The following is a 72089-nucleotide window of genomic DNA, read 5'->3' on the forward strand; positions in this document are numbered from 1 at the left end:
CTAACCAAATATTTTCCAAAGTTTGCACTTGCAGCTTCGCTGGGCCAACCAAGAGTACGAGGATTAAGCTAAAGGGGATTGACCCACTGTTAATCCTTGAGACTTTGTCTTGATAAAGAATCGGGACAGAAATAAATTGGACACTCGGTGGAGAGGACCCTATCAGGTGCTACTGACCACACCCACGGCCGTGAGGGTGGAGGGGCACCCAAGGTGGATTCATCGATCCGACTGTAAACCCGTCTTTAATGAAGTAGAATAAACAAAGGGTGAGTAATAGCATGACGGCTGTACTAATGTCACTTTTTGTACTGTGTGCCCCAAGTCTCCAAACAAATACTTCCCTTTCTCTATGTCACACGCATGCAGAACGAAAAAGGCAGTCGGCCTTTTGGGAATGTGCCAGGTTATCCCAGCATGCGGAACCAAGAATGCCCTTGGAAGAAGTACCTTTGAATAGTAGTGAGATGTTATCTGTGAGAATTATGAATTCTTTGAGTAAACCCTGAGACTCATTATTGGATCGATGGTGGATATCAGGATGTAGAACAACCCGGAATTGTGGGTGTCTCTGTTTTAAGGGATGCCATTTACGAATATCTACAGAAGTGACCTGAGAGAACCTCTGTACAACCTGCCCATACTCTGAGTAAGGTAAATGGGATCTGCTATTGTCGTACTGGAAGAACAGAGGAAACACCGTTGGGAAATAGCTCTTGTACAGAAATGAGGACTGATCCCCCTCCGTACGCTGTTAACGGAACTTATTGTGTATGTGGTAAGAAGGCACATCCGTGGCTCTCAGGGCCTTATGATGACAAGGGAACTATCACGGTGAGAAATTGGACGGGATATTGCTACTCAGCTTATGTAGTACCCTCTATATATTCATTAGCCAATATTTCTCATCGTACTCAGCTGGAAGGAAATAGGAGAGGAATTACAGACAGTGAGAAATTTTGGATGATATCTTTTCCTTTCTGTGGGCTAGACCGAAATTCGTGAGAAGTATACAAGTTGGCAGCTGCACTAGAACAGTTGGCGAATAGCACTGCGAATGTTTTAACTGATATACAGACCCAGATTAAGGGTTTAACTACTGAAATAGCAGTTCTGAGGATGGCAGTTTTACAGAATAGGATGGCATTTGATTTATTGCCAGCAGAGAAAGGGGTGATATTTGCTGTCATAGGAAAGCAATATTCCAGATGAGGCGTCTAATGTTGCAGAACTACCTCAGCATATCAGTCAGGAAATCCAGAAAATTAGGGCAATTAGCGAAAAGATGCATGGGTTCACCGATAGTAAGAGTACCTGGCCATGGCCTTTTAACATTTCTGGAGACTTCCGGGGAATGCTTCTGCATGCAGCTATGATAATAGTTTTACTTATAACCATAGTAATTCTTATAAGATAAATAACGATACTTTGGAATTTAGTCCCTTAGACATTCCACAAATTCTCTCTTTTGCAGTCCAGTAGCGGCTTGTTTTTCCAAATCTACCATCTTGTTAAAATTTGTAATGATTATAATGACATTGCCCTTCTGACACGCCTTTTCCACATCCCGGCTGCCGTTTGGAAGCCTGAATACAGCTGCCATTAGGGTACTTTTACCCTTGACATTTCTTAACTCAAACCATAGAGACTCTACAGCTTCCGATCCTATGTTACCCCTTTCTAATGATTTAATATCAGTTCTTATACACAGGGCTGCACACCCCTCCCCTGTCTACTAACCTATCTTTCCGATACACCGTATATCCTTGGACATTCAGCTCCCAATGTCAGCCATCCTTTAGCCATGTTTCGGAGATGGCCACAACGTCATACTTGGCAACGTGTATCTGGATTTCAAGATCGTCCAGTGTATTTCTCATGCTGCTGTATTCAAATGCAACACTTTCAGTCCATGATTTACTGTTTTTACCGCACCACGCCTCTATTACCCTGTAACTCACCCCACTGGCTGTGATTAAGCCTCATCTCCTGCCTTAGCTTTCTATCATCTCTGTTGCACGTTCTCTCTGATTTATTTCTGTTTTCCACTTCCTCAGTCCTATCATTCCGGATCCCAAACTAAATTCAAATTAGTTTAAACTCTCCCTAACAGCTCTATTAAAGCTCTCCGCTAGGATTTTGGACCGCTTTGGGTTCAGCTGTAATCCGTCGTTTCTGAACAGGCCGCACCTCCCCAAAGATGCCCCAAGGATCCAGGAAACCAAAACACTGCCCCCTACACTGGTCTATCAGTCACGCAATGATATGCCTGATCATGCTATTCTTGTGCTCGTTAGCATGTGGCACGGGCAGCAACCCTAAGATTACTACCCTGGAGGTCCTGATTTCCAGCTTCCTAATTAACTCCTGAATTCTATCTTCAGGACCTCCCTCAGTAATCGTAATCTCGTGTTGGATGCTGTTGAGGGGATGACCACAGGGGTGCTCTCTCGTATCTGAGCTCTTCCCATTCTTTCCATGACAGTCACCCACTTATATAACTCCTGCAGCCTCGGGGTGACTAACTCCTTGTATCTCCTATCTATTTCCTGTTCACGTTCCATTACAAGCTGTAGGTCATCAAGCCGCAGCTCCAGATCCCTAACACGTTCACTCAGAAGCTGCACCTCGGTGCACCTGGCGCAGGTATGGCCATCTGGGAGACTGGAAGATTCCCGGATGTTCCATATCTTACACCCACAGCGAAGTACTAACCCAACAGACATGCTACCATTCCAGTTTATATTCTCAGTAAATTTGTTCACTGCTTAATCGCCTAGAGGAGGGAACAAGATGTGCGATGTCCAAATCTGCTGATAACACAGAAACAGAGGAAGGAAATCCAATGACGACGTTGTGATTCTGCATCAAGTAGTTCAAAAGGCAGATTGTATTTTGGCCAGTACCACACAGGGAGTGGAGATTATGTAATAGGTTGGTGTAGCTACCATTGTTCACGGTGTTACTGAGGCCACACCTGGAATTTTATGCACGGTTTTAATCCGCAAGCAGAAAGAAATCTTAAGAGTAGCTATGCAGCCAACCAGATCAGTTTTACTAGTGTAATACATGGGATGATTTACCAGCAGAGGTGAGCTGATTTGACCCTGAATTTAGAACACATTCACAAACATTAGGGTATTTGTGGAGAATCTTGATAGAGTATCTCTCCTCGTCAGTTAGAGAGCCACAGAGACGGTCGATGAGGGATGCTCATTTCAAATGATGTGTGAAAATTCCTGCAATTTTATATCTTCTATTTAATTTCGCTTTGTGATCAATGAGGTATCTATCCATTTGAGTGTAAAATCTTTGGGATTCACTGACCCGAGGGTGTGAAGGCCTGTTGGCTGGGTATTTTTGAAGTGGAGGTAGATAATTAATTAAGGGGAGCGAGGGGAATGGATACAGGAGCTTAGATTATACACTGTTGTGTTGAATAATCATAAGATCATAACACACAGCAGGACAATTTCTCCTCTTCTCTGCTCTAAATGGAGGTCCCGCTATTCTGTGGGCATGTTCCCCTGGTCCCCAACTACAGGAAAAATCTTCTCCATGTGCACTCTTTCTCGGCTATTTGGTGTTCGAAAGCCTCTCTCATTTTTTTCTAAACGGTATCGGATACAGGCCCAGAGACATCGAATGCTCCTCATGCGTTAACCCTGTCAGTCTCGGAATCATTTTTCTGAGCCTCCTCTGGACTCGGTCCAATTCCAGCACATTTGTCCTGAGATGAGTCCCTACATTGCTCACGATAGTCCATGTGGTTTATCCAGTGCCTGATAACATCTCAACATTGTATCCTTATGAATAGCCGTCTCTTAATGAATGGTAACATCATATTTACATAACTTTAAAGGTGAGTGGCCAGAGTGGAGAGTAGAAAAAAGACGATGGACAGTGATTTTTTTTTACTGGAAGGAGAAATCGATATTCGTGCCTTCAGGTTGGAGCTAAGCAGCTGGAATATGATGTGTTTCTCTTCAACCCTGAGGCGGTCAAGTCCAGCAACTCCAGCCATTACTATTCTGCCATCATCCCTGCTGGTGCCCCCTTCCAATCAACATTTAGTGTGCTCTTCGCCTGTGCCTCCGTAGTTCCCCTCACTCCACTAATAATGATACATCTTCTTGTGCCTTTCCCCTTTCAACGTGCAGAGTGTATTCTACCATGTTATGATCACTGCGTCCACATTGTCACTTTACCATAAGCTCCCTAATCAAGTTTGGGTCATTACACAGCGCCCAATCCAGAATTAACTTCTCCCTGGTGGGCACAATTACAAGCTGTTCTAAAAGGCATTTCATTGGTATTTTCCAAATTCCCTCTCCTGATATCAAGCACCAACCTGATTTACATAATCTACCTCCACCCATCCCGCTCCTGAACTGTTTGTCCCACTCTCATCGGGGAGGAGACAACGCAACATCCTCACCAGGACAACCAGCCTCTGAGACAGCTACTTCTCCCAAGCGTTAAAGCTGATAAACATCTCTACCCACTAACCCACCCTTCCACACCACCAAACACATCTACTTTACAATTTCCTCTCTGTCATCTGATATGCAGGGATCCGATGCCGAGCGTCACTTTATGGTCATACAATCAAACCGTGCATAGTATATAAGCTATAGATGTATGTTTTCACTATCATGTTTTTGTGCTGCATTGGTGCCGGAGTGATAATTATTTGGATCTCATTTACACTTGTCTGCTGCAAATGGAATTAAACAACTTTGAATCTTGAATAAACATTTCAGCAGGCTGCACCTTCACAATTCTGTCCCTCAGCGTTTTTGCGGCAGAGCGCCACCTGGTGACAACGGAGTGCACAAAAATAGAGGGTTCTATATTGTGGCAAATCACCACCAATTATAAGCGTTGTCCACAAAAGGGAGAGATTTATAGCGATAAGGAGGGGTTTAGGGAGTTGGAAGCCAACTGTAATTGAATTCAGTGCCAGACATGCCCCAAAACACTCTCCTCACCACTAGTCAGGGTAGCAAACAGTCCTTCCATATGAGATAACTTTTCAACATCGTGCCTGTTGGGGTCATCTACTGTTTCCAGTTTTCCAGGTGTGGCTTCCTCGACATTAGTTAGACCCGGTGTAGTCTCTGCATTCTGGAAATGTTAGAGGAAGTCAGGAGGTCAGGTAGCTTCTGTAACCAATTTGTAAGCAGACCTTTATGGACTCCTGCTGAATGACTTCCAAGTACATAAGCATCTCTGATTTCTTTTTTAATTTTCTTCCATTTACTTTTTTCTACGCCCTTATGACCAATTTTTCATGACCGTACACATGCATACACTGTATTTCATCTGCTACTTCGTTGCCTATTCTCACGAAGAGTACGGGTCCCAGAACAGATCCCAGAGGCACTGCACTGGTCACCGACCGCCATGCAGATCATGACACATGTTAAAGATCATCTGAAAATCCAAGCAAACAACATCCTCTGCCTCTGCTTTATCTATTCTGCCAGATATTTCCTCAAGGAATTCCAAGAGATTTGTCAGACAATATTTCCTCTAAAGGAATCCCGACTTTGGCCTACTTCATCATGCGTCCCGAATTACAGTACCCAAAATCTCAGCCTTAATACACTCTAACATCTTCCCCACTATTTTGATGAGACTAACTGTCCTATAATTTTCTTTACTCTGCCTCCCTCCCTTCCTAAAGAGTGGAGTGACATTCGCCAGAAACGTTCCAAAATCTAGTGATTCTTGATGGATCATGACTAATCACTTTAAGAGAAAACGAAGGGGGAGCTTCTTCATTCAGAGGCGGGGAGAGTGTGCAACGATCTGCCAGAGCAAGTGGCAGGGACGATTTCAACGTTTAAGAAGAGTTTGCTTAGGTCCATGGATGAGAAGGATACAGAGGGCTATGGTCCAGGTGGAGGTTGTTGGAACTCGGCAGATTATTGCTTTGGCATGGACTAGATTGAGCGAATGGCATTTTCCTGTTGTGTAGAGTTCTATGACTCTAATGCCTTCACAATCTCTTCAGCTACCTCTTTCTGAACACTGGGCTGTCACCTACTGGTCGAGGAGTCTTACCAACCTTCAGGCCTTTCAGCTTACAAAACATCTTCTCTCCTTGGTAAAAGCATTTATCCTTACTTCTGCCCCAGATACTCCTGAATGTTTGGCATATATGTAATAAATTTAACGACACAATTGGAGTGGGTGACTTCAATCTGCAGGAGAATTGGGGAAGTCAGATTTGTGTCAGATCACAAGAGAGAGAATGAATGGAATGCTTACGAAATGGCTTTTTATAGCAGCTGATGGTTCAGCCTACTCGGGGAACTGCTATCTTACATTGGGTGTTGTGTAATAACCCAGACCCTATTAGGGAGGCTAATGTAAAGGAACCATTAAAAGGCATTGATCATAATATGATTGAATTCCTACTGCAATTTGTGAGGGAGAAGCATAGGTCATTTATGTAGTATCGCAATGGAATAAAGGGCATTACAGAGGTATGAGAGAGGTGATTCCCCAAGTGGATTGGAGAAGGATACTGGTGAGGATGACGCCAGAGCAGAAATGGCTGACGTTTCTGAGAATAGTTCATAATGTACAGGAGAGATATGTCCCGCAGAAGTAGTTCTCAAATGGTGGGGCTAGGCTACCGTGGCTGACAACAGACAGACATACTTTATTGATCCCGAGGGAAATTGGGTTTTGTTACAGTCGCACCAACCAAGAATAGTGTAGAAATATAGCAATATAAAACATAAATAATTAATTAATAATAAATAAATAATGCCAGGAGGAAATTAGTCCAGGATCAGCCTATTGGCTCAGGGTGTGTGACACTCTGAGGGAGGAGTTGTAAAGGTTGATGGCCACAGGCGGGAAATGGCCTCCTATGACGCTCAGTGTTGCATCTCGGTGGAATGAGTCTCTGGCTGAATGTAATCCTGTGCCTATTATGGAATTATGGAGTGGATGGGAGACATTGTCCAAGATGGCATGCAACTTGGACAGCATCATCTTTTCAGAAACCACCGTCAGAGAGTCCAGTTCCACCCCAACAACTGCATTGGCCTTACAAATGAGTTTGTTGATTCTGTTGGTGTCTGCTACCCTCAGCCTGTTGCCCCAGCACACAATAGCGAACATGATAGCACTGGCCACCTCAGACTCGTAGAACATCCTCAGCATCTTCCGGCAGATGTTAAAAGACCTCAGTCTCCTCAGGAAATAGAGACAGCTCTGACCCTTCTTGTAGACAGTCTCAGTGTTCTTTGACCAGTCCAGTTTATTGTCAAGGTATTTGTAATCCCCCACCATGTCCACGCTGACCCCTTGGATGGAAACAGGGGTCACAAGTGACTTCGCCCTCCTCAGGTCCACCATCTGCTCCTGAGTCTTTTTCACGTTAACTGCAGATGATTCTACTCACAGCATGTGACAAATTTTCCCACCGTAACCCTGTACTCAGCCTCGGCTCCCTTGCTGATGCATCCAACTATGGCAGAATCATCAGAAAACCTCTGAAGATGGCAAGACTCTGCAGCAGTTGAACTCCGAGGTGTAGATGGTGAAGAGAAAAGGAGACAGTACAGTCCCCTGTGGAGCCCCACTCTGTCTGACACAGTGTTGCAAGCATACGTACTGTGGTCTGCCAGTCAGGTAGTCGATAATCCATGACACCAGGAAACCATCCACCTGCATCACTGTTAGCTTCTCACCCAGTGCAGCAGGACAGATGATGTTGAACGCACTGGAGAAGTCAACAAACATGACCCTCACAGTGCTCGCCGGCTTGTCCAGGTGGGCGAAGACACGGTTCAGCAGGTAGACGACGGCATCCTCAACTCCTAGTCGGGGCTGGTAGGCGAAATGGAGGGGGACTAAGTGTGGCCTAACCATAGGCTGGAGCTGCTCTAGAACAAGTCTCTCCAGGGTCTTCATGATGTGCGAGGTCAATGCCACCGGTCTGTCGTCATTGGAGCCACTGGGGCGCGGCGTCCTCGGTACAGGAACGAGGCAAGACGTCTTCCACAGCACAGGAACCCTCTGGAGACTCAGGCTCAGGTTTAAAACATGGTGAAGTATTCCACATAGCTGGGGGGCACAGGCTTCGAGCACCCTGGGGCTGACATCATCTGGGCCTGCAGCCTTGCTTGGGTGGAAACGTTTCAGCTGTCTTCTCACCTGTTGAGCTGTGAAGCCCAATGTGGTGGTTTCAGGTGGGGGTGGTGTAGTCATGACAGCAGGGTGGGGGCTGTGAGGAGGGATAGGATGGGAGAGTGGAGTATGTGTTGGTTGGGGACCGACAACAGATGAATCATGTGGGGGACAAAGTAAGTTAAGGACTGTATAAAAGCGAAGGAAAGTGCTTATAGTGTAGCAAAAGTGAGTCGGAAGTTAGATTATTGGGTAGCTTTTAAAATCCAACAACAGGCAACTAAAAAAATAAGCTATAAAAAAGGGAAAGCTGAAATATGAGGGCAAACTAGACAATTACATAAAGCAGTTATAAAAATATGAGTGAGCCACTGGAAAATTATGCTCTTGGGGTAGAAATGGGGAAGAGGTGGTAGATGAACTTGATAGGTACTTTACATCTGTCTTCTATGTGGAAGACACTAGCAGTGTGACAGAGATCCAGAAGTGTCAAGGAGCAGAAGGAAGTGCCATTGGTATTACGAAGGAAAATGTGCTAGGCAAAGTCGGGTTCTTAAAGTGGACAAGCCACCTGGACCAGATGGACTACATACCAGAGTCCTGAGAGAGGTTTCTGAAGAGATAACTGTTGGACTTGTCCTGATCTGTCAATAATCACTTGATTCTGGCAAGGCCCCGGAGGACAGGAAGATTGCGAATCTCACTCCACTCTTTGAGAAGGAAGGAAGGCAAAATGAAGCAAAGTATTGTCCAGTTAGCCCAACCTCAGTGGCTGGGAAAGCATTCATTAAAACAGATGATGTTTTGGGGTACTAGGAGAAAAATGATAAAATAAGTCAAAGCCAACAAAGCCTCTGTACAGGGAAATCTTGCCTGACAAATCTGTTAGAGTTCTTCCAGGAAGTCATAAGCAGGATGGACAACCGAGAGGCAGTGGATATCATTTACTTGGATTTGCAGAAGGCATCTGATAAGGTGTCACATATGAGACTGCTTAACAGGATTCAAATCAGAAGAGATACTGGCATGACTAGAGAAATGGCTGACAGCCAAGAGGCAGCAAGTGGGAATAAAAGAGGCCTTTTCTGGTTGGCTAGCAGAAGGTAGTGGTCTTCAGGGGTCAGTATTTGGTCCGATACTTTTGACATTGTTTGTCAATCATTTTGATCATGGAGTTGATGGCTTTGTGACAAGGTTTGTGGATGATACAGAGATAGGTGGAGGAATTGTAGTGCTGAGGAAGCAATGCGATTGCATCAGAACACTGACAAATTTGAAGAATGTGCAAAAAAGTGGCAGATAGAATATAATATTGGGAAATGTATGATAATGCATTTTGGCAAAAGAAACAATAGTGAACTATTATCTGACTGGGGAGAATGTTCAAACAACATAAGTACATAAGTATGTATGAGTCCTTGGGCAAGACTTCCAGAAGGTTAATTTGCAAGTTGATTCTGTGATACAGAAGACAAATGCAATGCTGGCAGTAATTCAAAGAGAAGTAGAATATACAAACAAGGAGATAATGCAAATAATTTATAAGACCCTACTTAGAGTATTTGGGACCCATATCTCGGAAAAGGTGCATGGTCGTTGGAGAGAGTCCACAGGATATTGAATAAGATGATCCAGGAATGAAGGGGTTAAGATATGATGAGTGCTTGCCAGCCTTGGGCCTGTACTCCTGCACTGACCTATGTTTAATAAACGCGGGTGGTGGTGGGGGTGTTAAATCTCACATCCAACTAATGGTTTCCCATGCTGCTTTCAGTCTTTAGAACCAGGGAAAATGACCCATAATGTGGAAATGAGTTGTGATTAAGGAGGTCGACTACCAATGTCAATCTTCCTCAGCTCAGAGATTTGAGGGGTGAAGAACATCTCAGAGAGAACTGCAGTCAGCTCGACTTCTTCAGTCTGCAGTAAAATTCACCTGCAGAGTGGTGACTGTTTGGAATCCATCACCACAGGGAAAGAGAGAAGGCACGGGGAGCATTTAAAAGGACTGTCATGGAACTGAGTTACTGGTAGGATCCAGCCGACCTCAATCAACTATCTACTGTAACCTAGGTGTGGTATAAATTCACAAAGTACCGGAGACAGAGTTTAAAATAGAACTGATTTATTTGTCTCAGGTCCAGAATATTAAAGTCCAGTCACATTAAAGGTGAATATGCAGCAGAAGAAACTCCTCCCATTCCCAGTGACCAGGGTGCAGAACTGGGTGTGGTGAGCAGCAGCAATAATTGTAGAGTTCAGCACCGACAGTCACTCTCGAAATTGCATTCAGCAACGGTGATGGACAAATATCCAGCATGCAGCTCATTGAAACTTTCTACCCAGTGTGAACCCGGTAGTGTGTCACAACGTTAGGTTACTGAGTGAACCCCTTCCCACATTCACAGCAGGTGAATGGACTCTACCCAATGTGAACTGACTGGTGTCTCTGTAGGGTGGATGACCGAGTGAATCCTTTCCCACATTCTGAGCAGGTGAACGGCTTCTCCCCAGTGTGAACTCGCTGGTGTCTCTGTAGAAGAGATGATCGTGTGAATCCCTTCCCACATTCACCACAGGTGAACGGCCTCTCCCCAGTGTGAACTGACTGGTGTCTCTGTAGGGTGGATGACCGAGTGAATCCCTTCCCACATTCTGAGCAAGTGAACGGCCTCTCCCCAGTGAGAAGTTGCTGGTGTGCCAGCAGATAAGATGACCGAGTGAATCTCTTCCCACATTCACAGCAGGTGAATGGCCTCTCCCCAGTGTGAACTCGCTCGTGTTTTTGTAGATCAGATGACCAAGTGAATCCCTTCCCACAGTCTGAGCAGGTGAATGGAAACTCCCCAGTGTGAATTCGCTGGTGAGCCATTAGTGTGGATGTCTGCGTGAATCCCTTTCCACACTCTGAGCAGATGAATGGCCTCTCCCCAGTGTGAACTCGCTGGTGTGCCAGCAGATTAGATGACCGAGTGAATCCCTTCCCACAGTTTGAGCAGGTGAACGGCCTCTCCCCGGTGTGAATTCGCTGGTGTGCCAGCAGATCAGATGATCGAGTGAATCCCTTCCCACATTCACAGCAGGTGAACGGCCTCTCCCCAGTGTGAATTGACTGGTGTTTTTGTAGATCAGATGACCGAGTGAATCCCTTCCCACATTCTGAGCAGGTGAATGGCCTCTCCCCAGTGTGAACTGACTGGTGTACCAGTAGTTCGGATGACTGAGTGAATCCCTTCCCACAATCTGAGCAGGTGAATGGCCTCTCCCCAGTGTGAACTGACTGGTGTCTCTGTAGGTGGGATGACCGACTGAATCCCTTTCCACAGTCTGAGCAGGTGAACGGCCTCTCCCCAGTGTGAACTGACTGGTGTCTCAGTAGGTGAAATGACCGAGTGAATCTCTTCCCACAGTCTGAGCAGGTGAACGGCCTCTCTCCAGTGTGAACTCGCTGACGAACCATCAGTTTAGATGACCGAGTGAATCCCTTCCCACTCTCTGAGCAGGAGAATGATTGCTCCCCGGTGTGATCTCGCTGGTGAGCCATTAGGACAGATGACCGAGTAAATCCTTCCCCACAAATTCAGCAGATGACCAGCTTCTGCCCAGTGTGAACTGACTGGTCTGTCCATAGGTGGGATGACCAAATGAATCCTTTCTCACACACAGAACAGATGAATGGCCTTGCCCAGTGTGAACTTGCTGATGTAACTTCAGTTGAGATGACCAAGTGAATCCATTCCCACTGTCTGAGTAGATGAATGGGTAACCCCCTGTGTAAAATGACGGGCGTGCCAGTCGGTAGGATGACTGACTCCCCACAGTCTGAGCAGGAAAGATGATCGATTGAATTCCTTGCTCCTCTTCTTAAATATCTAGACAGAGACAGCAAAACTGGCGTGTTGTGTTCGAGATTCCCATAGACAAATTCCTTGTCATATTTAACCTGTAAAGAGATTTAAAAATCCATCAGTGGGAGAAGGACAACTTTACTTTCAGATGAGATCACTGGAGTTGTCTTGGTGTGATCTGACATTACTGTGACAGTGAGGTTCATCCCAAGTTGGAGAGAGAAATGATCTTCTAACTGGGCACAGTGCTGGTATCTAGAATGACCCTCAAACTCTCTGATGCTCTTCGTCTCTCTATAAGAATGGGGCATTTCTGCCATCACCAATCTGTGACCTGGCTCAGTTTGACTCTCTCCATTGGTATTATTCCCTGTTCCCCTTGAGCTGCATGGGTGCCTGGCCCCACAGTAACTGAAACACTCTCACGCAAATAGCCTTTGTTGACATGCAGCTAGGGTTTTCATTTATGTGCTGTTTTAATGCTTTGTAAATATCTCCTGACCTGGCTGGTGGTGTAGTGGCATCAGTGCTGGATCTCGGGACGAAAGGTCCCGAGTTCGAACCCAGCTGGCTCCCCTGCACGCTTTCCATCCGTGCTGGGTTACGAGCTGGTGATCCCTTTGGAAAATCAGCCAGCAGAAGTCAATAGCAAACCATTGCTGTAACTTGCCTCGTACGGGGCTCCCCACTACGTCAGAGAGGCAAGGAGGGAAATCGTCCGCGATGCGACTACCTTTCCTTAAATATCTCCTACTCAGATGCATGGTTGGTCTGCACAGCTGTATTTTAAGGTTCTTGTCACAGTCATGAAAAAGTACAACAGTCCATCTCTGGCCCATCTACTTTCTTTGAACTATTTAAACTGTCTATCCCAAACCCGTACCATACAGTTACCTATCTGAACCTTTTCAATGTTGAAATCATGCTCGCATGCACCACTTGTGCTGGCTGCTCATTCCACGCCTGGATGACTGTTGTATGAAGATGTTTCCCTTCATGTTACCCTTAACATTTCACCTTTCACCCTTAACCATGGCCTCTGGTTGTAGTCCCATCCAATCTCAGTGGTAAAAGCCAGCTTGCATTTACCCCATCTATAACCCTCATAAGTGTGGTACACCTCCATCAAATTTCCCCTCAGTCTTCTACATTCCAAGGAATAAAGTTCTGATCTGTTCAATCTCTCCTTATAACCCAAGTCCTCCAGATCTGGCAAAATCCTTGTGAATTTTCTCTGAACTCTTTCAACCTCTTTTACATCTTTCTGTAGGTTGGCGACCAAAACTGCACACAATACTCCAAATTAGGCCTCACCGATGTCTTATACGATGTCAACATAACATCCATCTCCTGTATTCAGTACTTTGGTTTATGAACGCAAATGTGCCAAAATCTTTCTTTCCATCCTTCTCTACCTGTGACACCACTTTCAGTGAATTATGGACCTGTATTCCCAGATCCCATTCTTCAACAACACTCCTCCATGCCCTACCAGTCACTGTGTAAGACCCACCCTGGCAGGTCCTACCAAAGTGCAACACCTCGCACTTGTCTCCATTAAATTCCATTTTCCATTTCTCAACCCATTTTCCCACCTGGTCCAGTTTGCACTGCAAGCCATGATAGTCTTCCTCGCAGTCCGCTGAATCCCCAGTCTTGGTTTCATCTACAAATTTACTGATCCAGCTACCCACACTATCATCCAGATTACTGATATAGATGACTAACAACAACAGATCAAGCACTGATCCCTATGACACACCACTAGTCACAGGCCTCCAGTCAGAGAGGCAACCATCTGCTACCACACTCTGGCTTCTCCTAAAGTTAGGGTCTCATCCAATTTATATCTCATCTTGAATGCTGAAAGACTGAAACTTCTTGACCAACCTCCCATATGTGACTTTGTCAAGTGCCTGGCTAAAGTCCATGTAGACAACATCCACTGCCTTGTCTTCATCCAATTTCCTGATAACTTCCTCCAGAGACTCTATAAGATTGGTTAGACATGACCTATCATGCACAAAGCCATGCTGCCTATACTTAATCAGTCCACATCTATCCAAATACTTATATATCCGGTTCCTGCACACATATTCCAATAACTTTCCCCCTACTGATGTCAAGCTCACCAACTTACAATTCCTTGTTTATTTTTAGGGCATTTCTTGAACAGCGGAACAACATTGGCTGTCCTCCAATCCTCCAGTACCTCACCTGTCACTAAGGATGATTTAAAAGTCTGTGCTTGGGCCCTGACAATTTCTGCACTTGTCTTCCTCATTGTCCCAGGGAACAATTTGTCAGGCCCTGGGGATATATTCATGGTAATTTGCCTTAATACAGCAAACACCTCCACCTCTGTAATCTGTACAGGGTCCATGAAGTTGATGCTGCTTTGCCTCACTTCTATAGACTCTGTATCTGTCTCCTGAGTAAATATGGATGCAAAAAAAAATCTCCCACATCTATTTTGTCTCCCCATATGGATTACCATTCTGATCTTGCAGAGGATTAATTTTGTCCCTTGCAATCTTTTTGCTGTTAACAGATCTGCAGAATCCATGAGGATTCTCCTTCACCTTGTCTGCTGGGGCAACCATGTGACTTCTTCTATTTGTTTCATAAGAATTCACTTTCATTCCCTATAATTCATATGTACCCCATTTGTTCCTATCTGCCTGTACCTCGTATGCACCTCCTCGTTCTTTGATCTGAGTAAGGAAAGCCAAAGGGGTGATTAAGGATCCGTTAGTTGGGAGAACAAAACAAGAATGTGTCTAATATCCCAGTGGTAAGGCTTGCTCGTGCTGCATGGTGTGTGGGGTGGTGGGGGTGTTCAACTAAAGTTGCAGGGGGCATGCGAGCCTGAATAACAGAACAGATAGTGAAGGGATTCTGGATATAGATGTTTAGACCTCAGACAAGGTCAGTAATGAAAAACGTTGAGCATGATGCAGTTAAAATGCTGAACTCTGTATATTTCAATACAAGGAGCAGCGTAGGAAAGGTGGATGTGTTCAGTGCATGGATCAACACCTGAAATTATGACACTAGGATTTGGCAACTGTGGACTGGGACAGGCTGCTTTATGGCAAAGGTGTGTTTGGTAAATGGGAGGCCTTCAAAGCAAAATTTTGAAAGTACAAAGCAGGTATCTGCTTGTCAGAATAAAAGGTAAAGATAGAAACTGTAGGAGACCTTGGATTTCAAGAGATATTGAGACCGTGGTGAAGCACAAAAATGGAGCTACATAACAGGGTTAGGCAGGCAGGTTCTCATGGAGTATAAGAAAATGCAAGAGAACACATAAGAAATAAATAAATAAATAAATCAGTATGGCTGAACGAAGGCATGAGGTTGCTGTCGCAGAAAAGATGAAGTATAATCCTCAGGGATTCCAGAGATAGATTAAGAGCAAAAGGATTGCAAAGCACACGGTCCTCTAGAAGACCGGAATGGCAATCCAGGAGTGGAACCAAAGCAGATGGGGGAGATCTTAAATATTTTTTCATCTCCATTTACTCAGGAGATGGACACAGGGTCTAAGGGAGTGTGGGAAAGCAGCATTAAAATCGTGGACCCTGTACAGATAAAAGAAGATAAGTTATTTCAGTGCTCAACATAGAACATAGATATCTACAGCATATTCCAGGCCATTCAGCCCACAATGTTGTGCTGGCCTAGATTTTCCATGTATGCTCCATGTATGTATTTAAGAGGCTGTTAAAAGACCCTATTGTATCTGCTATGACCACCGCTTGCTGGCAGTGCATTCCACTCTCTGTGTTATAAACTTATTGATACCTATTTCGAAGCGCCTTAAAACTATGTTAAAACATGTTAGCCATTTCAACCCTGGCGAAAAACCTCTGGCTATCCACACGCTCTATGCCCCTCATCATTTCATACATCAACAAGAAAATTATACATTGCTTTGAGGATTTGTTGGAGGTATAGAACATTATGAGGGTATAGATAGGGTAAATGCAAGCAGCTTTTTCCACTGAGGTTGGGTGGGATGAAAACCAGATGTCTTGGGTAAGTGCAGAAGGTGAAAATTTAACGGGAACATGTGGAAATGCTCTTTACTGAAATGGTCATGAGAATGTGGAATGAGATGTAATCACAAGTATTGAATATGAGATTGAGTTCACAATTTAGAGAAGTTTGATAGGAACCTGGATGGTAGAGTTATGGAGGGCGATGGTAACAGTGCAGGTAGTTGCATTAGCCAGCTTAAATGTGTTCTCAGCATTGACTAGATGGGCCAAATAGCCTGTTTCTGTACTGAACTTCTCCATGTTTCTGTACTGAACTTCTCCATGTTTCTGTGACAGAGAAACTGGACAAACTTGTTTGGAAGGGAAAAGGTAGGAGTGACAACGGGGCAGCAATGGCTGGAGTTTCTGGGAGCAATTCGGGAGCTGAGTGATCGACACATCCCAAAGAAGTGGAAGCATTGGAAAGGCAGAAGGACACAACCGTGGCTGAATGAGGAGCCAAAGCCAACATAAAAGCCAAAAAGAGGGCAAACGAAAGAGCAAAGACTATTGGGAAGCTTTTAGAAACCAACAGAAGACGACTAAGTAAAAAGTCAGATGAGCTCAGGGCCTGGAATTATGATATTGTTGTCATTAATGAGTCTTGGTAGCACTCAACGGTCTGAGGCATTCAGAGAAAAAAAATATCCAGGGCCTCAATATCTCTTGAAAACCCAGGTTCCCTGCACCAGTTACTTTTCCATATTTATTTTGACAGTCACATACAAACTCCACACGCTCAAAATTTCACTTCTGAAGGCCTCCCACTTACCAAGTACTCCTTTGCCAGAAAACAGCCTGTCCCAAACCACACTTGTCAGATCCTTTCTGATACCATCAACATTGACCTTTCTCCAATTTAGAATCTCAACCCGTGGTCCAGACCTCCCTTTCTCCATAGTTACTTTGAATCTCATGGCATTATGATCACTAATTGCTGTCACCAGCCCTGGATCATTTCCTAACAGCTTATTGCACACTTCCACATCGGGAAATCTATGTTCTGATTCAGGGCACATTTGACAAACTCTACCCCATCTAGTCATTTATAGTATGGGAGACCCAGTCAATATATGGAAAGTTAAAATCACTTAATGAATCAGCCATTGTTTCTTGGCATGGTCTGCAACCTCTCCACAAATTTGTTCCTCTAAATCCCTCAGACTATTGGGTGCAACCAAATCCCAATAATGGTGACGAGATCATAATTCCCTGTCTTGAGCTCATCTGGCTTTGTGATATACACAGCTCAGCACATTCATCACACTATGCTCAGGTATTTGATTGCTGACTGTATCTGAGGTCTGAACAACATCTGACTGGTGTCCAGAAAACAAATTCTCCCTCATTGTCACAAAAACAAAGGAGCTGATTGTGGACGACAGGAGGAATGGAGACTGGCTAACCCCTATTGACATCAATGGATCTGGGGTGAGACGGTGAACAGCTTTAAGTTCCTCGGCATAAATATCACCCAGAATCTCCCATGGTCTGTACATACCGACTGTGTTGTGAAAAGAGCACAGCAGCGGCTTAGATAGGAGAGAAGGACAGGAACGGCAGTCTAAAGTTCGAACTAATAGGGAAACAAGGGATCCTGAACCCATGTCTGCCATACCAACCTTGTTTGTGGACAGTGAATGTGATGAGTAGTGGGCACCCACCGTACTCCCCCTCCCCCCACCTTACCAGGGGCCGAGTGCACCCAGAGCTCCTGAACACCAGTCCTCCCAGTACTCAGATACGGTGGCCGCTCAGGTAACACAACGGCAGCAGCGAAGGGGAGGTCCCTACACCCTGAGATCCGGAAAGGGAATACAGAGGATTATTCCGAGACAGGGAGGGAAGGATCCAATCAAACCCCAGAGTTAACACAAAGACAATTGCTCATGAATGATGCCAAGTCCACGAGCAGGAGGAGGGACAGCCCTCAGTGATTCCTGTGTATGTGGCCTGGAAGCCTCAGGAAATGATAATGATCATGAATCAGGCCCCAGAAAGAAAAAGGAAACCAGCACAGTTTGCTCAGTGTGTCCGCAGTACTATACAAATGTTTAATGTGACCCTGCAAGATTTATTCGCTCTCTGCTGCATGATTCTCTCAGCTGATGAGGGGTGGAAATGGAAGGCAGAATTGAGATACCAAACCTATCAGGAGTGTTACGAATGTGCCACAGCTCTGAGGGGCCGAAGGGTGTGGGGTAGCCCCCCTCCTTTGTGAGAATCGCAAGATCACTAATAAGTCAGTTCAGGGGACACAGGAAATGAGAGAAAGACATGCAGAATCCACAAAAGGGTTGGAATGTGTCCTGGCCTCCGAAAGGCGGACCCATTGCTACCGGCTATTGTCTCTTGGAGACGGACTTGTGTATTGCATCCTGCACGATGCATCGAAGCCCCCCCAGGCAATGAACCGAGAGGGAGGTTGGTGGAGGGATTGCATCATCCCAACCTGATCGACATCTGCGACCCTGTGAATCAGGATAAAAAGAGGGTCTGGGGGGAACAGCCCCTCAGATGCACCAGAAGAAACGCTAGCGATCCCGTAATAGCAAAAACCAGTGGAAGGCCACGTGTGTCCGTTTCCATTTGCCCCGGAATCGGTGGCCTCTACCACGGAAGAACGGTTTTTAGCTAACAATGGGGAAATCAACTCCCAACGACTCTCGAAGGATTGACATCATAAAAGGAATGGGCAAGTTTTAACCCATCTTTCTCTCCAACCAAAGGCTGCAGCCTACAGCTTGACTGAACTAAAGTGACTTTTATATTTCCATCGGACAATACATTATCCCCTAGACAACGACAGAGCTATTTCTTATAGATTATTATTATACCCGCGCTTTTAGATTTCGTATTGACGACGTATATGATCTGTGTGTTTGCATTGATATTATTTTTGTGTATTTCTATCAATAAATACTGTTAAAAATAGTACCATCAGACTTCAATGGACCTCTCTTTCTTTGCTGGTAAGTGACCCAGTTACAGGGTACGTAACACGAGTTACAGGCGGGAAACCAGAATGAGAATGAACAGACAGACCAGATTATTCAAGCCTTGGAAAGGGCTCTCCAGCAACCTGTAAACATCACTGAAGTACTTCAATGCAAACCTAAGTTAAACTAGCCAACAGGATTAAAACAGAAAATATGGATTGGCAAGAATTTATTATGTAAATGTGATGTCAAGAAGGAAACAAATACTGTATATATTTTGTATTGTTTTATCAACAGTTTTCACCATACGTTAATGTGGAAGAGTGAACAGTAAATGGATAATCTTACTGCGATCGTGCCCTCACTGACTATGGTTTACCTTGGTGTTTAGTTCAGAGTTCTTACAGCTGTATGAGAACACTACCGTTTCATTTACAGTCACCACCAGTCGGGGTGTAATCTCGCAGGGAGAGACTTGCTCTGTCCATTGGAAGTCGAGATTCTATGAATGGGCAAGGGTATCACCTGGGACTAGCAAACTTAATCTGGACTCCACTATGTTTGAACCCCTTCTGCCAGTGGCAAAATCTCATGTGACTCTGTGCTATGACCCTCCGGGATGTGCAACTGAGGAAAGCCAGTATTATGCAGCCCTCGAGGGACAGAAGTTCCCAGTCATGGTGACTGGAGAGTTTAAATGAAGAGAGTGCAGAGCATTACTGGCAGAAGTTCTGGGTTTTCTTTGGCGACAGACAGGACTGGTGATTCCCTAACACCATTAGGGTTTGCTCTGGGTTGAAGCCAAAGAGCCCAGGGTTCCTCACCTACACCTTGACGAAACAACCCTCCAGCACCGAGGGAGACTGGCAAGACTTGGCCGCGTGCCAGTCCCATACTGGAAGGAATCTGAGGTGAAGACGGGACATCTGGTAAGACATTCTTTGAATATTGACTGAACCCAAGACTTTGCCTCTGGGCAATTTCAGGTCATGAAGTCGGCCGCACCATCTGCCCACCCGTTCGGATCACGTCAAAGAAGGACAGACTCTCCCATCCATTCTGCAACACACCCTCAAGCCCGAGGCAACGTTTCATGAGGATGGAAGCTCTTTTGTGGATCCAGCAGGAAAATAATATTCTGACTATGTGATAGTGACGGACAGTGAAGTAATTGAGCAGGCCTCTTTTGAAGCAGCTGTCTCCGCCTAGAAAGCTGAGCTGTTTGCTTTGACTCGTATCTGTATCCTAGTAACAGACTAAAGTGCGAACGTTTACACAGACTCCCGTTATGCATTTGGAGTTGTACATGACTACACGGCTCTCTGGGAATATGGGGATTCCTGACTTCCACTGGCCACCCCATTAGTAATGCTACCTTTGTAGCAACTTACTCACCGCTCTACAGCTACCTCGAGTTTTGGCTATTAATAAATGTGCAGCTGACATCCGCATGTCCGACATGGTCACTGAAGGCAATCCTTCACCAGATTAGGCAGCGAAATGTGCGGCACAATCCTCAGTAGTTGTCGTCCCCTTGGGTTCCTGTCAAGCAACCTTCCGTGAAACGGGATGGCCAGACATGTGGGAGGTACGTACTTCAGATGGATGTCTCTGAGGAGGAGTGCAAACTGTGATCCCAGATGGGGTGCCAGAAAGACCCCGACCTAGGTTTCTGCATCACCCCAGCGGGACAGGTTTGTGTTCCTACACAGCTTTTACCAATACTGGTCCATTATATACATAATTGTACACACCTGGGAAAGGAGGGAATGGTTGGTAACCTGTAACCAGCACACTGGGTACTACTCTTGACAGGTGGACCTTTTTCCTGTCTACAAGTTGATTTTATTGAATTGCCTAGAGTACATTGCTATAGATACTGCTTAGTTATTATAGATGTGTTTAGTAGATAGATTGAAGCTATTCCGACTACTAATAATACTGTTATGACTGTTGTGAAGGTATTATTACAGGATATAGTTCCCAGTTACGGCCTGCCAGAGATGCTGAGCTCTGACAATGGCCCACACTTTGTGGCGAAAGCAAGCGAAGGGGTGTGTAACAAACTAGCTATCAAGCAACAATTCCACTGTGTACACCCCCCACGGGCCGCTGGCTTAGTGGAAAGAGTCAGTGGCACTCTGAAGAGTAAATTGGCCAAACTAACAGCGGAGACTGGACTCACTTGGATGAATGTCCTAATGTTACCCTATTCCACATGAGGGTCACCCCACAGGGGAAAACAGGGTAGTCACCAGATGAAATCATTTATGGACGGCCCATGAGGACACCCTGGGGACTAAGACCTTGTGTACTATTGCTCCCAGAGAGTCTACCAGCGAAATTGGATCTGCATACCATCAGGGAAGAGATGGGGAAATATATATGCCAACTAACCAAAATTCTCCAAGCATTACATTCACAGGTACGACAGGCTTACAAGGACCAGAACTACCCCGCACAGAGGAGTGACTATCCCACCACAGAACCTGGGAATATTGTCCTGATCAAGAACTGGGATTGAGGGAAACTCAGATCTTGGTGGAAAGGATCATATCAGATGTTACTGACCACTCCCACAGCTGTGCATCTGAAGCGGCAATCTTGGTGGATACATAGAACAGACTTCAAATGTGTTACTGAAAGAACTGAGTAGAAGGAATCTCTCAGATGAAAGGAAAATATTTTGGTTTATAGTGGTGTTCGTGTTTATGTCTTTGAGAGGGATCACCCCAGCATCCGGGGCCCCCATGTTAACACCTTTCTGTCTCTCTGTCACACCGATGCCAAACAGGTAGAACTAGGGGCCTGCTGGGTTTGTGCCAAAATTCCGCGGCATAGTAAAACTATGATTCCAGTGTCAGTAATCCCGCTCAACCAGAGTGAGGAACTCTCAGCCTGGGCTTTCTCAAACAACACCCTGGGAAGTGAGGTGAGGAACTGTGGTCTTGTCAGAGATGACTGTGGCTGCCATTGTTTTGAGGGATGGTATCTCAGGTTCCCACCAAACGGAACTTCCCAGACTTTGGGAAACATGCATCCTGGCCATACTTGCATGTGCCCAGCAGCGGAGATGAATAACTGAGACTGAGCAATTTTGGATGATCACTATGGAGTAGCCAGGAATTCACAAAAGATAATCAATTTGGCTACAGCACTTGAGGAGCTGGCCACAATACTGCAGGGGCCCTGACAGAAACACAGGCCCAAGTAACTGAAATATCCACTGAAATGAGTGCAATCCAGCAAACAGTCCCACAGAATTGTATGGCCTTAGATTTTATCCTCACTGAGAAAGGGGGAACCTGTGCTATTATTGACACAGAATGCTGAACCTATATCCCTGATGAGTCTACTAACATTACATCCCTCTCCAAGCACACTGCCAGGGAGATTGACAGCATCAAGAAAGTAGGGTAGGATTTACACAGGCTCACCGAAGGGACGAAATGGTGGACTTCGAAGGCCTGTTTGGTAATATGTGAGGCATGTTAATGCATTATGGCCTAATAGTTGTACATATCCTTGTTATAATTACTGTTCTATGCTGTTTTTACCCACTGATATGTCATAATGTTATCCATGATCAAACGGAGGGAGTGATGAAGTATGTAAAAGGGTTAACACTTGGTTAAACAATAGCAGCCTGTTTTTCTGAAAGAAACTGCTGATGATCAACAGATGTACTAAGCCATGTTGAGCCATATTTCTTCTTGAGGGAAGCTAGCTAGGGTTTCAGGATGCTTATCTCCTTGTTCACATGCATAGAGATAGGACAGTTTCAGTCTGTTCTGTGTATGTAAGCCATTATGACTATTTTGTAATTTGTCTTTAGGGGCTGTCATGTAGTAAATAACTTTGGCTCCAACCTGTCTTGTGTGGTGGGTATCTGAACAGATATATCTGTGGTGTAAGGGGAATTGTTAGTCAGTTAGTAGATTGGGCGGGAACAGTCATAGACTCTTCCTGTTTGAGCGACTATCTGAGTAAGCCCCGGGTGCTTAGAGTAAAGAGTTTGTATTTATATGGTCTCTGAGTGACTTTATCTGGATTCAACTTCCACAGTGAACAGTCTCTTATTGTCCCTCACACGTCACAAAATGATATGGGATAAGAAGGAGCCATCATTCAGTCATGGAAAGACGTAAGGAACAGAATTAGGTGATTCAATCCATCTGGTCTGCCTGACCACTCAACCACTCAACCATGGCTGATTTTTATTCCAACACCATATTCCTGCCTTCCTCCAGTAACCCTGAAACTACATAGCAATCATGAACATATTTATCTCTGCCATAAACATACCCAAATGGCAGCCTCAAACAACCTCTGTGGCAACAAATTCCACAGTTCAGACATCTTTTGGCCAAAAAGTTTTTCCCATCTCAGTTTTAAAGGGAAGCATCTTTATTCTGAGACTGTGTTGTCAGATCACAGATTCTCCGTCTAATGGAAACATCCTCTCCATGTCCACTGTATCCAGGCTTTTCAGCATTCGTTAGATTTACTTAACCATACATCCGTCCACAACTCCCACCGTCCCTCTGAACTCCATTGAACACAGATCCAGAACTATCAAATGCTCCTCATACATAAAGTCAATCATTCCTGAGATTATTCTTGTATATCTTGTTAGCAACAACTGTACTGAACACAAACTGGTACAAGGATAATTTACAGAGAAAAGTTGTGCTTTCTTTACTGCTCTACTGTAATCACAGAATGAGCCATTTCCATTTCCAGGTTAAAACAGGTCCATTTCAGGAAATATAAACCATTCCAGGGTGAATGTAATAAAAAGAAACTGGAATTACCAGAAACGCTCAGCAGGTAAGGAACAGCTGTGGGGAGAGGAACAAACCTTACAATTCAGGTGAATAAAGTTTTGTCAGAATGACTTCAAACATTTTCAGTTTTTAGTGCAGATCTCCAGCAACTTGATTTCCACTGAGTGACAGACATGTGACAGTGGGGTGGGGGGGGGGGGTGGGGTGATTTCCAAACACAGTTTCAACACCAACCTCAAGGGTCTATTTCTACTGTTGTAAACACGGTACAGCCCATTTACTCACACCCTATCCCTGTGAGGCTGGAATTGGAACTCATCCTCTCCTCAGATTGGCAGTCATTGCTTCCAAAGGAACTCCAGAAACAAACATCTGATCCCAGACCAGAAATACTCGCTCAACACCTCATAAGCCCAAGCAGCTCAATCCCCGGGTCCATTTTACCTGGATCAAGAACTGTGATATCCCAGGAACCAACCTCAACATGTCACACAGGCAAAGGTTGGGCACCCCTGGTCAAAATTTCTGTTACTGTGAATAGTCAAGTGAGTAAAAGATGATCTGATCTCCAAAAGTCATAAAGTTAAAGATGAAACATTCTTTTCAACATTTTAAGCAAGATTAGTGTATTATTTTTATTTTGTATAATTTTAGAGTGAAAAAAAATAAAGGAACACCATGCAAAAGTTTGGGCACCCCAAGAGATTTGAGCTCTCAGATAACTTTTACCAAGGTCTCAGACATTAATTAGCTTGTTAGGGCTATGGCTTATTCTTAATCTTCGTTAGGAAAAGCCAGGTGATGCAAATTTGAAAACTTTATAAATACCCTGACTCCTCAAACCTTGTCACAACAATCAGCAGCCATGGGCTCCTCTAAGCAGCTGCCCAGCACTCTGAAAATTAAAATAAATGATGGCCACAAAGCAGGAGGAGGCTATAAGAAGATTGCAAAGCGTTTTTGGGTAGCCGTTTCCTCAGTTCGTAATGTAATTAAGAAATGGCAGTTAACGGGAACGGTGGAGGTCAAGTTGAGGTCTGGAAGACCGAGAAACTTTTCCCAGAGAACTGCTCGCAGGATTGCTAGAAAGGCAAATCAAAACCCCCATTTGACTGCAAAAGACCTTCAGGAAGATTTAGCAGACTCTGGAGTGGTGGTGCACTGTTCTACTGTGCAGCTACACCTGCACAAATATGACCTTCATGGAAGTCATCAGAAGAACCCTTTCCTGCATCCTCACTACAAAATTCAGCATCAGAAGTTTGCAAAGGAACATCTAAACAAGACTGATTCATTTTGGAAACAAGTCCTGTGGACTGATGAAGTTAAAATAGAACTTTTTGGCCGCAAGGAGCAAAGGTATGTTTGGTGAAAAAAGGGTGCAGAATTTCACGAAAAGAACACATCTCCAACTGTTAAGAACAGGGATGGATCCATCATGCTTTGGGCTTGTGTTGCAGCCAGAGGCACAGCGAACATTTCACTGGTAGAGGGAAGAATGAATTCAATTAAATACCAGCAAATACTGGAAGTAAACATCACACCATTTGTAAAAAAAAAAGCTGAAGATGAAAAGAGGATGGCTTCTACAACAAGATAATGATCCTAAACACGCCTCAAAATTCACAATGGACTACCTCAAGAGGCTCAAGCTGAAGGTTTTGCCAAGGCCCTCACATTCCCCTGACCTAAACATCATCGAAAATCTGTGGAAAGACCTCAAAAGAGCACTGCATGCAAGACGGCCCAAGAATCTCACAGAACTAGAAGCCTTTTGCAAGGAAGAATGGGCAACAATCCCCAAACAAGAATTGGAAGACTCTTAGCTGGCTACAGAAAGCGTTTACAAGCTGTGATACTTACCAAAGGGGTTGTTACTAAGTACTGACCATGCAGGGTGCTCAAACCTTTGCTTCGGGCCCTTTTCCCTTTTTTTGTTATTTTGAAACTGTAAGAGATGGAAAAGAAAAAGTAATCTAGCTTAAAATATTAAAGAATGTGTCATCTTTAATTTTCTGCCTTTTGGAAATCAGGTCATCTTTTACTCACTTAGCTATTCACAGTAATAGAAATTTTGACCAGAGGTGCTCAAACTTTTACATGTCAGTATATGTGGTTTTCTTGCTAAATGCTGCTTTAAAAAGTCAGATTTCCAAATATCACTCCCCTTCTTCCCACTTGCAAATTACCCAGCAACTTTTGCATCACCACAATATGCATAGATAACACCAGTTTCTGTAGTGTACATAAATATTTCCCCTGAACCCTCCCCCAGGTGACCGACGGTGATGAACTCACTGATGACAATGCCAATGAATATGAAGGGAAGGGCAGTAGTCTGTCTCACTGGAGTCTGGCACATTTGTGATGTGAAAGCTACTTATTGCCCAGGGCAAAGGTGTTTGATATCTTTATGTACCCAGAGAGAATGGGTCAAAACATGTCCTCCCGTGCAGAAAACTCCAGAACAAGAGCAGGCAGAAAAAGCAGCACACACAAAATCTGCAGCTGCTGGAAATCCAAGCAACACACACAAAATGCCGGAGGAACTCAGCAGGCCAGGCAGCATCGATGGAAAAGAGTACTAATGCTGAGGTAGTACTTGCTGCAGTTGGAGGCAGAACAAAGGTGATTGTCTCAACAGCTGATAGAAAGATATTGCTCTCTTTTTACGAGTTCCCAATCCTTGCATTTAGATAGCTGGAGCTCAGCTCTGTCTGAGAGATCCATCTGCTCCCATTCCCTAATTAGCAGGAAGCTCCCCGAGGCCCGTGTACAGATCATAGTGCTGAGAGGGAGGAAAAAGACCTGGCCCGTGCCGAGTTTGCGGATCACGGTGTCCGGTGTTCACAGCAATTGTCACTTAATTAGAGTCGAAAAGGCCCACCCAGCACCCACTCTTACCGCCTCCGGTCCTCCCGACATTTTGTGTACTGTGCGCATGCGTAATAATCGGAACCAGCGGCAACCCCTGACGCCTGCGCATTTGATCGGTGCTCCAAGCGACAGAGAAATTTTAACCGCAGGGCCTTATGGGTAATCACAGTGTCATTAAAAGTTTCTGCAAACACAGGTTCCATGTCCATACATCAGATTTTTTTGTGTGTAGAAAACTCAGCAGCTTTAATAACACAGAAAGCGGCTCCCATAATCGATACACTCAATATCAACAGGCATTTCGTTTATTTAATGCCAAAGTACAATCCTCTTACAAATGCAGATATGAAACACAAGAGATTCTGCAGTTGCTGGAAAACAGCGACGCACACACACACAATGCTGAAGGAGCTCTGCAGTTCAGGCAGCAACTAAGCAGAGGAGTACACAGACTAGACATGCTGAAGGGGCTCGGCCTAAATGCTGTCCATTTATTCCTCTCCACATTTGCTGCCTGATCTGCTGATTACCTGAAATGTTTTTTAGACATTAACCATTTTGTTTTTCAATTGACCAGTTTCCAAATGTGTCTCATCTTTCATTCATAGCCACATCCTGCTGGTCTGGTTCCTCTTCCTCCTCCTCCTTGTAACCTCCAGAACCCATCTTTTTCCAGAGCCCCAAAGCCCTGATTAATGCTGGCAACTCTTTGGTTTCTGAATGCTCCATCGAAGATTCACTTGCTAGTCTGCTGCCAGACTCTAGAGGCGCATTGCAACAATCCAGCTGTCTGAGGCACAGTCCTTTGAAATTAGTGAAAACGACCCAAAATTTGCAAAGAGCAGGGAAGAAGGAGTTTAACCACCTTCGTCCAGAGCCCTGGGGAAGGTCAAATACTCAGCGAGCTCATCGTGTTACTTAGCCTGGGGAAAATCATGCAGGAAATTCATGCAGGTGTACAAGACGATGAGAGGCATTGAACGTATGAATATTCAGAGGCTTTTTCCCTAGGGCTGCGATGGTTAGCACAAGGGGGCATACCTTAAGGTGCTTGGATGTAGTTCAAGGGAGATGTCAGAGGTATATTTTTATACACAGAGAGTGGTGGGTGAATGGGATGCACTGCCAGCGACGGTGGTAGAGACGGGTACAATAGGGTCTTTTAAGAGAATCGTAGGTATATGGAGCTTAGGAAAATAGAGGACTATGTGGTAGGGTACTTCTAGGTAGTTACTAGAGTAGGTTACATGGTCGGAACAATGTATAATGAACTGTAATTTGCTGCAGATTTCTATGATTCTACGAAATTCACAGGAAATCTCTTCTCCCACAGAGTGGTGACAAGTTGCAACAGAGAGAGTGACAGGTAAACGGCAGAGATAAATTTTAAAGTACTGACATGGAACAGAAACATGGGCAGGGACCAGATGGGCTGAGTGGCCTCTACAGTGTACATTGTGAGTTTGGCAGTAACAGTAAGTACCTGCGACACGGGATTTGATACAGAACTGATTTATCTTTCTCAGATCCACAATATTAAACATCAGTCTAGTTTAAGGCTAACATCAGCAGAACAGACTCCTCCAATGCTCAGTGACCAGGGTTCAGTCCTGGGTGCGATGAGCAGCCACAAGAACTGCAGAATCTGACAGTAACAGTCCCTCATGAACCTGCAGCTGCCTTCAGTCACCGTGATGGTTAAACATTTAACACGGAGCTGATTTGAACTTCCTCCCTGATGTGAAGTTGCTGGTGCTGCAGCAGCTGGGATGAGTAAAACTCTTTGCTCACTCCGGACAGAAATGTGGCCTCTAATTATTGTGAACTCACCGGAGCATCACAAGGTGGGTTACCTGAATGAGTCTCTTCACACACACGGAGCAGGTGAACAGCCGCTTCGCAGTGCGAAGCTAATGTATCTGCGATGGTCGATTGAATTCCTTCCAAAATGAGAGCCAGTGAATGACGTCATACTGTTAGCAACGTCATGGCAATGTACCCAATCAGATCACGGACATGCTCACGTGATCGGTCTCTCCTTGTAGCGCGTGGGGCGCTGTCTTCTCCAGCATCCCCTCCTCCACATTCAAGGATCGGTGGCATTCAAGCGCTGGTGAACTGACAGATACAGCGGAACTAACGTGCTGTTGTGTTTGTGATACCCATACACAAATCCCTTGATCTTTCTACACTGTTCAAAGTTTACAAAGCACGTCAGTGGGTGAAGGACAACATTTCAACTCAGATTATTTTAGTCCCCATGGTGCCTTCTGATAAAAACACTGTCACAGCTCAAAACAATTTGGAGGAACAAGACTATATTTTCTAATTGACCACCGTTCCAGCATCAGGCACAATATCAAACTCTCTGCTTCCCTCTCTGTATCAAAATGGATCATTCGACATTACTCGTAAATTTGGCCACACGGCCATCAATACTGTCATCCGATACATTCACATAAAACATGAAATGAAACATTGCAAACACAGACCCCTGTGGAACAGCATGAATCACCGACATCCAACCAAAGAGGGCTCCCTTTATCCCTACCCTTTCTGACAAGTAACAGGTGACAGATGTGTGACAGGTAACATTGTGTGAACGGAAGAGACCGTTTGCACCTAAACTGGAAGTGGATTGATATCCTACTATAATAACAGCCTCATGTTTCTTGCATTAGTCTGCGACTTCTCTGTATATTTGTTCCTCTAAATCCGTCTGACTGTTCGGTGTCTGTAATATAGACCACTAACGTGGTTATAACCTTCGTATTTCTCCGTTCTACCCATAACGCCTCCCTAGATGATTTCTCCAGTCTGTCCAGACTGAGCGTTGCAGTGACAATTTCCCTGACTACTTCCGCCACCCATTTTTCTTTAATCCCTGTCTTTTGTCGCATCTAAAACAATGGAACCCCGAATATGGAGGTGAGGGTGGGGCTGAAGCGGAGAATTATACAGCGTATAGAGTGCTGTACAATGGTGTCAGTCTCCCCCTCCCAACCAACACACACACACACACACACACACACACACACACACACACACACACACACACACACACACACACACACACACACACACACACACACACGAAAAACTAACCACTCAGAATAACAGAGCGACCGTGAGAGTTTACTGTTTTACTGTTCAGAACGTGTCACTGGAAAATGTCACCGAACAATTTATTTAATTATATCGCAAAATATGATTTTAAAACTGCAAATGATGGGAGTTTGGGGTAAAATTAAATGTTGGCATCTCATAAAGTCTGGTAGCAATTGCACCAAGTAGTCATTCAGATTGCAGACACTGGGGGACTTTATTTTCTCTACTCTCCTTTCGGGAGTTTATTGTTTTATTTTCTGTAACAGAAGTAATTAAATGCAATATTAAGCCAGCTTGGTTGAGTTTAAGGGGAGTGTCGAACTGGTCTGTTAGGTTTCAGCAGAGAATCCGCCCTGTGGACAGGCAGCTGCTTCCACACAGAAAATCGGGCTGTGAGTCTCACGGAAGAGCATCTCCAGCCCCTACTGATTGCGAGCAGAAGGCATCTTTCACCCTGGTAATGTGATGTGAAATATGCCACGGATCAGTGACCCGTCACCGATCTCTCTCAAACAAGAGAAAATCTGCAGATGCTGGAAATCCGAGCAACACACACAAAATGCTTGTGTCATTGGTTCTATCGATCTTCCCTGTAGCAGAAAGGGTTAAACTTTCTCACATTTGAACGACAGTGTTTTGTCGAACCAGTTGGGATCTGATTTCAGCCGATCGGCCGCTCCCTGTTCTGAGGAATGTGCGCGGTCAGACAGCTGCTTGAACGTAGACCCTGAGCACCGAGTCTCACAGAACAACAAGCTGCATCTTACAAATCAGTCAATCATCTGCCCTCCTCCCCTTTTCATTCCAGTCCTGATGAAGGGACTTGGTCCGCAACGTCGACTGTTTACACTCATCCATAGATGCTGCCTGAGCTGCTGAGTTCCTCCCGTTTTGTGTTTGTTGCCATGGTTACGACAGAACCGTCTGGGGCGATGGTCGGGGCTATTTGTAAGAAACAATCCACTGTATCCACACTCTCAGGATATTCTGGGGAATTAATGTGAGAATAATTCAGCTGCTGATATTTATTTCGCATCTTTCATTCCAAACAACCAGTTATTGGATCAGTGATCAAGGAGATATTTGATTTTTTTTAAGCCACTTCTGACTTGGTGCCTTTTGTGTTCCAACTGTTTCCTGTTTGCATGACTTACATTTTCCACAGGTTAGGTAAAGATTGAGAACAGCTCCAGAACAATGGCCACCTGTTTCAAAGCAAGGGTACGGGAGCTGTACAGCAAACTCCTGTTCCCTTTTCAGAGTTTCATATTTCAGACGAATACATCCTATTGTTCCTGTGCTGATTGTGAGCAATTTGAATTCTTCTTCTCAATGGCCAGTGGAAGAAAATGTCTGTAATTATGTTTAAGCACGGGTTCTTGATAAACAGTGGGACTGAAGTGTTACAGGAATGGACATGGGGGAATACGTAATGAAATTTTACATCAGATCAGCCATGATTTCATGATCGGTAGCAGCAGTTTCGAGGGGCCCTGTGGTCAAATTATGCCTGTTGGTATGTTGACTAGAAAAGCTCTGCCAATTTAATTAATGTAAGCTGATATAATGACTGTATGCGAAAGGAGACAGGATTTTATTTATGTATTTGAACTGAAATCAAACATTAATTATTTACGTCCAGCTTTGAGCTTTATTTAGGTGCCCCAGCTGCGTAAGGAGGTCGAAATTTTGACTAACTCGGTGCTGGATAGCTCGGTATCGGACTGAGAGACATGCTCCTCGTGTCCTGTCAATCCCACTGCAGACTCCCTGGGGCTCTTCGTGCGCGGCCTCACGGCCCGCCCCGCCCCCTGCCCGACACGGGGAGCTCGTTACCCTCGCGCTCCCGGGCTCACTCTGAGACCATTTGGGAAACCTTGCGCGCCCGTCATCTGACAGACAACTGACGTGCGAGTTATCTTGCTCCCATTGCTGCCGGAAAATGTTAATTTACGGCTCATCTCAGGCTGACATGTCAGTACAGGTTAAGCACACTGGTCCAGGTCCACTGCCTCTCACGCGGGACTGTAGCTACCCGGGACCGCACCGAACGCCATCCGGTTACAGCAGCAGATGCAGGTGCTGTCTCCTACTTCAGGTTATAGATATTATCGTTTTCCCTACAGGAGAACGGGTTAAAGCGACTTTGCTCATTTCCTAATGAGAGTGAACTGTTGGATAAATTGGATTTAATTTCAGCAGAAAGGCCGCTCCTGTGTGAGGAATGAGCGCGGATAGGCAGCTAGGGAGACACAGACCCGAGTCCCTCAGAACCACAACCTACGCCTCCCTAATCAATCAATCAATCAATCAATCAATCAATCATATAACCATATAACAAATACAGCACGGAAACAGACCATCTCGGCCCTTCTAGTCCGTGCCGAACGCTTACTCTCGCCTAGTCCCACCGACCTGCACTCAGCCCATAACCCTGCATTCCTTTCCTGTCCATATACCTATCCATTTTTTTTAGAAAATGACAATATCGAACCTGCCTCTACAACTTCTACTGGAAGCTCGTTCCACACAGCTACCACTCTCTGAGTAAAGAAGTACCGCCTCGTGTTACCCCATAAACTTTTGCCCCCCTAACTCTCAACTCATGTCCTCATGTTTGAATCTCCCCTACTCTCAATGGAAAAAAGCCTATCCGTTTCAACTCTATCTATCCCCATCATAATTTTAAATACCTCTATCGTCCCCCCTGAACCTTCTGGCCCTTACCCTTCCTTTCCATTACTGATGAATTTTTTGGCCCGATACGTCGACTGTTTATTTCCCTCCACGGATGCTGCCAGGTCTGCTGAGCTCTTCTCGTAATTTATGCATTGCCATGGCAACGATAGGTCAACGAGGGCCCGCGTGTGGTACAAAGAGCGTATTTAGTTGAAATAAATGTTTGGCTGGACGTTGATACAATTAGAATATTCTTGAAGAATTAAGAAGAGATCCCCGCTGAGCCCCAGTGGCTGGGGTCCCCACATTCCCAACATTGGTAGGAAGCTGGAAGCACAACGGAGAGGCTGTCCGGCCCTTTCTCTGTGGCACTCCCGACCTCTCCGTCAACCCCATCTATCCGACTCTGGGCGAACTTTAACAATCAACAAACAGAATTCATCATAGATACCAGCTGTCTGAATGAAGCTCTGGCTGTCAGAGGAAGGGGTACCTATGTTCCACATTGTCAGAGTGCTTAGTCTACAAGAATTTAGACACTGCAGGACCGAGAGTTCTTCTGTTGTCTAATACACTGTGTGTAGACCCGGCTGGCAATTCAGGTTTACATTAGTGGATCAGTTTTTAAAAAAATACTGATCAGCAAGACACTGCACAGATTAAAGCTATTGGAAACATGATCAACCTAGAAAATCTTCCCCACAGAAATCGGGATTTTGTGACCAAACTCGAGACAAATAGCACCCTGACCACTCAACCAGTTAGAATGTGCAGCCAGGCGAATTCAATGATTGATTTTATTTGCCCTCGGAAATCAAATAAAACGTCCATTTGGTATTTTAAAACACGTGCTCCCCCACACCGGGATCTGATGTCACGTGTGCAGTAATTTACGTCATACATGCGCTGCCTGTACTCGCGCTGAGACGGGTTAACAGCTGAAGCACTAATCACGTCACCTCGCCCCCACCGGCGCTCTCAGCAGAGTATTTACAATCCGCCTTATTCCCATTGATGCGAAGATATGTCAGTCACTTCGCCTTCCTGAGTAAAGAAGTAGCCCCTCGTGTTACCCCATAAACTTTTGCGCCCCTAACTCTCAACTCATGTCCTCATGTTTGAATCTCCCCTACTCTCAATGGAAAAAAGCCTATCCGTTTCAACTCTATCTATCCCCATCATAATTTTAAATATGATATAGCGGCGGCGGACCAGCCAGGAGGGAGTTATCCACGCTGTGCCAGCGTCCCCTCCCGCTCCGAAATCCCCGTCAAAACGGAGCAATCGTCATAGTAAATGATGTACTTTTTGATGTACTTCCGTTTCCCTCCGAGGGAAATTGAGGGCATTTGTGAAGCGTCTCCTGCGACCGGAGTCTGATGTATCGCTGAGAGGTAGGAGGAGACCGCTCGGCCCGTCGGCTTGATGCTGGTTCCCTGGGGCGGGAGGGATTTCGGCAGAAGTATGAGGGAGAGGGGGGATTTTATTGAAAGGATAAAGATGGTGTGACAGGAGGCGGACAAGATGTTTGTCCAGGTGGGGACAGGAGCGTCTCATCTGTGGAAATGTCTGAGCCCATGGTGGTGGCGAGCAGAGGGATTCACCACATTGGGGAGTAAACATCGGCAGACTGTCGTGGGGCCAAATGGTCTGGGGAAACTGATGATCGAAGTAGTGCAGGGGAGGGGCAAAGATAGACTGGCCCGGGGTCATATTGAGTGACAGGACGGGCCGGATGGGCCTTCTCCTGTTCATATTGTATCTGTGTTTAATGAGAAGGAATACCCAGATCCTTCTTGGTCCTGCAGGATGTCCCAGTGGGTGTTGAAGGGACTGGTGCTTGGAGCCCAGCTGTTCCCAAACTGTCAACCATTTGGCTGAGAGAGGAAATTCAACATTTCCAAGTCAGTTGTTGACACAAAGTGCATATTTATTTTTCGTCATGACATAAATCCAATAGTTCTATATTGCTAATTACACCGAGTCGTACAATTTATGTTCTGTTTGTTATCTAAATGTACTTGCCTGTGATGCTGCTGCACGCCAGTGTTTCTCTCTACCTGTACCGTCCCGTACTTGTGCACTTGGCAATAAATTAAACAGGACCTGAGAAATCTCAGTTAGATTTGAGTAGTGATGATCATCTTGGCAGCTCGGTAGGTCGAATGTAAACGCAAGACCATTAGCAGTGTTGATGAGCACAGGGGTCTTGGAGTCCAAGTGCACAGATCTCTGCAAGTGACTGCACACATTGATAGGTTGGTTAAGAGGGCAAATGTAATGCTTAACATTATTCGAGGGATTGAGTTCAAAAGTCGGGAAGTTGGGTTGCAGCTTGATAAAACTCGTGTTAGATCACATCTGAAGTATTTCATATAGTTCTGGTCGCCTGATTCGAGGTAATATGTCGGGGCTTTGGAAAGGGTGAAGAAGCTATTTACCAGGATACTGCCTGGATTACAGGGCATGAGCCATATTGGGTTCTGGAGCGATGCAGGCTGGTGTGAGATTTTAAAGATTATGAGAGACATAGGTAGAGCGACAAAGGATATTCTTCTATAATGGTAGAAATATTTAACACCAGAATCCATGCATTTAAGGTGAGAAGGGACAATTTTAAAGAAGATGTCAGGGGCAAGTGTTTCTGACACAGAGAGTGCTGGTTCGCTGGAATGTGCTGCCTGGGGTGCTGGTAGAGGCAGACACACTGCGGACTTCTGAGAGACGTTTCAATAGACACACAGATGCGAGGAAAATAGTAAAACATATGGACATTTTGTAGTCAGAGGGGATTTGATTGGTTAACAATTTGATGACAAATTTAATTGGTTAATCACAACATTTTGGGCCGAAGGGCCTGTTCCTGTGCTGTACTGTTCTATGTTCTAGTTCTCTTGTACAGACTTTTCAGCGTAACAGAGCTAAAAGGAGTGAGTGGGAACAACAGACAAGGTGAAGTCCTGTTTCTTCTGCAGGAGAAACAGAAACACTGAGTGTGTTGAAACGATGAGGTACTGCGGTGCCGTGGGTGGGGAGGGAGGTCAAAAGTACATTGTATTGATTGTAAGTCTCATTGGTATAAGACTGAAAATGAGTTTAACAATTATTTGGGCTGTTTTGCGATTGCACCTGAAATATGGTGTAAAATCCTGCTCCCCATACTTACACGGGTTATATGCACCAAAAAGCAAATTGCCGGAGAAAGTCAGTGCGTCAGGCAGCATCTGTGGAGGGAAATGGACCGTCAACATTTTGAGCTGAGACTCTCTCTAGACTGAGAGTGGACGGGAAATAGTCAGAAAAAAGAGGTGAGGGGTGGGGATGGGGCAAGAGCTGGGGTGTGAGAGTCTTATCCTCTGGTGGCTAATGGGAACCAGGTGCTGGTGATTGAGAGGAATTGGGAAAGATTGGGAATCAAGTGTGGCGATTGAGGACCAATTAGGGTGGAAAGGGAAGAGGTGGGAAATGCCAGCCAGAACCATGACAGGTCTAGTGTGTCGTGGGAATGACCGTCCTCAATATTCAGGAGAAGTAGAGTCTTTCGGTTAATATTGTAATCCTGCAGTGTAGTGGCCCTTGATACGAAAGTGGGTGAGATGCTACAGGTGAGAGGTAGGGTTGATGAGCCGAGATCACAGTCAGATCTGTATGGGTCACAGTGAATGCGGGATGCCACTGTAATTAAATCTCCCGTCAGCAACTTCTGGCTGACAAAAGCACATCCAGTGGATTTAATGTTAAAAGGGTTTTCATCACACATTAAGGAGACGCAGCTCAGGTATATGTAAATAAATGTGAGGGCGGGGAAACACACCAGCGGGAGAAAAGTAAACAGACCTTGTCGTCATATTTTTATCTGATTGATAATTTTATTTATTTCCAGTAAGTGAACAGTAATCTGAATGGGGAAATATATTCTTATCTTGCTGTACTCTATAGGGCGTGGTTATCTCCAGACCGTTGCTGCCTTGCCCATTATTGTAATGGCCCCATGGTGGACAAATATTAAAGATTGCTTTATAAACGGCCCGATTCTGATATCAGTGCAGCTGCAGGCAGCGGGGATACAGTGAAGTCTGGCGAAAGCGGCTGTCCACTGTTTAAAAGAAAAAAGTATTCCCAACCAGTTGACAGAGCTGGTCCTGCTGTTGTGTCTTTCCAATAAACCCTTATCTAACTTTGCCCTCAGCTGTCACTGACCTTTTCAGTTTGAGAATGAATTTGTCCAGAACTAAACAATAAATTAATTAATGAGACCAACCGAAAAGAAACCAACTGGAGGGGGACTAATATCCTTGCGGGAGGGTTTGCTAGTGCTGCTTCGGGGGCTTTAAACTAGATATGCAGGGAGAGGACAACCAGAGAATTAGAACAGATAGTGAGGTTAAGGAACATTAAGGTCATGTGAGAGCTGCAATTATAGTGCATGGAGTAAAGCCAGATCTAACATATAAGAGGCTTTGAGGAAAGAGAAACAGAAAAAAGGGCGTAAACGTAGTAAGTTAGAAGGGCTAAAGTGCGTGTACATCAATGCAAGAAGCATCAGGAACAAAGGTGATGAACTGAGAGCTTGGATACATACATGAAATTATGATGTACTGGCCATTACAGAGACTTGGCTGGCACCGAGGCAGGAATGGATTCTCAATATTCCTGTATTTCAGTGCTTTAAAAGGGATAGAGAGGGGAAAATGCGGAGAAGGGTGACAATACTGGTCAGGGCTACTATTACAGCTCCAGAAAGGGTGGGTACTGTCGCAGGACCCTCTTTTGAGTCAGTATGGGTAGATGTCAGGAACAGGAAGGGAGCAGTTGCTCTTTAACTTTAACTTTCCTAATATTGATTGGCACCTGATTAGTTCCAATGATTTAGACGGGGCAGAGATTGGTATGTGCACCCAGGAAGGATTCCTGTCACAGTATGTTGACAGGCCGTCGAGGGGAAATGCCATACTCGATTTAGTATTAGGTAACGAACCGGGTCAGGTCACAGATCTCTCAGTGGCGGAACATCTGGGGGACCGTGACCAACGTTCGCTGACCTTTAACATTATCGTGGAAAAGGATTGAATCAGAGAGGACAGGAAAATTTTCAATTGGTGAAGGGCAAATTATGAGGCTATAAGGCTAGAACTTGCGGGTGTGAAATGGAATAGTGTTTTTTTTTTTCTCTGGGGAATTCACTCTGGACTTGTCGTCGATGTTTAGGGATCTCTTGCAGGATGTTGCGGATATACTTGTCCCGGTGATGAAGATAAAGAATGGAAGTGTGACGGAACCATGGGTTATAAGTAAGGTGGAGAATCTAGTCTGGTGGAAGACGGCAGCATGCATGAAATCAAGGATCAGTTGGGTCTATTGAGGAATATAGGGTAGCAAGAAAGTAGTTTAAGAAGGGGCTGAGGAGAGCAAGAAGGGTGCATGAGAAGGCCTTGGCGATTAGTGTAAACGAAAGCCCCAAGGCGTCCGTTAATTATGTGAAGAACAAAAGGATGAAAGGAGTGAAGGTAGGACCGATTAGAGATAGAAGTGGGAAGATGCCTGGAGGCTGTGGAAGTGACCGAGGCCCTCAGTGAATACTTCTCTTCGGTATTCACCAATGAGAGGGAACTTGATGACGGTGAGGACAATATGAGTGAGGTTGATGTTCTGGAGCATGTTGATATTAAGGGAGAGGAGGTGTTGGAGTTGTTAAAATACATTAGGACGGATAAGTCCCCGGGACCTGACGGATTATTCCACAGGCCACTCCACGAGGCAAGGGAAGAGACTACCGAGCCTCTGGCTGGGAACTTTATATAACCATATAACAATTACAACACGGAACTGGGCCATCTCGGCCCTTCTAGTCCGTGCCGAAAACTTACTCTCACCTAGCCCCATCTACCTGCACTCAGCCCATAATCCTCCATTCCTTTCCTGTCCATATACCTATCCAGTATTTTTTAAATGACAAAATCGAACCTGCCTCTACAGCTTCTACTAGAAGCTCGTTCAACACAGCTACCACTCTCTGAGTAAAGATGTTCCCCCTCGTGTTACCGCTGAACTTTTGCCCCTTAACTCTCAGGTCATGTGCTCTTGTTTGAATCTCCCCTACTCTCAATGGAAAAAAGCCTATGCACGTCAACTCTATCTATCGCCTGATAATTTTGAATACTGCTATTAAGTCCCTCCTCAACCTTCTATGCTCCAAAGAATAAAGAGCTAACTTGTTCATACTTTCTCTGTAACTTAGGTGCTGAAACCCAAGTCACATTCTAGTAAATGTCCTCCTTCTCCACGGGAATAATACCGGCGGAATGGAGGGAGGCGAATGATTCCCCTTGTTTAAAAAGGTAGTAGGGATAGTCCGGGTAATTATAGACCAGTAAGCCTTAAGTCTGTGGTGGGAAAGCGGTTGGAAAAGATTCTTAGCAATAGGATCTATGGGCATTTAGAAAATCATGTTGTGATCAGAGACAATCAGCATGGCTTTGTGAAGGGCAGATCGTGGCTAACAAGCCTGATAGAGTTCTTTGAGGAGGTGACCTGGCATATAGACGAGGGTAGTGCAGTGGATGTGATCTACATGGATTTTAGTAAGGCATTTGACACGGATCCACACGGTAGGCTTATTCAGAAAGTCACAAAGCATGGGATCCCGGGAAGTTTGGCCAGGTGGATTCAGAACTGGCTTGCCTGCGGAAATCAGAGAGTCGTGGTGGAGGGAGTAAATTCAGATTGGAGGGTTGTGACTAGTGGTGTCACAGAAGGATCGGTTCTGGGACCTCTACTTTTTATGATATTTATTAACGACCTGCATGTGCGGGTAGAAGGGTGGGTTGGTAAGTTTTGCAGACGGCACAAAGTTTGGTGGTGTTGTGGATAGTGTATAGGTTTGTCGAAGGTTGCAGAGAGACATTTATAGGATGCAGAAGTGGCCGAGAAGTGGCAGATGGAGTTCAACCTGGAGAAGTGTGAGTTGGTACACTTTGGAAGGACAAACTCCAAGGCAGAGTACATAGTAAATGGCAGGATACAGGGAAGTGTGGAGGGGCAGAGGGTTCTGGGGATACATGTCCACAGATAGCTGAAAGTTGCCTCACAGGTAGATCGGATAGTTAATAAAGCTTATGGAGTGTTAGCTTTCATAAGTCGAGGGATAGAGTTTTAGAGTCACGGAATAATGATGCAGCTCTATAAAACTCTGGTTAGGCCACACTTGGAGTACTGTAACCAGTTCTGGTCGCCTCACTATAGGAAGGATGTGGATGCATTAGAAAGGGGACAGAAGAGATTTACCAAGATGCTGCGCGGTTTAGAGAGTATGCATTTTGATCAGAGATTAAGGGAACTGTACTCTGTGTAGAGAAGGAGGATGAGAGGAGACATGATAGAGGTATACAAGATATTACGAGGAATAGATAGAGTGGACAGCTAGCGCCTCTTCCCCAGGACATCACTGCTTAATACAAGAAAACATGGCTTTAAGGTAAGCGGTGGGAATTTCAAGGGGGATATTATAGAAAGGTTTTTTTTTTACTCAGTGCGTGGAATGCACTGCCTGGGTCATTGATTGAGGTAGGTACACTAGTGAAATTTAAAAGACTACTAGACAGGTATATTGAGGAACTTAAAGTGGGGGTGATATGGGAGGCAGGGTTTTAGGGTCGTCACAACATTGTGGGCAGAAAGGCCTGTGCTGTACTGTTCTATGAAGTAGGATCCCTGGAGCAGACTGAATTGGGATCTTTGTCACTGTGCACTGAAATACAATCGTAAACCGGTGCCAAACAACACAATACAACCAATGGCTTGACTGAGTTTTTGTGTGCAGCAGTTCAAGCACTGGATAACAGGTTGTGAACTTACATCTTGATTAGTGTGTGGTCCAGTTTGATGAGCTTGTCTTCAACTGAACGATCCGCAGGTTGTGTTCACTTACTGTTTGGACCCCGAGAATTCAATGCTCAGATTCACTGGAAACAAATCCAGAGCTCAGCACTCGTTTTTTTTTTCCCTGTAAATTTTCGTGCTACTTTTAGCAAAAACAGTGCATCTTTAAACATGACTAACTAAAACAAAATTGAAAACTAAATCTAAATCTCACTGGCTGTTTATAACAAATACCAAAGGGCCCGGTACTGTGCACGTCCTGTACCTAATACTGCGGCCATTGATTGTATGTCCGTGTTTTTCTACACCTGTGGCCCGTTCATTTCAATATTCGGCATGCTACACGTCCAACGACGCTTCTCTGCACAATGCAGTTGTAGCGTGGTTATTTGAGTTACTGTCGCCTTCCCGGCAGATTGAACCAATCTCGCTTTTCTCATTCGAACTCTCTCATTAACAAGGCGTTTTTCCTCTCAGAACTGCCGCTCACTGATCTTTTTTTTCGCTCCATTCTCCGCCAAATTGAGACTGTTGAACGTGACAATCCCAGGAATCAGCAGTTCCTGAGAATCTGGCACCAACAAACATTCCACTCTCAGAATCACTGAGATCACATTTTCATCTCCAATGCTATGTTTGTTGGAGACGGATCGTATCCTGTACTAAGGACCAGGATAATGAGAAACCCACTGATAAAACTGGGAGACCGTTTCACTGAACACCTACGCTCGGTCGGCCAGAGAAAGCAGGATCTCCCAGTGGCCACACATTTTAATTCTACGTCCCATTCTCATTCTGATATGTCTATCCATGGCCTCCTCTACTGTCAAGATGAAGCCACACTCAGCTTGGAGTACCAACACCTTATATACCGTCTGGGTAGCCTCCAACCTGATGGCATGAATATTGACTTCTCTAACTTCCGCTAATGCTCCTCCTCCCCTTCTTACCCCAATGTCTGATTTATTTATTTTCCCCCTCCCCTTTTTTCTCTCTCTGCCCATCACTCTTTGTCTGTTTTCCATCTCCCTCTGGTGCTCCACTCCCCCTTTCTTTTTCCCTAGGCTTCCAGTCCTAAGATCCTTTCCCTTCTCCAGCTCTGTATCCCTTTTGCCAAAACACTTTTCCAGCTCTGAGCTTCACCCCACCACCTCCGGTATTCTCCTATTATTTCGGATTTTCCCCCACCCCTTCTTTCAAATCTGTTACTCCCTTTTCATTGCTTCTCCCTATAGATGCTGTCTGGCCAGCATTTCGTGTGTGCCGCAAAATAAAACTGTAGGTTTACTTAATGTTTATCACCAGGAGCTGACTGAACATTAGCCAGGAACTTTGCTTATTCCTTTATTGCGGGATCGACACTAGCGGTCCATCCTAGACAACATTTCGGTAGGTAGCTACTGGAAGAGGGCAAAATTATGAGAACTACCCGCACTGCAGTTTATAGTTGTGGGGGGGGGGGGGGGATGGATGTTTGTGAAGATATGACAGTTACGTTATATAGTCGGTTGGTGAGACCTGTGGTGGATCACCGTCTGCAGTGTTGTTTCATTCTTTCAGAAGTGAGTGGGTAGATGAGATATGAAAAGAGGTTTTAACAGAGAGAGATCTGCACGTTGTGAGTTGCCCTGTGAGGGAACGTCTGTGTTCTTGCCTTTTTTTCAGTGACTGAGAAGAATTGGACATTACCTAAGTTTACACGGTGGTGTATACATTACAGTTTTCTTTTAAAATAACAATGTTCTAGATTGTTGAAGAGTCTCTCTCTCTCTCTCTCTCTCTCTCTCTCTCTCTCTCTCTCTCTCTCTCTCTCTCTCTCCTCTCTCTCTCTCTCTCTCTCTCTCTCTCTCTCTCTCTCTCTCTCTCTCTCTCTCTCTCGCTCTCTCTCTCGTGTCTGATTAGTATGGCCTCCTGAATATTCAGGAGAAGTAGATTATTACAATTAATTCTGTAATCTCTGCGGTGTTAATGGTCCTTGAAGGACAAGTGAGTGAGATGTTACAGGTGAGAACCAGGATTAAGGCGCTGAGATCACTGACACACCTAGATCGGTCACAATAAATTTAACGTGAATCATATTAAATCTCCCGTCAGCATCCTCTGACTGACAAAACACATCCAGTGAATTTAATACTTAAAGGGGTTTTCATCACACAGTAAAGGGAATCGGCTCAGCTATATGTAAAGTGTATGTGATAGGGAGGAAACAAACCAAAAGGAGGAAAGTAAACAGACCCATTAGTCATAGTTTTATCTGATCGATCATGTTACTTATTTCTAGCAAGTGAACACTAATTTGAAGTGAATATATATTCTTATCTTGTTGTGCTCTTTAGGGCGTGGTTATCTACAGATTGTAATGTCGACACATTTGCTGTCTTGCCCTTTATTGTAATGGCCCCATTGTGGACAAATATTGAAGATTGCTTGATAAAAGGGCTGACTCAGAGTTCAGTGCAGCTGGGGCACAGTTAAATCTGGCGAAAGGAAATGTAAATATGATAGGTGAAACCGGGTGGGGGCGGGATGAAATATGAAGTAAAGAGCCGGGAAATTGATTGGAACAGGGCTGTCGAAGTCTTGATATTTTCTCGGCCCGAAATATCGACTGCACAGTTTTCCATGGATGCTGAGTTCCTTCAGCATTATGTGTGTGTTTTAATGAATTAATGGTGATGATACCAACTGAACAGAACCGGAATGCGGGTCGCGGTTGTTCCCTGGAGCAGATCGAATTGTGGAGAGATACTGTATGTAATCTTTGTCACCGTGTACTGAGGTAAGCCTGGACCGAAGAGAATATTAGAGCCATTTGCTTGAATAGGTTTTTCTGTCGTTTAGTTCGTACGCTGTGGAGCAGGGTGTGGAGTTACGAGCAGCTTAGGGTGAAGTCCAGGATTATATGTGGGTATTCAAATGAATCTTGCCCACGGTGTGTTCACTTACTGTTTTGGACACACTACATTCAAGTTTTCAGATTCGCTGGAAACACAATCAGGAGCTCAGCACAAAGTAAGGACTTAGACTAAACTGGATGCGCAACATTCTGGTATTTTAACACGACCCCCTCGTCACGACCGTATTTCTAGTCTTTCTACCTGTCCAATGTTGTCTTTAAAATAATGTGGCTTTAAGGATATGTATGCTTTTATTTACTCCGTGACTGTATCTTTATGGGAAACCGAGATGCATCTGGCAGTGATCTTTAAAATTAAACTTCCTGCAGTAAATCTCATTGGGTGTTGATTCAAACTTCAAAGTCTGCACTCAGTGGACACTTTATACCTCCAGTACCTAATAAAGTAACTGAATTTCTTCCGCTACCATAGCCCATCCTCTTCAATGATCAAAATGCTACGCGTTCAGTGATGCTTTTCTGAACACTACTATTGTAACACGTGGTTATTAGAGTTACTGTCGGCTACCCTGCAGATTATCATATAAACATAGACACAAAGTTGTGCCTAACAGGTCCCTACCTTAGAAATTACTAGGCTTACCCATAGCCCTCTATCTTTCTAAGCTCCATGTACCGATCCAAAAGTCTCTTAAAATACCCTAACGTATCCGCTTCCAGCAACGTTGCCCGCAGCCATTCCAAGCACTCACCACTCTCCGGGTAAAAAAACTTACCCCTGACATCTCCTCTGTACCTACTCTGCAGCACTTTAAACCTGTGTCCTCTTGTGCCCTCTCCAGCCCTGGGAAAAACATGCTGGACCGGCATGTTTAACAGTCAAGGAAATATGAAATGTCGTAAACATTAATGTAACGGTTATATATCGTTTTCCCACCAGTAGGTGGAGTCTGACACCACATGTTGTAAAAAAAAACAAGTTATCTTTTCGTGGAAACACAAATTCAATCTTCCTGCGAGCTCATTAACTACAACATAAAGAACACCCTATTCCATCAGAACACTGTGCGCAAATTTCCTGTTTTCCTTTACTGTGTTAATGTGCTTCATTATGTGTCCTGTGAAAATTAGACCTGCGCTGAGAAGCTCAATGGTGGGAAAACCCCACAGCTGGAAGTAAACTGCAACAAGTGAACCAGCCCAAGGACTGAGAACGCCAACTGGAGGGAAACCTTCTGACTCAGAGTTTCCATCGATTCATTCAGGAGAGAGTGTAGTGAGACTCACACACTGCAATACACCCCGCACCCTTCCCTGGGTCGCATGCTCGCCCTATCCCGAGGTCAGTATTCTTATTGAGGTCTGGTCACTGCCCCTCAGCAGTGAGAGCATGGTATCAGACGTAGATTCAAAAATGAGATGAAGCGATGCATTGAGGATCAGCTCCATGGTATTAGTTTGTACACAACTGAATATACAATTGATAACTCTGCATGACGGTAGACACGTGGCTTTTAAAAAAAGCTTGTTTAATATTATATAATTTTCAAAATAGTTTGGTCAATTTGGGATTTTTTTCAATTAAAATAAAGAAAGAACTAGACGAAGGAAGTGTGAAATATAAACAGAGAATATCTAAAATGATATGCAGATTGGGGAACAACTATAGCGGCCAATTCAAACCAAACCAAGTTGCCGCTGCTGGAGACACCCGCGGCTTTGTTATACTTATATGACGTGCCCTAAGCTCCAATAATGACTGCTTCAATAGTTGAATTCGATCCTTTACTAGAAATCAGCAAGCGTACTGTCGTAAAGCGATGAAACTGAAGTGTACCCAATTGTCAGCTCAGCGTAAGTGAGTAGATAGCAACAAACGACACGACATCCATCGATCCCCAGCTGTATACTGCACGAAACAAAGCACAAAGACGTAACTGATCTTATTCAGGTTTACCACGTGCACACTTATGTGATTAGTTACCAAAAGAAACTTCATGAATGCACAACTCAGAATGCAACGCAGATAGAGAACAATTACATGGCTCCTACACACAGGCTCAGCCCTGATAAAGGGTCTTCCAACTGAACTACCAACAGACTCTCTGTCTTGTTAGATAATTCCAGCATTTTGTTTTATTTATGTTGATTATTTATTTATTCCAACTTCCTCTTTTGGGTGTATGGTAAATCTACATTGTGTTTAACGAGGTGCCGTGTAGCTATCCGATAATAGCCATTTAAATGCTGAAAGAAATTTAGACTGAGGTTAGGTGCTGTTTATTGACTTAAAGTCCTGCCGGAGAAAATGTAGAGTTTCAGGACAAGATGTCGCGATGCTATGTGTGAGATTGCATTATTCAGGATGTCAGAGTGTTTTGATATAAACTAAAACCATATATTGCCATATGTGTCAATGCCAGGCGATGTTAAACGGAAAGGAGAGGGTGAGAGTCAGGTGTGATTGAGAAATCTGTTTTATTCAATGACGAGAGGAGTAGATGTCCCATTGGTAGGCAGAAATGTTACAACCCACGCTGCTGTAACAAAAGTTCATTATTCACCATAGCGCCGCCAGTGGTAGGAGGACCAAAGCAGTAGGCGCTGTCTGCTCAACCTGCCTTGCCGTTCCATTGACACATCACTCCCAGTCCAAGACACAAGATTGGTTCCTTAAACGGATTTGCTGCACTATAGCGAGCAGATAGCTTGGAGTATCCTGGCACAGTGTACAATCCAAGGATAGAGGGGAAATGGGCATTGTGTGACTGTGGGTGCATGGCCGAAGGTGGAGCTAGCAGTATCAAGTCTTCAGTGGACAGGCCAAAGATGTTTGGAAGAGTTTGCCTCAGTTTAAAAATAAAACGGTATTCTCCTTTACACCTCGATTAATGTCTGGCATCCCTATTAATTTTATTTGTAACAGAGCAGGGAGCCTCAAAATCTGATCACAATTGTTCTCAAAATGGCGGAACGGACGGGTAGTGGAGGAGTTCCAGTGACGGCAACATCAGGAAAGGACACGGGTATGTTGGCGAATTATTTTAATTTCTAAATATTGCATTGACCCTGTGGCTGGGTTTAATTCGATATTGGCACTTAACAAAGTATTTGTGAAAACTGAGCAGAGAGATGAGAGAGAGAGCTAACATCTCTGGGGGCAGCACAGTCACACGTGGAAGGGTTTCATTCACCGTCTGCTTCCTGCTCCACTAGCAGATTGTGATTCACATTAAAACGGAGAGGCTTACCAGAACGCAAGACATTCCACGGATGCTGAAAGTTTTGAACAACGCAAAGACACACATAATATTGGTGGAACTCAGCAGGTCAGGCAGCATCCATGGAGAGGAATAAATATTTCTGACATTTCGGCTCAGGACCAAAAGGAAAACAAAATAATGTGGCAATATCTAGAATTTCGGTCCCCTCATTTCCAGTCCCGATGAAGGGTCTTGGACCGAAACGTTTTCTCTCCTTCATAGATGCTTCCTGACCTGCTGAGTACCTCCAGCATTTTGTCAGATATTCCAGATAATTGCTGAAGAAGCAGTTGACCAGGCAGGCAAACAGTAACCCAGAGCAAAACGGTGGTAAAGGGCTGTACCAGGTGAGTGATGGTGATGGGTTACTATATTGTCTGGAATAAGCAGAGTCCTTTCCAAACAGAGCGGTATGTTCCGGGACACGAAAGAGCAGCCTTCAACAGATGGAGCTATACCGATCCCCCTCCCCACCACCTGAGCCGAGGGACTACTCCTCAGCTTGCTCCTTCTTCACAGCGCCAGCCTGTTCCTCCCAGCCACCTGCCCCCATGTATATATTTAGGACGGTGTTTGGTGACCTGCCACACTATCTCTAGGTTCCAGAGAGAAAGTTGCTGCCCTATATGTGTTCGGTAATTTCTTTAATTTGCCCCATTTTCCTTAAAAGGTCTGAGCTCAGTAATCACCGAGCTCCTGGCAAGTTGGAATGATTTCCAGCTGCTGCAGTTGACGGATTTCTACCGGGACAGGCTGGAGCAGGTGATGGAAGAAGGGGTGCACGAAGTGAGCCTGGCGCTAACGGCCGAGAATCAGTTCAGTGGAGAGGAACATTGGGTGAGTAGAAAGGAGAATGGGTTTGAATTTTCACACGTCACAGAACTGATGGGTGTCGGAATTCTGACTCATCGGGTATTAAATCAGAAAAAAAGAACAACTGGAAAATATATACTGTGCTTACAATTTCAAACATATGAATCTGAACTAGTGATAGAAAGGGATGAAAAGACCCCACGGACTGGTCGGTAGCTGCTCAGTGTTCAGAGTTAGTTGTGCAAGTAACAGCTGTAAGGACCTACAGTGTTAAATGGAAATATGAAAGTAAGTTTCGTCTTCAGAAGACCGTGCAGCGTGATGGCAGGATGTCAATGAGAACTGGGGCATCATCAGTGAATGCCACAGGAGCTCGAGTGTGTTCTGTTCTGGGTGGAGGTATTTCCGTTACAATCTGTAATAGCAAACAGTGGGGATCGGGGAATACTGCCATGTTGTAACGTGTAATCACTGATTAAACCTCCACTGGGAATGACAAAGGAAAGGCATCAGGTGTCAGCCGGTAATCCGCTGTCATGTTGGACAGCGGCGGACTGAGGAGATGAATCACATCATCTTTTCTGCAACTTTTCTGAGGCTGCTCACTCTGATATAAAAACCCTCCTGACTTTTTTCTTAATCTGTAATTATTATTTTTTGATTTCTGTTTTACACTGTCAAATCCGGTGAGGAATTATTTATGGATTTGTAGCCACGTCAATGAAACGGTCACAGACCAGCGAGGATCTCATTGACTGGTGGACCAGGTTCACGGTGAATGTCCCTCCGTGTGCTCTGCACTCAGAATGTACAGTCCATGTCCAGACAGGATCAGCACCCGTCCGGGTGACTGCTCAGTGTGACCCCGTTACAGAGCACATCATTTACTTCTCATTTTTTGTGTGAATCTGTCAGTCCCCAATATGTTCACCGTTACTCTTCACAGAAAATCTCTGATCTCGCTGATAAGGGAGAGCGGGCGGACAGTTCCAAACTCCTCCTGAGCCTGGTGATGGAGAAAGGCTCCTGCGCCCGGAGGGTGATGTGGGAAACCTTTGTGAAAATGCGTAATGGTGTTCCAGAGTTGGACAAAATACTGAAAGAAATTCAGGAACAGGGTGAGATAATATCAGAGATTAATTTTTGGATACAAACACTGCATTTTTTAATTATTTTACAATTTTTAATTCATCAAATTGTTTAAATCCAAACAGGGTGTGTTTCGGTCCATCGACCCGTAACGAAGATTCCCAGTGAACTGAAAGGTAAGAGAAGAAACCGCTGTTACCCAGCCGTTCGTACCGTGTAAGATCATATTGTTGTTGAACCATGGAGATTTGAGTAGGTAAATGTTGGCACCGTGACACAGTGCACAGTGAGTTACATGGAAAATGTATATTGAGTGGAGAGTTTAACACAGGTCACTATGAGGAAGAACATAAAAAGTTGGGAAATTTGCCTAAAGGGATCACACCTGCAACAACAGATTCCTCCACCGGGGTTAGAGTGGAGTTGAGGGCCATCTATAGGAGCGAAAATCAGATTTCCTCCCTTTATTCCGCGAAAGGTAGTATCATTTCACGACAACCCCCCAACCACCGGCTTATCCTAAGCCACTTTTCTAAATTCACTCAGATCATGCTGGTCATCATTCATTTAGAATTTGAAGTCCACTGAAGTTCTAGTCAGAGTAAAAAACAAAGACACATGAAGAGCAGTTAACACGTCAACTAGTCTGTTAAAACCAGAGCAGCATATTAACCCCACACTGTTCACATCTGCATCCCCTTAGTGCAAGCACTGCTACAGTTCTGCAGTTTAATTTCCAATCCTGGGGAGTCCATCAGGAGACAGTGTTAGTGAGAGTATATTGCGAACAAAATCCTCAGCTCAGTCCACAGCACTGAAGTTGATTTTCGCCGGTGTTGTGTGATGGACTCTGTGGAATGGTGCGAGATGGGATTTAGGACAGACAAACTGAGGGTTGTGGGATTTGGGCAAGAAAGGCGTAAAGGACTGAAATTATCGACAAATAATACCACAATTCATTAAATTGTGACCGTCTACACCAGAAGCTCATTAAGATCGTAATCACATCGTGTCTGAAAATGGAGCCAGTTCATGGGATCAAGATATTGTAAGGCTTCATAATTGCAGAATGTGTTGGATCACGCAACTGCATAATTAACAGAGGGGAGATCAAAGAAAAGACAGATATCATAAAGATATTAATATTACAGTAGCCCATAATCTATCTAATTATTCGAAGATCTTGAACAGATATATAAGGATTCTTGGCAAGAACCCTTGTTCAGGCTCTCTCATTTCCAAGAAAAAAAATCCAAAGATGATAACGTTCGTATGGGACCAGAGATTTTAAAAGCTTCCCAATCAATCAACTTCCCATTTACTTTTGCTGCCTTATATTGCATTTCCTTGGCTTATGCAGGCCCTATAACTGTCTCCTAAGGGTTGCTTTACACTAACGCTCGCTGATGAGTTCTGGGTCTCACAGTGTGTGAGCACCCTTACAGTTGTCAGTGGATTCTCACAGTGTATCAGGATCTGTCCGGAGTGTGTGAGGTCTCACAGTGTGTCAGGACACTACCAGGTGCGTGTGGATACAAACTGTGTGTCTGGAGCCTGTCCAGAGTGTGTGTGGAAGAAAGGAAGAAAGGTGGGGTGGTACAGCACCAGAATGAGGCGTAGTTACTCCCGGTGTGACTTCTTGCATATGGGTCCGACCCAATGTAGACAGCTTCGCCGAGCATCTACGCTCCGTCCGTCAAAACAACCAGAATCTCGCAGTGGCCATCTATTTTAATAGCACTTCCCATTCCCATTCCCATTCCCATTCCGATATGTACATCCTCAGCCGGCTCCACTTCCAAGAAAAGGTCACACTTAGTTTGGAAGAACAACTCCTTATGTTCCATTTAGGTAACCTCCAACCTGATGGCATGAGCATCAGTTTCTCAAATCTCCCCTTCCCCTTCACCATTCATGCCCTTTTCTCACTTTATCTTCTTGCCCGCCAATCTTCTCCCTCTTGTACTCCACCCCACCCACCTTTTATTCTTTCAGCCATCGTCTTCCGTTTCTGTCACAAATCAACTTCCTAGCTCTTTGCTTCATTCCTCCCCCTACAAGTTTCACCTATCGCCTGGCGCTTCTCTTTCCCCTCCGCCGACATTTCAAATGTACTCCCCAGCTTTTTGCCTCCAGTCCTACCGAAAATTTTCAGCACGTAACGTCCACTGTACTCTTTTCCATAGATGCTGCCTGGCCTGCTCTGTGTGTGCTCCGATTTCCAGCATCAAGAGATTTTCTCTTGTGTCTGAAATTACAGGCCAATTAGCCTAAACTGCGTGGTTGGGAAAGTGTCAATTATTAATTTTGATTTTTCGAGGTATTTAGAGCAGAATAATGAAGTTAATCAAATCAGCATGGTCTCTATGAAAGGAAATCTTGCCTGACGATTCTGCTAGAGTTCGTCGAGTAAATGCCAAACTGGTTGAACAAAGCAAATGCAGTGGATTCTATTTACTTGGATTTTCAAAAGGCATTTGATAAGTTGCAACACATGACACAGCTGAATAGAATAAAATCAGATGGCATTACAGGAAAGATACTGGCGTTGTCCGTGGAATTACTGACAGGCAGGAGGCAGCAACTGGGAATAGAATGAACATTTTCCTGTTTGGCTGCTGGTGACTGGTGGTTTTCCTCAGGGGTCAGTATTGGGACCGCTACTTTTCACGTTGTTCGTTAATGATTTGGATAATGGAATTGATGGCTTTGTGGCAAAGTTTGCGGATGATACGAATGCAGGTGGAGGGTTACGTAGAGCTGAGAAAGCAATGCGATTGCAGCAGGTCATAGACAAATCAGAAGAGTGGGCAAAACGTGGCATTTGGAATACAGTGTTGGGAATATATGATAATGTATTTTGGTATAAGGAACAATAGTGTGGATATTATCTAAATGGAGAGAATGGTCAAATACCACAGTTTAATGTGGCATCATTCTGGCGCCGATGTTGTGGATCGAAGGGCCTATTCATGTGCTGTTCTATGTTCTAGGTCTCGAGACAGCTGAAATCCTGTACAACCTGCTATCAACCTGTTACCGAAATTTCTCGGTCTCTGCTCTCTTCTTCACCACCTGACCTGTAATCAGCATGGTTTTCGAACTTGTATTTAAAGTCATAGATCAGTCGCATCTCCGTTCCTCCCTTTTCCACAGACCTTTTCTTACCTGTATTCACGTCTACACTCGCGTCCTTCTGCAGATGTGTTGCAAGTGGCATGGCAGTCAAAACTGCCCAACGCTCCCCCAGCCGACCTTCCGTCTGGGGCTCCAGAAAAGGGCAAGCAACATCAGGAAGGATCCTACCTATCCTGCTTACTTGCTCTTTTCCCCTCTCCCAAGACGGATGAAGCTACGTGACATGCACAGAAGAACTACCAGAGCAAAATCAGTTACTTTCCTCAAGCATTATATTGTAAAGGAAATGCTACTTATAACAATGATGAGTGAGGCACAAGAGATCTGGTTTTACTGACAAGTACTTTTATTGTTTAAATTAACAAGTGAGTGAATTTATACACTCGATACCTTGTGCGTACACTCGCTACATATCCCTGACTCTCCTGACTAGTCAAACAATAGAAAAGGTTTTACCTGGGCAAAGAGTTTATGCTGGCCTGGCGTTCCTCTTTGTTCCGATTCACTGGACACGTGTTTCTCACAGGGTTGTTAATGCTTGTATCCGTGATGGTTATTCTGTGAAGTTACTGCTTCCAGCCCACACGAAGCATCCACTTTTATATTCATTACTTAACAATTTGAATATCGCATTCCAGTGGCATTGGCCACAGGTCATGTGTCTGTCCTTTAACACCTTGTTGTTGGCTCTGCTCCAAGCCAACATCAATTTATTGCCCTCTTTCCATCAAGTGACAGTCGATAATTTATGGCTGTTTGTTCTCAATCAGCAATAAACTCGAATTATTTCAGGCAGGCATCAACCCCAACATTCAAAAGCCTGCATGTTATAGCCAACCAAAGAACATCTCACAAAACACTTCTTAATTGGAAATGATCTCCAGTCCAGTAGATTACCCGAAAGTATCATTGTGCCTTCTTTAAAACATTGATCAAGGCCAGCATGTAAATCTCAAAAAAATGGAGAATAGAGTGTCTTCACAAAATGGCAGCCCCCATCCCCAAGCATGCGGCATTTGAATTCACTGACATGTAGATTGTCATTCTTTCTGGCCAACAAGTAAGACCCATCAACACCCCCAGCGACAAAGACACCCCTCCATAACTAACAACCTCCATCCCAACACCAACACTATTTTAAAGTTTTCTGTCAGAACCTCCTCAGGTGGCAGTGACTCCTGTATTGTACGTATTTACATTTATTGTGTTTTGTTTCTTTGCCGTCTTTAGCTGAGTATTTTTGTGCTACATCAGATCCCGAATAACAATTGCTTCCTTCTCCTGTGCAGTTGTGTATCTTGAATCTTGAATCTGTTCAGTATTTGCAACACATTCTCTTTAAGAGACACTAGAATGCAGATCTGCCATCTCAAACCATTTTCTGACCGAACTCAGAGAGCTGAGCAGTATCTGTGATGATGGAAGAGGGGAATTGTCTGTGTTTTATGTCAAAATGCCTACTGTCTCAATCTCCTGAACAAGACATTGACACTTTCTCCCACCCCACAATGATCAACAAAGATATTTCTTTGCATGTTGAATCAGCTATGTTGCGGGGGGGGGGGGGGGCTGCGATTTCCCGACATGCCAGACTGTCCTCTACCCTCTTCTCTAACTCCATAAGCTGCATTAACAGTGGGCTTTCAAAGTTCATCCACGAAAACAAGGACAGTTGTGGTAGTACTGAAACGCCGTCTAGTACAGCACAGTCGGGGTCAGTAAACTACCAGGGAAACACTCACCTTCACAACACAATTAATGTGGAAATGTGATGATCTGGTGCTTATCTAGACTGCGCCTCTCTGTTAATTATGTGCTCTGGTTATCAAATTTACTTTACTGTATGAGCATTAATTGACGAATCCAATTAATGCAGTAGCTTTTAGCCAAGCCTTGCATACTTAAATACTGAGTTCTGAGCTGAGGCATCTAACAGTTTGTCCACTGTCTGTTCCCATGCAAGATGTTCAACAAAAACACAAGGAGACTCTGCGGGCACAAACTGAAAAACTGAGAGTGAACACGATCCTGATGACGGAGAAGGAGAAGGTTTTCCAGCTGGTTGATCGATACGCTGAGCTCACGGTCATTTCTACTGTTCGAAATCGGAGACTGGTGGAACATGAGCTGCTGGCAAGAGGCAGAGACCACGAGGAGTGGAGAGAGAAACATCTCCGCGGAGAGCTGGAAAAAATCCGGACTGATCAGTTGTTCCAGAGCAGCTTTTCCCGGAGTAAATCCAAATCTGGGAGTTCTGCTGCAGTGGCCGGAGTCGCGGGGATTGGGAAAACAACAATGGTACAAAAGATTATTTATGACTGGGCCACGGGGAAAATATACCAACAGTTCCAGTTTGTCTTCAGTTTCAAATTCCGGGATTTAAACTCCATTAACTGTCGAATAAACATGAGGGAACTGATTCTGGATCAGTATCCTTACTTTGAGAATTCCCTGAGAGAGGTCTGGAAGAACCCAGAGGGATTGCTGTTTATATTCGATGGTTTGGATGAATTCAAGCACAAAATCGATTTTGCTGGCAGTAGTAGAGATACAGAACCCAAACACCAGTGCCCAGATCCCGAGTGGTGGTGTGAAGTGTCGGACATCGTGTACAGTTTAATCCAGGGCAAGCTGCTCCCAGGGTGCTCAGTGCTGGTGACCACCCGCCCCACTAAATTCCGTTTACTGAAAAAGGCAGAGATCTGTATCTGGGCTGAAATCATAGGATTTGTTGGTGAGGAACGGAAGGAATATTTCATCAGATATTTTGAAGATCAGACGGTAGCAGCAGGTGTTTTCAAACACGTGGAGGAGAACGAGATCCTGTACACCATGAGCTACAACCCTTCCTACTGCAGTATCCTCGCTCGGGCACTGGGTCCCTTCTTCACACAAAGAGTCAGGGACCCGCAGCGGGTTCCCAAGACCATCACCCAACTGTATTCCTACTACATTTACAACATCCTGAAAAACCACAGCCGTGAGATTGAGAACCCCCGTGATGTGTTACTCAGGGTTGGTCAGATGGCCTTTAGAGGGGTGTCCGAGAAGAAGATCATATTTACAGAAGGCGATTTGATCCGGAACAAACTGCAACCTTCACAATTCCTATCCGGGTTCCCGATGGAGCTTTTGGAGAGAGAGGATTCTGCTCAGAGTGTGGTGTACACATTCCCACACCTCACCATCCAAGAGTTTGTAGCGGCTGTTGCACAATTCCTGAATCCACATCCCGGGGATATCCTGAAATTCCTCACTAAAGCGCACAAAACAGCAGATGGGCGATTTGAGGTGTTTCTCCGTTTCGTTGCTGGTCTCTCCACCACAGTGACAGCTCGGGGCCTGGAGGAGATTCTGGGTCCATTTCCCCAGCAGACAACTAACCGGGTAATTAACTGGGTGAAGGAGAGGGTTAAAGTCCAGCTTGAAAACAAGAGAAGTCATTTTCGTAAAAGGAGGCTCCCGAACACATTGCACTACCTGTTTGAGTCTCAGAATCGTGGACTGGCTCAGGCCACACTGGGTTCTGTGGAAACACTTTCATTGCGTCGAATGACACTGACCCCGATTGACTGCGCTGTTCTGTCTCATGTCATCGGGCTCTGTGATACAATAAAACACCTCGACCTGTGGAACTGCCACATTCAGTATGAAGGAATCCAGCGGCTGGGACCCGGGCTACACAAGTGCCAGGAGTTGAGGTAACTTAATTTATATCTAACTCTGAAATGTGAAACCGTTCCATTGTGTCTTTTCAATTTAAAGACATTTGCGTAAACCTGCAGTATTTCCCCAAGGACGGGAAGGTTTTGTGGTTCCTTGCGAAGGGATGCAGGAGGCTTCTCAGATCAATGAACAACGGCCATTGGTTTAATGACCGCAAATCACTGAAAATGCAGTGTTTCTCGCTGCCAGCGACACGTCCTTTCACCATGTTCCTTCCCACTGTTACTGACACTAAGACAGACACTGACTGCAGCAGGTGGCTTTGAGATTCTCAGTCCCTTCTCTGTGAGAGCCAAGCGAGAGTGAGCGGTCTGTCATGAAATGTGGGTAAGATAGATAGATAGATAGATAGATAGATAGATACTTTATTCATCCCCATGGGGAAATTCAACTTTTTTTCCAATGTCCCATACACTTGTTGTAGCTAAACTAATTACATACAATACTTAACTCAGTAAAAAATATGATATGCATCTAAATCACTATCTCAAAAAGCATTAATAATAGCTTTTAAAAAGTTCTTAAGTCCTGGCAGTAGAATTGTAAAGCCTAATGGCATTGGGGAGTATTGACCTTTTCATCCTGTCTGAGGAGCATTGCATCGATAGTAATCTGTCGCTGAAACTGCTTCTCTGTCTCTGGATGGTGCTATGTAGAGGATGTTCAGAGTTATCCATAATTGACCGTAGCCTACTCAGCGCCCTTCGCTCAGCTACCGATGTTAAACTCTCCAGTACTTTGCCCACGACAGAGCCCGCCTTCCTTACCAGCTTATTAAGACGTGAGGCGTCCCTCTTCTTAATGCTTCCTCCCCAACATGCCACCACAAAGAAGAGGGCGCTCTCCACAACTGACCTATAGAACATCTTCAGCATCTCACTACAGACAGAGATTGAGAGATTATCCTCCTCCGGCGCTTCTCTATGTGTGTCTATCATTATCACACAACCTGCGCGACTTCCCTCCTGAATGTGGGCCTCAGTTCAGAAACATAACTCCACTACAATCAATTTTCCATTCATCTTGTGGGATTATCTATTCCCATCGGTATCCTCCTGTGAGACGCGTCATCCCCACCCCATTCCTCCTGTGGGATCTCTCCACTATCCCCTTTCCTACTGTTGTATCTCCGTTCGCCATCCCCCTATTTCATGTGGGATCTCCCTTCCCCATCCGTCTTCCCGTGCTGGGTCTCTCTTCATCATCCTTCTTCCTCGTGTGGGATCACTCTTCCCCATCCTCCATCCCCCTTAGGGATTACTCTTCTCCATGCCTATACTTCCTGTGGGACCTCTCTTCCCCATCTCCGTTCCTCCTGTGGATTTCTCTTCCCGATCCCCCTTCCTCCTGTGGGATTTCCCTACCACATCCCCCTTCCTCCTGTGGGATCTCTCTTCTCTATCCCCCTTCCTCCTGTAAGATTTCGCTCCTCCATCCCCATTCCTCCAATGGGATCTCTATTAAACATAAAACTTCCTCCCGTGAATTCTCTCTTCCCCAATCCCTTTCCTCTAATGGGATTTCTCTTTCCCATCTCCCTTCCTCTTTTGGGATCTATCCCCATCCCCCTCCTACCTGTGAGATCTCTCCTCCCCATTCACTTCCATCTGTGTGATCTATCCTCCCGTCCCTTCCTCCTGTGGGATCTCTCTTCCCCATCCCCCAGCATTCTATGGGATCTCTCTTCCACATCCCCCTTCTTCCTGTGGAATCCCTTCATACCCCTTCCTCCTGTGAGATATCCCTTCCCCACCCACCTCCATCCTCTTTCCCATCCCCTTCCTCCTGTGTGATATCTCTTCCCCATTCCCTTTCCTCCTGTAGATTCTGCCTTCCCATTCCTGGCCCGTTCGTTGCTCTCACGTCAGTAACACTTCGGGAAATCTAAAGTCATTTTTAAATCGCGGAATGAGTCAGAATATGTGGAGTTTAGACGATCCCACCGACAGACTAAATTACTGACGTTCGGTGAATACCCTTGAGCTCTGCAGTGAGGGCCATTGAAGTGATGGGAATTCCAAACAGTGATTTACTGAAAGGTTTAATGTTTCCTGCAATACCGGAGTGAGGGAAATTCCCTCAGACCCACGGTTTGAATCACTTCGTTCATCAATTTTTTTCCGTTTGTGTTTAGACTTGGGGAGAATGAACTGGGAGATTCAGGAGTGCAGATGGTGTCTGCGGCTCTGAGGAACCCGGAGTGTAAAATACAGAAACTGTGGTAAGTACCAGGTTGCGGTTGATTGCGTTTACAGTCACTGGGTGTCTGACACTGAATATTAATGTTATCAGTAGTTGACATTAATAATCACGCGGGAATTGTACCACCTCCTGTCTCTCTGTGTCCTATATTCTCACCCTCTCTCATCTCCAGCCTGACTCGTGTCAGTCTCACATATTCTGGTGCTGAGGATCTCGCCTTCGCTCTCAGTACAAACCGATCACTGACGGAGTTGGACCTGACTGATAATGCCCTGGGAGATTCAGGAGTGAAACTAGTTTCTGCTGCTTTAAAGAACTCGGAGTGTAAAATACAGAAACTTGGGTAAGTACCAGACTGTGAGAGATTGTGTTTACATTCCCTGGGTGTGTGACACTGAACATTAAAGTGATCAGTAATTGAGTTCTGATAAACCCTGGGGGGTTGTACCGTTTCCTGTCTATCTGTGTCCTTCACCCTCACTCTCTCTCACCTTCAGGCTGACTCGTGTCAGTCTCACAGATTCTGGTGCCGAGGATCTCGCCTCCGCTCTCAGTACAAACCGATCACTGACGGAGCTGGACCTGAGTGATAATAAGCTGGGAGATTCAGGAGTGAAACTGGTGTCTGAGGCTCTGAGGAATCCGGAGTGTAAAATACAGAAACTGGCGTAAGTACCTGAATGTAGGAGATTGTGTGTACAGTAACTCGGTGTCGGACACTGAACATTACTGTAATCAGTAATTGTGTTACTGATAAACACTGGGGATTTGTACCGTCTCCTGTCTCTCTGTGTCCTTCAGGTCTCACTTTCTCTCATCTCCAGGCTGTGGGGTGTCGGTCTCACAGATTCTGGTGCTGCGGATCTCGTCTCCGCTCTCAGTATAAACCCATCACTGACAGAGCTGGACCTGAGTGTTAATGACCTGGGAGATTCAGGAGTGAAACTGTTGTCTGCGGCTCTGAGGAAACCGGAGTGTAAAATACAGAAGCTGGAGTAAGTACCAAACTGTGGGAAACTGTGTTTAAATTCCCTGGATGTCTGACGCTAAACATTAATGTGATCAGTAATTGTGTTACTGATACACACTGGAGACTTGCACTGTCTCCTGTCTCTCTGTGCCCTTCACTCTCACTCTCTCTCATCTCCAGGCTGAAGAATATCGGTCTCACAGATTCCGGCGCCGAGGATCTCGCCTCCGCTCTTAGTACAAGCCGATCACTGATGGATCTGAACCTGAATAATAATAAACTGGGAGATTTAGGTGTGAAACTGGTGTCTGAGGCTCTGAGTAATGCAGAGTGTAAAATGCATATACTGGGGTAAGTACTAAACTGCCGGAGATTGTGTTTACAGTCACTGGGTGTCTGACACTGAACATTAATGCGATCAGTAATTGAGTTACTGATAAACACTGGGGATTCTTACCTTCGCCTGTCTCTCTGTGTTCTTCACCCTCACTCACTTACCTCCAGTCTGAGGAAAGTCGGTCTCACAGATTCTGGTGTCGAGGATCTCGTCTCCGCTCTCAGTACAAACCCATCACTGACGGAGCTGGACCTGCGAAGAAACTCGCTCACAGACCCATCCGTCCCTGCCCTCTGCCGTCTCATATTGATCCAGTTGAGTCTGCAGCGGATCCGGTGAGTGTTTGTGCTGATATTCAATGTGAAAAATTATCACCGTACCGCCGTGTTTTCTGGTGATATTTGTCTGTGATTGTTACTGAAACATTAACCCCGGTTCCCTGTTACTGGCACTCTTGTGTAATCTGTTTATTTTCTCTCCATTTTTCCACCTGTTTCAGGCTGAATGGCAATCGGTTTAGTCTGACCGGGAAGATGGAACTGAGATCTCTGCAGGAGCCCAGACCCGGACTTAGAGTGATCGTGTGAACATCCCCGCCCGACATTTCGGCTGATTCCCCACCCTTCCCTTTAATGGCCGCTCTCCGCTTCAACACCTACGCGCCAGTTTTAATTCTCAACGGTTCCAGTCCACCCCGGCTCCAGCAGAGCGCCCTGTGCCTTCAGGGGCGATCCTGCAGAGGGTGTGATTGGGATTCCAGCTCACGTCCGGCGTGCTGCTTCAGGTGCACGTCCTGGTTGGAGAAGTCCTCCAAGTAAGATCCCGGGGTACTACGCAGACGGGAAAAATCCGGGGGCCAGAGCTCAGTCTGGGACATCAATGTCGCGGGGTGTGATTATCCACAGACAGACTCCTTTTGATCGCTTCACCGAGGGCAGGCTGGCCGGTATAACGATATTAAATTGACAGATACCTCGGCAGTGACCCTGGATCTGCAGCGATATCGGACACGGCCCTGAAGTCTGATTTTATAATCTTCCGTTCCTCGATGCAGAGTGTCGGTGAGAAATGGCACAGTTTATTTAACCCGTCACTCGCCGTTGCTGGTCCGTTAATTGTATGTGACTGTGAGTGAATCAGTAGCAACTTATTTATTTCCGCACGTCAGCATCTCACACGTTGTTTAATCTTCATTTTTCATGATGAAATCAATAAACAGCTGTAACTTCCTGTCTTGATGTCGGACTTGAGTCTTATTTGAGGAGAAACAGTGACCTGGGGTTTCTGCTGCCCTTCGCACCCTGTGCACTGCAACAGTGGGTCGGAGCTCCTCACACTAACACAGTATCGGCTCGCCACCAGGCTGAGGCAGGTCGTACTTGCAGAGTCTGGGTGCCAAGGATCCCATCTCCTACGAACCCGCATCCTGACTAAGTGTCCCCACCAGCCACCATCAGCTCTGCCCCCCCCCCACAAACAGTGAAGACGTTCCCCTGAGTTCGAGAGGGATGGGGGATCGACTACCGGCGTTAAACACAGGCTGGAGCTCCGCCCACGCCATCCCATCACACACTCCCAGGGTCAGACACACTGTGAAACCCCTCCACAAAGTCCCATCCCACTTTCACCCGGTTCAGGCACAGAGTAAAACTCCCTCTGCACTGTTCCGTCACACACTCCCGGGGACAGGCACAGACTGAAGCTCCCTCTGCGTTGTCCTATCTTGCTCTCTCGTGCCCAGCCACGCAGTCAATGTATCAGCTAAGTTCTGAGTTGAAATCCATTACACAGAAGGCTCTCATTAAGTGCAGCTTGGAACTGTAGCACAAGGACAACCCCCTATACACACACACACACACACACAAGATGAATCTCTGTAGAGGAGGTCAGAGAGACGGGAAGAGAAGTAAGGGAACGTCGGGAGGGTTACAGGGTGCACGGAGGGGCAAGGGAGAGGGGTCACAAGCGGGCCGGGGAGTACAGGTGGATATTATAACCCTAGCGGTTAACAATCACATTTGATTTCTAGGGTGGAGTAGTAGCCCAGGATGAAATGGAAAATGACGATAATTTTCCAAAAACGGGCACCACATCTTCCCGTCCTCTCCCAGCGTCCGCACTCCAAACGGGGCCCCGTCCCTTCCAGTCCACTCACACAGGCTGCACTCCCAATCCAACTCCACCCTTTCCCATTCATTCCCAACATTTTTCTCCCAATGGAGCCCTGCCTCTTGCCGTTCACTCTCACCTTCCGCACTTCCAATGGGACCCCTTCCAGTTCAATTTAGACGAGAATGGGATCTGGAAATTTCCGATCCTCATCACATTCTATAGAGCATCCTGAGCAGCTGCATCACTGCCTCGTTCTGCAATTGCACCATCTCGGATCACAGGACCCTGCAGCGGATAGTGAGGTCAGCTGAGAAGAACATCGGGGTCTCTCTTCCCGCCACCGCGGACATTTACACCACACGCTGCATCCATAAAGCAAACAGCATTATGAAGGACCCCATGCACCCCTCATACAATCTCTTCTCCCTCCTGCCGTCATGGAAAAGGCTCCGAAGCATTCGAGCTCTTACGACCAGGCTATGTAACAGTTTCTTCCCCCACGCCTACAGACTCCTCAATACCCATAGTCTAGACTGACATCAACTTACTGCCCTCTACTGTGCCTGTTGTCTTATTTATTATTTATTGTAATGTCTGCACTGTTTTGTGCACGGTATGCAGTCCTGTGTAGGTCTGTAGTCTAGCTTAGTTTTTTTGTTTCTCTGTGTTGTTTTTACATAATTCAGTTTTTTTTTGTATTGTTTCATGTAACAATACGGTCCTGCAAAACGCTGTCTCGTTTTTACTGTGTACTGTACCAACAGTTATGGTCTGAATGACAATAAAAAAAGTGACTTGACTTGACTTGATTTGATCCTGTGTAGTGGCTGCCATCACCTGGGAGATCGAATTCATAATTAAGGAGGCCCAAGGGACTCAACCTGACCAATGCACTATAAACCCTCCAATCGTCTCTTCGTGCCCGTCTCGGGTCGGGCTCAGGTTCTCCAGTTGGTCACACTTCTCGTTTCGCCTACCATCACGGAATCGATCAAACTCTGTACATTCTGAAGAAACATTTCTGATGGACCTGCATGGACGCTGACACCCGTTCCTTCGTCTCTGCCTGTTCTGTTTGCGCCCGCGGAAAGCCCTCCCACCAACCACCTTCTGGATTTCATCATCGCTTACCTGTCCCTAGCCGTCCTTGTCCTCGCATTGCGCCGTATTTCGTTACTGGACGACCCCCGTCTAGTGGGAACAGTGCCGTACTCACGGTGCTGGGCCGCTTCTCCAAAGCTGTGCACTTCGTAGCCCTTCTCAAACGCCCTACAGCCCGTGAGACAGCCGACCTCCTAGTCCATCACGTCTTCGGCCTTCATGGTATTCCATCTGACATTATTTCTGATCGGGGCCACCAATTCATCTCTCAAGTCTGGAGATTATTTTGTCAAGCTCTTGGAGCCCCAGTAAACTTGTCTTCCGGCTTCCATCCGCAAACTAATGATCAATCCGAACGAGCAAACCAGGATTTGGAAGCAGCACTGCGCTGCTTAACCGCCAACAACCCGTCGTCCTGGAGCACCCATCTCGTTTGGGTCGAGTACGCCCCACAAATCCCTGGTCAGCATCCCTTCGAATGCTCCCTCGGTTAATAACCCCCTCTGTTTCTCGCACATGAAGATGACATTACTGTGCCTTCAGTTCAGGTCCATCTCCGCCGGTTCCGTAAGATCTGGAAGGATGCACGCGTGGCCCTTTTCCGCTCAGCCGACAGCAACCGGCGGATTGCTGTTCGCCATCGGATTCCTACACCAAATTATTGGCCTGGGCAGAAGGTTTGGCTCTCGTCAAAAGGCATCCCCCTCACGAATGAACCCAAGAATCTCGCCCCTCGCTACCTGGGACCATTCTAGATTGAGAGTGTCATCAACTTCTTGGTGGTCAGACTGAAACTGCCCGGATCCATGCACGTTCATCCCACCGTCCACGTCTCCCAATTGAAACGTGTATCTGTCATCCCTTTGTGCCCTCCTGCCGAACCCCTCCACCCGCCCGGACCATTGAGGACCACCCAGCGTACATTGTCCGGCGAATGTTGGATGTGTGACTCAGAAGCAGGGGCCTCCAGTACCAGGTCGATTGGAAGGTATACGACCCGGAAGAACGCTTCTGGACTCCCCGCTCCTTCATCCTGGACCATTCCGTCATCTGTGATTTCCATCGAGACAATCCGGACAAGCCCCGGTGGTTCGCGTTTCTCGTTGAAGCGGGGGGTGGGGGGGGGGGCGGTGGAATCGTCTCGGTCCCGATCGTTAATTTCCTATCTTTCTCCTAATTTCCTTTGATTGTGCCACGGTTCCAACCGTTAATTTCCCAATTGCTTCAAATTCTCTTTGATGATGACACACCTGGTTTCCATCAAGACCTGCAACATAAGGATCCCGGCGTTACAACCACCAGTCGCCAGATGGTTGGTTTTACGTGTGTGGTAATTAATGTTTCCCGGCCGCTTTGGACGACGTGTTCTAAGTTTTGCTCCAGTTTCTAGGTTTATCTATGAAACTCCGTCTCTCTGTGTCAAGATCCCTCCTGTTTGCTTTTCAACGTTCACGTCCGCGTAAGCATCCTAACTCAATCTCCGTGCCTGTGTTCGCTTCATTCGCACATTGCAACACAAGGGTTTATAGGATTAGGAAGACAAAGTATACTTGTGGGTAAAATTAAGAAACTACAATGGTAAACAGACCCTGACGGGAGGAACAACACCTTATATACCAGATGGGTAACTTCTGACCTGATAGCATGAACATTGACTTCTCTAACTTCCGTTAATGCCCCTCCTCCCCTTTTTTCCCCATCCCTGATATATTTAATTGTTTTCCATCCTCTTTTCTTTCTCTCTTTCTGCCCATTACTCTGCCTGTTCTCCATCTCACTCTGGTGATCCCCTCCCCCTTTCTTTCTCCCTCGGCTTCCCGTCCCATGATCCTTTCCCTTCTCCAGCTCTGTATCCCTTTTGCCAATCACCTTTCTGGCTCTTATCTTCACCCCTCCCCCTCCGGTCTTCTCCTATCGTTTCGCATTTCTCCCTCCCCCTCCTACTTTCAAATCTCTTACTACCTTTCCTTTCTGTTAGTCCTGACGAAGGGTGTTGGCCCGAAACGTCGAATGTGCTTCTCCCTATAGATGCTGTCTGGTCTGCTGCGTTCCACCAGCATTTTGTGTGTGTTACAGTAAATGCAAGCTGTATTTGGTTGATTATAAACAGGCTGTGATCAGAATTTTCCCTGCATTTTGGGAGGAAGAAGGTAAAATCATATGAGTACGACAGTGCAGTGCTACAGCGGCATGATAGTGCACCTGGCCAGAGTTGATTGGAAGGGGACATTAGCAGGGACGATGACAGAGCAGCAATGCCTGGTGTCTCTGGGAGTAATTCAGAAGTCACAGGATAGATAAATACCAAAGGTGAAGAAACAGTGTAAATGGATGATGAGGCAGAAAAGCAATCAAATGTATTGAATAACTCAATAATTTGTAGGAAACTACAGGATTTAAAAATAAGAACTAAAAGCAATAAAAAGATGAAATAAAAAGTTAAAATAGTTAATAATAGAAAATACAAAATCAAAAGCATTTTCGGGTGTACGGAGAATAAAATAGCGACAAGAGTGGAATATGATGCTAAAAAAGTTCGTAATTCAGAAAGTCCAACGAACTTAGCAAGTATTTTGGTAAGGATCTTCACTGCGCAATTCACCATCAGTATGCCAGAATTTTGAGGGGGCAGAAGTGAGAGTAGTTGCTAATAAGGAGAAGACGGTGCTTGGGTAGCTGAAAGATCTGTAAATATCAGAAATGGTTGTGGAGGCATTAGTCGTCGATAATTTTCAATAGTCACGAGCTTCTTGAACAGTTTCAGGGAAATGGAAAGTTGCAGTTGCCACTCCACACTTTAAGAAGGGAGAGAGGCAAAAGACGGGAAATTATAGGCAACAGGAAACACAGATGGAGAACAAAGGACAATTCATTTCACTCACGCAGGTATCATTTATTCAAAACCACAGATGCCAATTCACCTACAGACAGAACTCAGAGGAGTTCGTGGAATCGGGCGGTGAAGTGGGACAGGCAGAAAGAGCTGAGAGAGGAGGAGAAAGAATTTGCAGGTCGATTGGGAAAATTAGGTTGTTACTGGATCCGGAAAGAAAGAAATAGTAGAATGCCTACGAGACGGCTTTTTATAAAAGTTTGTGGTTGCATCAGTAATGATAATATGAACTGAATATGTATCTGTGTCTGTTTTCACTGTTGACTACAGTGAGCCAGAAATTCGAGAATGTTGTAGGGCAGAGTCGTGTGGGTGCCTCAAATATAAGTGTATAATTTTGCCGATTCCTACCGTCCATAAATTTGACGATTCCGCTAATATTGTTGGCAGAAGTTCAAATGGTGATGAGGAGGTGTACAGGAGTGAGATAGATCAGCTGGTTGTGTGGTTTCAAAACGAAAAGCTTTACTTAACGTCAGTCTGACCAAGGCTTTGACTGTGGGCTTTAGGAAGGAGAAGTACAGGAAATTCATACCAGTCTTCATTGAGGGATCAGCAGTGGAAAGGGTGAGCAGTTTCAAGTACCTGAGTGTTAACATCTCTGAAGATCTATCGTGGACCCATCATTAACTACGAACAAGGCACGGCAGTTACTATATTTCATTCGGAGTCTGATGAGACTGGATGTGTCAAAAAAGACTCTTGCGAATTTCTGACAGATGTATCGCAGATAGCACTCTAACTGGTTGTATCACTGTCTATTATTGGCTGGAGGTATGCTACTGTTCAGGGTCACAAAAGCTACGGAAATCGGCAAACTCATCCAGCATCCAGCCTCCTCACAGCAAGGACATCTTAATTAGGCGATGTTTAGGAAGGCATCATCTAGCATTAAAGAACCATCACCCAGTGCCTGCCCTCTTCTCATTGCTACCGTGAAGGAGGAGGGACAGTAGCTTAAAGCCACACACTCATTGTTTCAGAAACAGCTTCTTCCTCACTGCCCACCACAATCAGGCATTACTGAATTATAACGGAATTGGTAGTGATCATTCAGCAGTCATTGGATTTTGGAATGACTCTGGAGGACCGGAAATTGTAAACGTCACTCCACTCTTTAAGAAGGGAAAGTGGCAGAACACATGCAGGTAGCATGACGTCAGTGCTAGGTAAGACATTGGAATCTATTATTAACAATAAGGTTTTGAGGAGCTTGAAGGCACATGATGAAATGGACCGTAGTCTGCATGGTTTCCATGAGGGGAAATCTTTCCTGACAAAACTTAGCATTATTTGCGGAAATAACAGGCAGGAAAAGAGATTCAGTAAATGTTAATTACTAGGACTTTTAGTAGGCCTAATAAATGATATCGCAGATGACGCTAGAAACGGTACAAGCGTGATAGAGGATTAGCTGATCGGTAAGAGGGAATGAATAGGTTCAAAGTGAACTTTTCTGGTTGGCTACCGGTGGCTGGTGTTAGTTGGGTCCACTTATTTTCACATTATATTATGTCAATGATTTGGATGACACAGCTGACAGTTTTGTGCCAAGTTTGTGGATGATACGTGGAGGAGCTGGTAGTTGTGAGGAAGCTGGGTATCTGATAAAAACATGAAAATATTTAGGTTCCCCCTATCTTTTTTGGCTCCGTGCATGGAAGATCCTCAGGAGGACAAGTTTTGTCCATTGCTATCCTTTCGCTCTTCATATAGCTGTAGAATTCCTTGGGGTTATCTTTCTCCTAGTCTGCTAGAGCAAACTCATGCTTCCTTTTAGCCCTTTTGATTTCCTATGAAAGTGTTCCCTGGCATTTCCGATACTCAGGTATCTAATTTGTTCCTTGCATTCCCCACTTGCTGTGCACCCCTTTCCTGTTCGTAGCCAGAAGCTGAATAACTCTTGTAAACCAATGTTTCCAAAATATGTTATATTTGCTGTTTTTTTATTCTGACAGGATCAAACATACTCTGATCTCCCAAAATTTCATCTTTGAATCCAAATCACACTTTTGACAGAAAACAACCTGTTGCACTTGCCACATCCTTTCTGGTAACATGAAAACTGGCCTTTCTGCAACTTAGAATGTCAACAGGGGAGCAGAAAAATCTGCACCTTAATTGCCTTTAAACTAAAGACACGAACTTCGAAGCGAGTGCTTCTGGGTTCGAATCCGGCTAGCCCTGTACAATCTTTCTGCAGTGGGTTGAGCTTCGAACTAGCAAACTCGTTTCCGTACACAACCATGACCTGCTGCGTCTCATTCCCCAACAACAGATCAGGTATCGCACACTCTCTATCCGGGTGTCCTGTGTCTTCTACCTACTGATGAAGGAAACTTTCCTGAACACATTTGACCCACTCCAGTTCATTTATACTGTGGATATCCCAGTTAATACATACAAACTTAAAACCACCATATATTTATTGTAGTAGTCTGCTCTTCTAAATCCAACTGACCATTGAATGGCTTGTAATATAATTCCATTAATGTGGTCACCCATTTCTTATCGCTTAGTTCCACTCTCCATCCTGTCCTTCTGGAATAATGCCCTGACATTTTCCCTGACTTTTCACACCCGTGCTCTGTCCTTTCTAAAACAGTGTATATTTGGAAAACTGAGCACATTGTTGAGTATTATTTCTTCTTGCAACCAAGTCTCAATAGAGTCATAATTCCACGTGCTGACCACACCAGTCTCTCAGCTAATACACCTTGCACTGAAATGCACATTGAAACATACACAACCCAGAATATTAGTCTCGCCGGGCTCAATTTTTCAGTCCTGACTTTGTATGCGGGCTTCACAACATCTTTCCCGGCAACCACTCTACGATCTGTTCTGTCACTCTTGTTCTCAACTCACACCCGCAAATCCAGTTTAATATCAGTGCTCCCTTGCAGCGGGACGACCAAATCTCCACCTCTTCCCTCCTAACTCCAGCATTGGGCCACATACAGAATGGCAGGTTCGCTTAAACCTAATTTCGTATGTCCTTTGCAAGTGCCTATTTATGCACAATCCAAAATCTCCTCAGGAAATACGTCATGCGGAATGTCCCGACCGCCTCCACTTGCTCCTTTAGATATCTCTCTCCTACTATGCAATCCAATGTCTCTTCGGGAACTGTGGCGAGCAGATTCGTCCAGGGCCGCAAAGGAAGCTGGATTCCTCATGATTAATTTGCCAGTTAAATGAGTTGTAAGGAAAGCAAATGCAATATTTGCATGTAATTCGAGAGGGGTAGAATATCAAAGGAAGAATCTAATGCTGAGGCTTTATGAGATCTTTGTTCGACTACATTCGCAATATTGTAGGTAGTTTGGGGACCCTGATCTGAAAAAGGATATGCTGATATGGGAAAGGATCCAGAGGAGGTTTGTGAGACTGATTTCGTTAATGAAAGCGTTAAAGTAGGTATGAGGAGCAGTTGATAACTCTGGATCTGTCCTCACTGAAGTTTATAAAAATGATTGGGGATCTCATTAAAGCCAGTTGCATATTAAAAACAGGACTGAGTGGATGTGGAGATGATGTATCATATAATGGGGGTAACCAACACCAGATGGTCCTCAGAATAGAAGAATATCCCTTTAGAACAGTGATCAGAAATGTCTTTAGCCAGAAAGTGGTGAATATGTGGAATTCATTGCCCTTTGCAGCTTTGAAGTCTAAATCATTGGGTATATTTATAGCAGAGATGAATAGATTATTGATGTGTAATGGTATTGAAGGTTACAGGGAAAAGGCCGAAAAATGGCGTTGAGAGGAATAATGAATTAGCCATGCATTATAGCAGGGCAGACTCGATGGCCCGAATGGTCTAATTCAGCCACTATGTCTGACCGAAAAATAACAAAAGCGCATGACTGTCATGTCCACATTAGTGTAAGAGCCAAAGGTAACAAGAACAGGGAGCACGAGATGTTGAGGGAAATGTTGAGCGTTGGGCAAAATGAAAAAAGCAAATATTTCACAGGCGCAGTGAGCTAAATACAATAAGTATGCAAAGTGTCAGAATGATTAACAAGGGAATTTGAATGACAATGATGGATGTCATGAAATATCACAGTTAGAATTGGTAAAGGTAAAATCAAAGATGTTTTCAAAGTAGATTTGGGGAAGTTGTAGCCAGGGACAGCGGAGTGTCCATTAGTGAGGTGTCAATCTGTGCATGTAGCATGAAAACTTGTCATCGATGTTCACAGAGTGAAAGGACCTGATTATGTAGACTCCCAACTGCGGGTTGGGAGGGGTTGCATATTGTTTGTCCAATGTGGTCAGGAAAGTTTTCTTCATCAATATGAAGAACTTCCAACTCGACAGAGCGTGATACTTGATCTCCTCTTTGGGAATGAGACAGACCAGATGGCAGAATTATGTCTCTGGATAAATCCAGTGATCATACTTCCGTTAGTTTCAAGACAGCTACGGAGGAGGATAAGACGTCCTCAGATTGAATTTCTATACTGGAGAAAATATACATTTGATGGAATCAGAAGGGATCTGCTGGACGTGGATTTGGATAAGTAAGAGACACTTGGCAATGGGAGGATATCAGAAGTGGAATATTGCGAGTATGTTCATCTGAGAATAATAGTGAAAGCATATAGGTTTAGGGAACATTTGTATCGAGAGATATTGAGAAACAGGTAAAGAAAAAGGAGACAAAAGTCAGGTCTAAGCAGGTCGGTTCTAAGCAGATCAGAGTTCAAAGTTCAATTTTCATTATAAATCTCTTGTCAAAGTACGTGCATGTCACCATATAAAACTCAGAGATTAATTTTCTTATGGACACACACAGTAAATAGAAAAAAAGCATAATTTAATCCTGATTAATTATTTTGAGGATGTGACTAAACACATTCATATAGGTAGATCAGTAGATGTAGTGTATGGATTTCAGCAGAGTCTTTCATATGGTACCCCATGCAAAGCTTATTGAAAAAGTAAGGAGTCATGGATTCCAAGGGGAGATTGTTTTGTAGATTCAGAACTGGCTTATCCTCAGAAGGCAAAGTGTGGTTGTAGACGGGTCATATTCTATATGGTGGTCGATCACCGGTGGTGTGCCTCAGCGATCTATTCTGGGAACCCTACTCTTTGCGATTTTCATAAATTACCTGGATTACGAAGAGGAGGGGTAGGTTAATAAATTGGTTGATGACACAAAGGTTGTGAGTGTTGTTGATGGTGTGGAGGGCTGTCAGAGTTTACAGCGGAAAATCTATAAGATGCAACACTGGGCTGAAAAGTGGTCGATGGAATTCAAACCAGATAAGTGTGAAGTGGTTCAATTAGGTAGGTCAAAATCATGGCAGATTATATTATTAATGATAAGGCTCTTAGCAATATGGAGGATCACGGTAATCTTGAGGTTGAAGTTCATAGGACAGTCAAAGCTGCTGTGCAGGTTGACAATGTTTAAGAAAGCATTGGCCTTCATCAACCCTGGGATTGAGTTTAAAGGCCGAGAGGTAATGTTAAAGCTATATAGGACAATAGTCAGACTCCACTTGGCATACTGTGCTCACTTCTGGTCACCTCACTACAGGAAGGATGTGGAAACGATCGGAAGGGTGCAGAGGGGATTTACAAGGATGTTGCCTGGATTGGGGAGCATGGCTTTCGAGAACAGGTTGAGCGAATTTAACCTTTTCTCCTTGGAGCGACGAAGGGTAGAGCTGTATAAGATGATGAGAGGCATTGATCGTGTGGATGGTCAGATGTTCTTTTTTTCCCCAGAGGTGAAATGGCAATCACAAGAGGGCACGGTTTTAAGGTGCTTGGAGGTAGGTACAGACGAGATATCAGGGGTAAGTTTGACGTAAGGGGTGAGTGCGTGGAATGGGCTGCCGGCGTAGGGGGTAGAGACGGATACGATAGGGTCTTTTAAAAGACTCATAGATAGGTACATTGAGTTTTGAAAAATAGACGGTTATGTGTAACACTAGGTAATTTGTAAAGTAAGGACATGCTCATCACAGCATTGTGGGACCAAGGGCCTGCATTGTGCTTGAGGTTTACTATGTTTCTATGTAAGTTCAATGTAAGACTACACCCAACAGGATGAACAAACAGCTATTGTGCAAGAGACAATAAAACATGCAAATGCACAAAGAAAGAGAAAAATATAATAATAATAATAATAAACAAATAACTAAGTAATAAGTATTGAGAGAATGAGATGAAGAGTTCAATGATGTGTCAAGTAGAGTTATAGCCTCTAGGTCAAGAGCCTATTAGTTGAGGGGTAATAAGTGTTCCTGAATATGCTGGTGAGTACTGAGGATCCTGTACCTTCTTGTTAATGGCAGCAGTGAGCAGACGTCATGGCCTGGATGCTGGAGGTCCTTGATAACGGATGCTGCTTCTTGTGACAACGCTCCATACAGATGTGCTCAATGCTGTGGAGGTCCTTACCCGTAATGCACTGGGCTGCGTCGACTGCATTATTTAGGCAACGTTGTTTCCATCCCAGGCAGTAATGCAACCAGTCAGTGTACTCTCCGTCACAAATTTATAGAAGCCAACATTTTAGATGACATGCAGAATATTTGCAAACTGCTACAATATTACAGTCACAGAAAAGCACAGTACAGAAACAGATCTTGCCCACATCAAAACCTACTCCAATCAAACTGCATCAGGACAATAGCCCTTCATACTCCTATCTTTCACTTACACATCCAAACCACTTAATAATTGGAATTGTGCTCGCATGCACCACTTGCACTGACAACCCCTTCCGCACTCTCACAACCCTCTCAGTGACGGAACCCTCACGTTCCCCTTAAACGTTTCACCTTTCGTCAATGCATGATCTCCAGTTGTAGTCCCACACACCCTCAGTGGAAAAAGCCTGCTTGTGTTTGTCCTATTAACACCCCTCATAATTTTGCACACCTCTGTAAAATCCCGCTCATTCATTTACGTTCCAAGGAAAAAATTCCTACCTTATTCAATGTTTCCTCATACCCCAGTTTCTCCAGTTCGGACAACATTCTTGTAAAGATGCACTGCACTCTCTATCTTATCTACATCTTTCCTGTAAGTAAATGATTACAACTGCATACAGTGATGCAACTGAAGCCACACAAAGGACTAGTACATCTTCAGCATAATATCTCATTTTCTGTAGTAAATATTTTGACTTATGAAGGCCAATACGCCAAAAGTTCTCTTTACAACCCTGACTAATTCTGACACCAGTTTCAATCAATGTGGACCTGTATTCCCAGATTCCCAGACTTCTTAGCGCCCTACCGTCACTGC

General features: G+C 45.0%; 2 protein-coding genes across 6 annotated transcripts; one reads left to right on the forward strand and one right to left on the reverse strand.

Annotated features, from left to right (window-relative positions):
• Window positions 1–10259: 10259 nt before the first annotated feature.
• On the reverse strand, window positions 10260–26721 carry LOC140723527 (uncharacterized). Of its 4 annotated transcripts, none has more exons than XM_073038089.1 (3): window positions 26673–26721; window positions 25632–25716; window positions 10260–12094 (listed from the first exon to the last, which is right to left on the reverse strand). In XM_073038089.1, exon 3 carries the CDS (start codon window positions 11693–11695, stop codon window positions 10574–10576), a length of 1122 nt encoding a protein of 373 aa, XP_072894190.1. In that variant the 5' UTR covers window positions 11696–12094; window positions 25632–25716; window positions 26673–26721; the 3' UTR covers window positions 10260–10573. The 4 variants fall into 4 exon arrangements, with proteins under 4 accessions (XP_072894190.1, XP_072894191.1, XP_072894193.1 ...); XM_073038090.1 differs by lacking the exon at window positions 26673–26721 and adding an exon at window positions 14662–14713 and having other exon boundaries at window positions 25632–25697; XM_073038092.1 differs by lacking the exon at window positions 25632–25716 and having other exon boundaries at window positions 26673–26712.
• Window positions 26722–42854: 16133 nt separating this feature from the next.
• On the forward strand, window positions 42855–59770 carry LOC140723528 (NACHT, LRR and PYD domains-containing protein 3-like). Of its 2 annotated transcripts, XM_073038094.1 has the most exons (14): window positions 42855–43089; window positions 44299–44509; window positions 46094–46193; window positions 47101–47267; window positions 48190–48361; window positions 48458–48508; window positions 53434–55171; window positions 57331–57417; window positions 57571–57741; window positions 57896–58066; window positions 58223–58393; window positions 58549–58719; window positions 58873–59040; window positions 59205–59770. In XM_073038094.1, the coding sequence occupies exons 3-14, from the start codon at window positions 46133–46135 to the stop codon at window positions 59290–59292; spliced, it is 3216 nt and encodes a 1071-aa protein (XP_072894195.1). In that variant the 5' UTR covers window positions 42855–43089; window positions 44299–44509; window positions 46094–46132; the 3' UTR covers window positions 59293–59770. The 2 variants fall into 2 exon arrangements, with proteins under 2 accessions (XP_072894195.1, XP_072894196.1); XM_073038095.1 differs by lacking the exons at window positions 58549–58719; window positions 58873–59040; window positions 59205–59770 and having other exon boundaries at window positions 58200–58388.
• The last annotated feature ends 12319 nt before the right edge of the window (window positions 59771–72089 follow it).

The sequence above is a fragment of the Hemitrygon akajei genome, unplaced genomic scaffold, assembly GCF_048418815.1.
Source record: "Hemitrygon akajei unplaced genomic scaffold, sHemAka1.3 Scf000117, whole genome shotgun sequence".
NCBI lineage: Eukaryota > Metazoa > Chordata > Chondrichthyes > Myliobatiformes > Dasyatidae > Hemitrygon > Hemitrygon akajei.

What these genes read in the sequence shown, in the direction of transcription:
- LOC140723527 (XM_073038089.1), bottom strand. Translation starts at nt 11,695, where the DNA reads ATGGCTCACCAGCGAGATCACACCGGGGAGCAATCATTCTCCTGCTCA.
- LOC140723528 (XM_073038094.1), top strand. Translation starts at nt 46,133, where the DNA reads ATGGCGGAACGGACGGGTAGTGGAGGAGTTCCAGTGACGGCAACATCA. An exon ending in GAAAGAAATTCAGGAACAGG is followed by an intron (nt 48,362 to 48,457) that starts GTGAGATAATAT and finishes AAATCCAAACAG; the next exon opens with GGTGTGTTTCGGTCCATCGA. An exon ending in TGTAAAATACAGAAACTTGG is followed by an intron (nt 57,742 to 57,895) that starts GTAAGTACCAGA and finishes TCTCACCTTCAG; the next exon opens with GCTGACTCGTGTCAGTCTCA.